The sequence below is a fragment of the Gymnoscopelus microlampas genome (genome assembly GCF_963454915.1).
Source record: "Gymnoscopelus microlampas genome assembly, chromosome: 20".
NCBI lineage: Eukaryota > Metazoa > Chordata > Actinopteri > Myctophiformes > Myctophidae > Gymnoscopelus > Gymnoscopelus microlampas.
This window is the reverse complement of record NC_139957.1, coordinates 2,160,216-2,232,304: the sequence shown is the minus strand read 5'-3', so window position 1 is coordinate 2,232,304 and position 72,089 is coordinate 2,160,216. Positions and strand designations below refer to the sequence as shown.

The 72,089-nt window shown below is 42.4% G+C and overlaps 2 protein-coding genes and 1 long non-coding RNA gene across 3 annotated transcripts; 2 read left to right on the top strand and 1 right to left on the bottom strand.

Moving 5' to 3' along the window:
- The first annotated feature begins 21,554 nt into the window (after positions 1-21,554).
- Positions 21,555-28,622, top strand: LOC311036511. Its single transcript, XR_014599857.1, has 3 exons — positions 21,555-22,128; positions 27,137-27,400; positions 28,511-28,622. It is a non-coding gene; the product is annotated as an uncharacterized lncRNA (long non-coding RNA).
- Positions 28,623-31,120: 2,498 nt separating this feature from the next.
- On the bottom strand, positions 31,121-71,390 carry LOC311036955 (uncharacterized protein; the record flags this gene model as incomplete). The annotated part of the gene is made up of 12 exons (XM_084045964.1): positions 31,121-32,727; positions 65,937-66,085; positions 66,195-66,256; positions 66,370-66,533; positions 68,194-68,224; positions 68,267-68,313; positions 68,423-68,580; positions 68,967-69,028; positions 69,245-69,357; positions 69,876-70,024; positions 70,121-70,182; positions 70,299-71,390. 12 exons carry the CDS (start codon positions 71,388-71,390, stop codon positions 32,567-32,569), a joined length of 2,250 nt encoding a protein of 749 aa, XP_083902090.1. The 3' UTR covers positions 31,121-32,566.
- LOC311036386 (uncharacterized protein) lies at positions 36,749-44,648 on the top strand (the record flags this gene model as incomplete). The annotated part of the gene is made up of 3 exons (XM_084045032.1): positions 36,749-37,611; positions 37,951-38,259; positions 44,482-44,648. The coding sequence occupies exons 1-3, from the start codon at positions 36,855-36,857 to the stop codon at positions 44,646-44,648; spliced, it is 1,233 nt and encodes a 410-aa protein (XP_083901158.1). The 5' UTR covers positions 36,749-36,854.
- Positions 71,391-72,089: the final 699 nt, after the last annotated feature.

Genomic DNA, 72,089 nt, shown 5'->3' with positions numbered 1-72,089 from the left:
GTATGTCGAAGTGTCCCTGAGTATGACACTTAACCCCTAACCTGGCTGGTCACTGCTCTTAGTAGTTAGGATGGGTAAAGGCAGAGGACAAATGTGCATTACAAAAACACACCATAGAGTGGGTACCAATGTATTATTATTTATTATTATGCACTATTTTCTGAAATGTAAAAAAAGAAGGAAAAAAATAGAATTAATAATAATAATAAAAATGTCAACATCCCTTTTCCCAGAATACAATAAACTACAGAATAGTTTCTGTTCACCATTCAATTAAATTTTCAATTCAATGGGCTTTATTGGCATGAGAAAACATACGTTTACATTGCCAAAGCAAAAAGCACAATATAACAATACAGCAATACAATCAGAACAAAAAATGACCATTCAAAGGGCAACACTCCCCCCTGCTGGTCAGATGACAGAAGCAACTCATAGAAAAAGCCTTCTGTTGTTCTAACCAATTTTCTTTAATGGAAACAGACTTTTATTGTCCCCGCCAGGCCGAAAGGCATGGCAAGAGAGTGGCCCTCATTTATCAACTCAGCGTATAAACCGGCGTATATTTTTCCATATATTCGGCAACGTCGAAGTCACATTTATCAACACATCCTACACAGCTGATCCGAGCGTACACTTGGTACCAGCGTTGATAAATGTCACGGCTGAAACGAGCGTCATTTAAATAACACGCCCTTAAAATATTCTCAAAACGCCCCGATTTTACGACATGAAGACGAACCAGAATACGACCAAAGACATGAAAAGCCAATAAGAAATAGTTTCGCCTCGCCACACACGCACACGCACACGCCCCCCTCTCTCTCTCTCTCTCTCACACACACACACACACACACACACACACACACACACACACACATGCGCCCGCCCAACTCCGTCTTTCCGTAGCGTAGCGGTACATGAGACTCGGGCGGAATGCAGTGATTCCGTGCCGCCACGTTAATATTGGAGCGTCGGGTTTATATCCTTAACCCAGCCAGGTTGTGTAGCCTACATAACTCTCTATGACATAACTCCATAACATAGGACAAGCTACTGTAAATTTGTAGACCTCACTGTCCATGAAAAGGTGCCGTCCCGACCGCGGGACTCCCGGCGCAAAAGCGCTCGTATATTTTTGGAAATAGCAGATCTACAAGCTCACAATGCTGCTTGTGAGCTTGTAGATCAGCTATTTTCAATACAGACAGACTACAATCTTATCTGAATGACTGTTAAAGCAGTTTGTTTAAATTACTTTATAAAATGATATATTTTCACAGCGATTATTTATTAGTGTAGATATTCACATTTAGGAGTGGATTATGTGTCTAGATGCCTGTCAGACAGTCAGACAATGGTGCTCCACAGGTCTAGAATGGAATAAACGGGTGCAGCCAACGTCAAGAACTGGTCTCGACCAGACGTGAGATCTCAGCGTACCGCAGGATAAAGCCGACGTCAGGATATATTGATAAATGCCGAAAAGTGCGGCGATTACGCTGTACGCTCATTATTCGGGCTGCACCGCGTTGATAAATGAGGGCCAGTATGTTTTGCCCCCTGTCCGTCCGCGCGCGCGTGCGTGCGTGCGTGCGTGTGTGTGTGTCATTCTGTCTGTGTACAGCTAATCTCCAGCACCGTTGGCTTGATCCTTGCAAAACTGTGCACACACACTCCCTGGATGCCACAGCAGAGCCTCTGCCCCAAATTGTTCATATTGGCCTTTTATAGCGCCACCTGGAGGCCACTTTGTGCAAAACACATTTTTTGACAGTACTCCTACAGATTTTGTCCAAAAATCCCGCAAATCGGTAGACAATATCTCTAGAGTCATTAAACAAAACGGGTCTTTCAGATTTTATATATTTCATCCTGATTGGCTAAAAATGGCTACCAACGTTTGCAGGAGTGCTCCGTTTTGAACAAGATGTCTCAAATCATGAACACAGCATGCAATTTTCCGTGCAGCATGCAATTTGCACACACATTCCCACTATGCCGAGGAAGAAATGCCACTTGATTTTTTTTTTCTAATCAGCCTCATGATGGCGCTATAACAGGCCGTTTAGTGTTTATACCTATAACTTTACATTACATTACATTACATTACATTACAGTCATTTAGCAGACACTTTTATACAAAGCGACTTACAATAAGTGCATTCAACATAGGTGGGGAACGAAACTACTAATCACCAGAAGCATTAAGTGCATTCTCTTCTAAAACAAGCAACAAAGAGTATACCTAGTGCTAAAGTAAAAGTGCAATATATCAGCTATCTACTTTCATAAACAGATGAGACAAAGTAGGACAATCAAATGATCAAGAGCTAAGACAAATAAGTGTAATGAATAAACAAGATCCAATAAAACAATAAAACAAGAGTTGTACAACTAGATAACAACAAGTAGGCAAGGTGAAGAGGAAGGGTAGTGTTCCCTGAAGAGGTGGGTTTTCAGCCTGCGGCGAAAGATGGGCAGTGACTCTGCTGTCCTGACATCAGTGGGGAGTTCATTCCACCACTGTGGGGCCAGAACCGAAAAAAGTTGTGACCGTCTATATAGACTATAGACGAATATAGATAATAAGTAGTGAAGATAACATTAGTGTGATCGCTTTAGCGATCCCACAAATAGTGAAGATAACATTAGTGTGATTGCCTTAGCGATCCCACAAATAGTGAAGATAACATTAGTGTGATTGCCTTAGCGATCCCACAAATAGTGAAGATAACTTTAGTGTGATCGTCTTAGGGCGGTTTCACACTATGGTCCCGGGTGCGCACCCTGGACCACTTGGCTGATGTTGTGGTAGTGTGAACGTTGCGTATCGTTCCCCGAAACGGATCACCGTTCCGTACCCGAAACCACCTCCCGAGGTAGTCTTGGTTCCGGATCATGGGTACGGAACGATGCAATGTGAATCCATCCGTACCAACAGGAGGAAGTGGACTTCTAATCATATATCATTTATATGTTTTTATAAAGACACATTATTTTAGCTGGGTTATACCTTCTCGTAGTTCTACTTGAATGTTGACAAGAAATAATAATCCCTCTAGTGTTTGAGTAGCGCGAGCCGTAATAAATAATAAACAAAAAACACATGTGTAGCGAACGCGTATATAAGGATAAATATACTAAGGATTAGTCTGTGACGTCACTGCTAAAATACCAAGGATGCGTCCGTGACGCCAATATCATATTAACAGAGACAACGTTATATTTCGAGGTTTCAAAGTCCAGTGCACACACTGCTTTGGTTGTGTATTGTTGATCTGTTGTTATTATAACTCAAGACAACGTCAGGAACACAGTCAAACTTTATTATTCACTCTAGAATGACTTTTCTTCTGTGAATGACATTCTCTCTCTAGTCCACAGCGCCCCCATGAGGCACCTATTTACCAATACTGTTAAATGAAATGGTCTCGAGTCTTGGCCAGTGTGAATGCTGGCCAACCAAGCGTGCTCGGGAACGCTTCGGGAACGCTTCGCTTCAAACGCACCCAGTGTGAAGCCGCTCTTAGCGATCCCACATTTAATTGTGCAGCCGATTCTGAACTCAACTCAACTTCACCTTGTTGTCACATCACAAGTTTACAGGTGTAAAGGAGTTAAGATATTTTGTTGTGCCAGCTACTCACAACTTGCAGTTACATTTATGTAAATATGTATAAAAAACCTATACGAATAAGAAAGCAAATAAAAAAAAAAAATCTCAAAACAAATATCAAGAAGTTTGCTATGCATGAGGCCATGCACTCGGATTGGATACCATTTATTATCTGTGATACCCCAGTGTACACTGTAATATCCTCAGTGATAATTCACTGTCTATTTGGAACCTCTGGAGGTCCCTGGACCTCACATTGATGCAGAAATGGATGCAGAAATGTGAGGTGTTGTGTGAAACACAGGGCCTAGTTCTCTTCATGAAGTTAAAATAGACTGTGCCTCTAATGCCCAATGCTGTACACCGACTGCCGTGTATCATATACTGTCTATGTGTTACTTTTCAGGATTCAAATTCAAAAACAGCAAAAGTAGCTGATCTACAAGCTCAAAGCGCTTGTGCCGTGTTTTGAGCTTGCGGATCTGCTACTTTTGATACTCTTGTGTGATGCTGTAGTAGCCTATGATCAAGTAGGGGACTGATTTACAAAAAAAAACACAAAAAGTTAATATGGCGATGAGAGGTTTCTGCCCGACAGCAACGATATATCAAATATACAAACATTACCCTTTCCTCTCTCTTAACCCAAGGAAATGACGCAGCTTGGTGATTCCAAGCTAGTGTTTGACGTGAAGATGGAGTGGACAACGGCACAAGGCAACTGCAAGTCGAGCAACAAGGCAACATCTGTTCCTATTGACACAGCTGTCCTCCCGGATAACTTCGTCTTTGGGGCCTATAGAGTAGCAACGAAATACCTGAAGATAATTTGAAAAAGATGATATCGATTGTATGAGCCAATAAATTGCTCCAGTTCCACTTGTATCTGCTCACTTCTTTCTGTCATCACTTCGATTTAACTTGTTTGTAATGCGTTTGTATCACGTGATGTGGTTGATCTCAAGTTGACTTCCAGATTAACTGAAGGTTAAATCAAACTCAGACTAGACTGAGAGAACGAGAGCAATCCATGGTCTCGAAGGGCGGATCCAAACCCAGGCGCCCGGAGCAGGCGCGTCCTCCGATTGCTTCACCAATCTATGTCCCCCCCCCCCCCGGTCTGAGCACGGAGCAGGCTGACGTCACCAAATTTAGAGCGACGCCCCTCTGCACTCTGGTTGGTTAGGAGTTAACAAGGTCCTAAGACCATCGTTCCTGCACCATACGCCCAGACGTTTTTCTTTTGAAACAAAAAAAAAGGCTGGGTTTCTGAGGCTAAACTCAGACTGACCTAAACCAGTTTCTGGTGGGTGTCCTCTGTGTACTTCTGTATTGCACTGCTTTAAGTGTTGACATCACACAAGTTGTGTCCTCTAACTGGACTTCTGTTAGAGGGCATGTCATCACCAAGCACAGTCAGTGGTAACAGAATAGTGGTGGGAAAAGCACTCAAATGTTTTACTTAAGTAAAAGTATCAATACTGCAATGTAGAAGTACTTTGTTACAAGTAAAAGTTTGGAATTCAAAATTTACTTGAGTAAAAGTACAAAAGTATTGGTATCAAAATGTACTTAAATTTGTAAAAGTAAAAGTACTAAAATGTTTGAAAATAGTAAATCTACAAGCTGTTATTTTGACTCTAATATCAGATCATTGAGAATACAGCTGGATATAAAGTAACAAAGTACTTTGTTTAATTATGTGACATGGTCTTGGACAGAAATTAATTTCAATTTTATTTTAAAATAAATCAAATATACTATGTCAGTAATGTATCAAGTGTTTCACACAATTTACCCTGATTCATTGTTGGGTGATTATTACTTTTTCATTGATTGGTCTATAGCTTTACCATTCAAATGCAATTCAGTCAGCAAAGTAGTACATGATGATGACTCATTGTCATTAAAGAAACAGTGCTAAATGCCTAAACTGTAAACTGTAGTAGTGTGTAATGATGATGGCTCATTGGTTATTGCTTGGTCTGTATGTTTAAACAGATAATGCACCTACATCCAAGTGGACGGGTACTGGATACAAACAAATCAATCAGGTAAGTAAGTACAGTACATCCACTGAAGTGCAGTACTTAAGTAACATTTTGAAGTGGTATTTACTTTACCTGAGCATTTCCAATTTTCAATACTTTTACTTCTACTCCATTACACCTCAGAGGCAAATACTGTATTTTATACTCCACCAAAAATATTTGAAGACATTAGTAACTAGTTACTTTGCATATTAAACTGACCATATTCCAAAACATACATTAACCACTATAGTATACATAGTACATGACTATTCTCATGCCAGACCCCTGAACAGTGTTTGTGTCAAGATTGATGCGGATTCGAGCATTAATTGGACACACATGGCCCCTGCTGTGACTATTCTCATTGCATACCCCTGAACAGTGCCAAGTTTTGGAGCAACAGTATACCTGTGGCCCCCGGGGCCTCTGACAGCCAGGGGCCGTGAGGGCCACATGTGGCTATTCTTATGATAGTCCCCTGAACAGTGTAGCCAGCCAGTAGTGAGTCCATCCTTTCCTTAAAATGCAGTTGTATACAACGCAAGTTCAGGAGTGGAGACCTCCCTCTGCTTAACAAGGCAACTCCCCGCTCGCCATCACCTTATCACCTACACCTGCCTTCCATTATCAGCCAGCCAATCTCACGTCACAATCACCTCAGTAGACGAGCTTAAATGCAGCTGCGAGCCTTTGCTCCATGTTCCTACAACGCCAAACGTCCGTGCAAAGTCTTATTAAAAACTTGTTGCACTAGTACCTGTTGTACTCTATTTCGAAGCTTTTTCATTCACGCTTAATCAGCCCGCCATCGCAATCGCACTGTAAAGTGTTTACTTACCATTCTTCATCCACAGTCACAGCCAGACGGTAAGAACAAAAAAAACAAAAAAAACGACAACAACTCGCTGTCCGCTGCGCTCTCCAGCCTTCTCTCCACCGGCACTCCACAGCCATGGAACAGCAGGAGCTAGTCCTCCACGCCTCGGACGAGGACCTGTTCTCCTCTCCGGGCAGCCAGGGCATCGTCCCCGACACCGACCCGTCCGCCTCGGACTCCGGGAGCCGCCGAAGTTTGCGGCTAGTTCCACCAGCCCAGCCAAGGCAGGGCCGGCCTCCGCCGCCTCCTCCCGCTCGGTACAGCAACTCCGAGCGCTCGTCTCGCTCCACCGCCTCTCGCCGCTACGCACCCGACGCCGGCGGGCCAGAGCCCGCGTTGCCTCAGCTCGCTTACTCTGACATCACGGTCCCCGGCTTGCACCGGGTGCTAGCGGCGGGCGGCATTCCTTTCCAGCGAACGGACCGCAAGGCCGCGCCGTTTCGTCTGTATCTCGCGCACCGCCGTGCTGCAGGTCCAGAGACGTCACGAGCGGCCCCGCCCACCCGGGCCTCTCGCTCAGAGGCCGCCGCCCAGCGGGCGTCCTCGACGACAACAACACCTCTCCAGCAAACACGTGCACGGTCTACTTCCATTCCCCCCGCCCCCCACTTGCACGTGGACCGGCGCGCGCATCGCCTGCCTCCAACCCCCCCCTTCCTCCCTCACGAGCACGTGGGCGGGTGCCTAGTGCCCCAACCACCCCCAAATCCCCCCCCCCCCCCCTCCTCCCCCTCGTGGGCGGGTGCCTAGTGCCCCAAAACGACCTCATCACTCCCCGTTGCACCAAACGCCAGCTCCTCACCCTCCTCGGCCACATTAATTTCGCCCTGCGTATCATCCCCCAAGGCCGCCCCTTCATTTTCCACCTCCTCACCACCGCCCACACCGCCCACTCCCTGCACGAGCACGTCCTCATCGACGACTCGTGCCGCACCGACCTCCCCCTCTGGCTCCATCTTCTGTCCAACTGGAACGGCATCACATTCTTTTACGACTCCCTCATCACCCACCCCGACGACCTCCAGCTGTTCACGGACGCCGCCATCGGCTATGGCGGGTACTATCAGGGCCGCTGGTTTGCCTCCGCCTGGCCCCCCGAGTTCGCCACCCTCACCCACTCAGCCACCCACCCTTCCTCCGCCCTCCACGAGCTATACCCGGTCGTCATCCAGCTCCAGCACCTCCTCATCCAAGCCCGTCACCACATCCTCAACGGATACTCACCCGGAACCCTCACCAGCTACCTCACCGCCTGGAACGCCTTCAAAAGGTTCCACGCCTCCGCAGGCGTCCCCTTCCCCTCCACTCACGTCTCGATCATTGCCGCATTCGTCACTCACGCTCACTCCCGTCTCCAACTCCGCACCTCCACCTTGCACGTTTACCTGAGCGGCATCAATTTCTTCCTCAAACTAATACACGGTTCCCCCTGCCCTGCCATCAAGCACTCCATGCTGCTCCGAGGCCTCGCTCGCAGCGAGACCCCGGTTCCTTCCCGACGTCACCCACTCACCTCCGACTTGCTCCTCAGCTGCCTGGTCACCCTCCGTTCCGGCTACCACTCCCCCCTGATCGACCTCACCCTCGAGTGCATGCTCCTGCTCGCTTTCTTCGGGTTCCTGCGCTGCTCCGAGTTTACGTCCTCCTCCTCCCATTACAACCCCTCACATCACCCTAGCCTCTCCGACCTCGCTCTCCATTCCACCGATTCCCTCACCTTCACTCTCAGGCGTAGCAAAACCAACCAACTAGGGCGCATCTCAGCCCTTCACATTTTCAAAACCGGTACTCCACTCAGTCCCTACGAACCCCTTTCACGCTACGTCGCCCTGAGACTCTCTCTCGACGCCTCACCACTGGACCCCCTGTTCACCACTGAGACCGGTACCATAGCCACTCGCTTCTGGTTCCACCGCCACTTCCGCCAAATCCTAACCCTATCCGGCCTTCCTTCCCAGCTCTACTCGGGCCACTCCCTCCGCATCGGTGCCGCTTCCACCGCCTCCAGACAGGGTCTCTCGGACCACCTGATCCGCATCCTCGGCCGCTGGTCCTCCCAGGCCTACCACACCTACATCAGGAGTAACATCCAGGATGTTCGGAATGCCCATCTCCACCTGGGTCGAACGTAACCTGTCGCTCCGTTTCCCCCCGATGGGGGTCCCCACACTCGCTCCCCTCCGTCCCTAGACGATCCGCTCATCTCCTTGCTCTTTGGGGGCAGTATCCCGAGCGAAGGCAATGCCACCCGATTCGAGCCCCGGTGGCCGTCCGCTCCCGAGACATACTCCCCCCACCCTGAGTCTCGCCCTACCCGGGTTCCACATCCACACACATCCACCCATTTTCGTTCAATAAAATCCGTTAACTTGAGCAGAAGGTGTGGTCTCTTACTAGTGAAATGCAGTTGTATACAACGCAAGTTCAGGAGTGGAGACCTCCCTCTGCTTAACACGGCAACTCCCCGCTCGCCATCACCTTATCACCTACACCTGCCTTCCATTATCAGCCAGCCAATCTCACGTCACAATCACCTCAGTAGACGAGCTTAAATGCAGCTGCGAGCCTTTGCTCCATGTTCCTACAGTACTACTTACGTGGTCTCGAACGCTCCCCCCGTCCACCCCAACTACCTCCGCCGCCTCAATACTAACCTTGCTTCCTTCTTCTCTTCCAGGAACCCGGGGGGGGGGGGGCAGTATCCCGAGCGAAGGCAACGCCACCCGATTCGAGCCCCGGTGGCCGTCCGCTCCCGAGACATACTCCCCCCACCCTGAGTCTCGCCCTACCCGGGTTCCACATCCACACACATCCACCCATTTTCGTTCAATAAAATCCGTTAACTTGAGCAGAAGGTGTGGTCTCTTACTAGTGAACAGACCATTAGCATGTCAAAGCACACAAGCCCAGTACAGGCAGGCAGACATAAACCACCGGATTTCAAATGTAGTCAGACAGATTTCTCTCTGTAGCTGCATGTGGACAATGCTGTCTGTCTTACCCATAGAGGTATAATATAACTAGAGGGCGGATTGCCCCGCCCCCAGCTATCATTTCAATGAATGTGCTCAGTGGCGTTTTGAAGCACCCGGAAGTACGAATAGGAACCAATATGAACCAATGGAATCGCTCCATGCGTCGTGATGCGTCGTGAGCATGCGAACTCTACCGTAGTTCTGGGGGCTTGGTCTTACCGTATCTCAATCCTGTTCATTATGATTGCCGTAACTCCTTCACTATGCATGCACATTACTAATACCACATGTGACAACTATGATAGATGTATTGTAGACTAACCTATACACAGTCTCTATATATATATACATGCACGCGCGCACACGCACGCACGCACGCACACACACAGACACACGTTATGTTTTAGTCCAGGTGATAACCCAAACCTAAAGCATGAAATTCCTTTTCTAACAAAGTTATTGCATACCGTTTTCTGATTTTACCTCTGAAAACCGTGATAGGTCAAATCCAACATGGCCACCTGTGCAATAGGCTCAAGTAGTAATTGGGCAGTGACCAATCCCCATGAGTCACCCACCAACGAGCACCTGGTGGTTGGTCACTGATAAAGAGTGTTTGATTGATGGATGTCAGCACAGGTGTTGTCTAATTAGTTTTTGAGTTCAGTTCATGTTTGGTTTCCAGATAGTGTGCCTCTGTGACCACAAGTGAGTAAATATTTATGTTTTATGATGTTTATTTAAGTTTGGTTGAATTATATTACATTACAATTGACCTATGTTGCATTTGAATGGCCAATGTATAAATGGATAAAGCGGTTAAAATTATTGTGATGCTGTATAGAAATAAATTGCAGAGGACCCCATGGAACCCCCCCCCCCCCCCCAAAGGACCCAGATACCCCAGTTTGAGAACCACTGTACTAATTAGCTGAGCCACAACGTACCCCCACATTTTATATAGATATTTGTATAATGCTGTAGTATGATCAAGTAGGCGACTAATTTACAAAAAAAACACAAAAAGTTAATATGGAGATGAGAGGTTTCTGCCCGACAGCAACAATATATCAAATATACTAACGTTACACTTTCCTCTCTTAACCCAAGGAAATGACGCAGCTTGGTGATTCCAAGCTAGAGTTTGACGTGAAGATGGAGCGGACAACGGCACAAGGCAACTGCAAGTCGAGCAACAAGGCAAAATCTGTTCCTATTGACACAGCTGTCCTCCCGGATAACTTAAGTCTTTGGGGCCTATAGAGTAGCAACGAAATGCCTGAAGATAATTTGAAAAAGATTATATCGATTGTATGAGCCAATAAATTCCCAGTTTGAGAACCACTGCACTAATTAGCTGAGCCACAACGTACCCCCACATTTTATATAGATAGTTGTATAATGTTATCATCTTTATAATCATCCAGGTTCTCAAAGTCCTTTGTTCCTGCATTTTATTTTTTATAAGACGAGAGCAGCAAAATCGTACCAATGAGAAAAAAGGTCTATGCAGTATAAGAGGCTGAGCCACAAGGTGCACCAAATTATGCACATTTTTACTAATATTTATTTTGCCTTTGTATTGTAGGTATGGCCCACACACTGGAAGTAATGAGAAGGCATCTCAGTCTGATCCGAGAAGGTCAGGTATGCTACAAGTTATTTTCAGTTTCTCCCTAGTGCACTAGATCACAGTGTGTCAATATTAAGGATCATCCTGGAATTCATCATCATATCAGCAGTGGATTAGCTACATCTGCTTGTTTTCTTTTTTTTTTACAAAGAGAAGTAGACAAAGAGGAAAAGAAGGATGGAATACGAAGGGTCTGAGGTGATGGAGAGAGAGAAGAATAAAGAGTTCCCTAAATTGAAGCAGCTTACGGGAGGGTGGATGTTCACCAAAAAAAGGTGAGAAATAATTGCTGGACCAAAACAATGTATGAGGGTCATGGTCGGAATGTGTGTCATGGTCGGGTGCTGTTATTTTGAATTTCTTTCAAAAACTTCAAGTTGAAAAAAGAGGAGAGGTTGGGAGGCCTTGATGTTCGGTTGCTGTGCGGTACAGGTTTTAGAGAAGTGACTCTATGCATGTATGACCCACATGTGAAACTAGAAGACATTGTGAAGTTTCTGCAGAGTTTTGGGCTTGTGTATAGGGAGAGTGCAAAGAAGATGATGGACGGAACGGGGTTCTGGACGGGGAAGAGGCTAACTCCCATGGTTTAAAAGAAAGATCCGACAGAACATGATGGACTAACCCATCCCCCTGCCTTCTTTGCAATAGGGGCGGATAGAGCCTATCTGCACTACTATCGGCAGCCTCTATTTTGCAAGAAGTGCAGGGGGAATGGGCACACGAAAGAGACATGTGATTATGGGACAAGATGCAGATTCCCTGTCTGCTAGACATCCACAACACTGACTCTTCGCCCCACCCCCGTCTGACCCGGCTGACCACACCCCCGGTTTGACCACTTTGGTCACTATCAACCAAGCGCCCACATCTGCATGTGCTTTTCCGATTTTTGGAGTGGAAAGCTGAACCTGACCCACAAGCAGCCTGTCAGATATACTACACATATTAGATATTAGACCTACTAATCAGAAACAAAATTGCACCGACCCTGCATGACCCTGCACATTGATGTGAGGGAGCACCCGGATGAGTAAGAGAGTGCAATGATTCACTTCTACAAGCGGGAGTGCAGTGGGCTGCTCTAGTGAAGTTCAGGCTTCTAGGTGCTTTATTATTTTGTGTATTTGATCATTCAAATGCAAAATATCAAGAAAGACTGCTGGTAGGCTGCTTCTTATATGGTTTGTGGGAAAAGGTGTGACCAGATATACGTATCTTCTCACTGATGATTAAGAAACTGAAAAACTGGATTCCAGCTGAGCCAAGGTTAGTAATAAATTGAGGATCTGGACAGTTTTTCAGTCAACAGTAAAGTTTTGACACATTTACTTAATATTTTACATATTGACACATTACGACCCCCCCCCCCCCCCCCCCCCATTTCTTTCTTTCCCTTCTCAACTTTTTTTCCAAGGACATACACCCTTGACCAGGCTCTTTGGCGGTGATCCTGATCACCTTGTCCTTCCTCTGCAATGCTTGTAAACGCTGAGCTTTTGACCATGGCGGGACGAATGATCGGCCATTCCTTCCTGCATGGAGGGCCTACTCTTACGGGTCTTGGCCGAGCCTTTGTTCACTTCCTGACCGGTGGCACTGAGGAGTCAACGGCGGCAATGGTTGACCCTGCAGGACTGCCCCGATCTGGACCACCAGGAGACAATTCAGCTGCTGAGTTATATGACCATTTTGAACACAAACAAAGAGAAGTAAACAAAGAGGAAAAGAAGGATGGAATACGAAAAGGGTCTGAGGTGATGGAGAGAGAGAAGAAGAAGGAGTTCCCTAAATTGAAGCAGCTTACGGGAGGGTGGATGTTCACCAATAAAAGGTGAGAAATAATTGCTGGACCAAAACAGCAAAACACCAGATTCTGCCAGGCTAAAGACCATGTGGCGGACCATGTGACCATGTGGCAGTGACCTGTTCAAGGACTGCCCCGGGAGGGGTGGAGCAGGTGGTGGTGGGGCTGGGAGAGAAGGGAATGGAACAGAGACTGCTGGGCCTTCCACTCCGGCTGAGGGGGGAGGCCTGAAGGGCCCACAGAAATGTGGGGGGAAGGTGGCCTCACCAAAGGCCTCTGCAGATGCTGAACAAGGGAAGGAAGGAGCGAGGACGGGCTCTCAGGCCTTCAATGGGGCTGGGGGCTCGCCTCTCACTATTGGAAAGAAACAGAAGAAGGACGGAGAGCGAGTGGAGGAGATGGACTCTCAAGGGAGCGAAATGGAAATGACTGGTTAGGGGTGGATCGGACAGAGGGGGAGGCGGTGGCGACTTCCGGCTGAACTATTTGCAGTACTGGCTCCATTCTGCCTGTCACTCCGTCAACTTTCACTACATCCATAACTTTTTCTTATTCTGGCACCACCCCTCCCTTTTCATAGCTGACGGTCTGCACCCGAGTAAACTTGGGTGCAAAATGCTCATAAATAATCTCTGATGATTCCCCTCCCGTCGAAACAGTGGCCAGTATCACAGGATTTCTGAGGACCTTCATCAGGGTACTAAGTTTTAGTTACTTGGGTAAATATTTTGATGAGCTGTTAATTGTAATGGTCAGCAGTAGATGGAAGAAAGGTTTGCGATATGTCAGGGAAGACAGGATATAATAGACAGTCGTGTTCTTTCCACATATCGACAATAGGCTCTATGCACATTAGCCATATTATCACTTCCTTCACAGGTGTTACCAATGCGGCTCCCACCATCCCACTCAGACGACAGGATGTGATCAGCCATATAAATATCATGTTTTGTAACATAATTATCGGGGCAGTCCCAATGCATTATGTGAGCTGATTGGGAGGTCTAAGATTGTATCTGTTTATTCTTCATTAGGATCCCCATTAGCTACCACAAAGTGGTCGCTAGTCTTCCTGCGGTCCATACATTCTGTAGTTGGATAACATCACTACAGGATTGTGTGGCCAGATTACATTGCAGTTGTCAGGAGGAGTGTTTCCAACCCATAATCTCTCGTTTATCCTGTCGTGTGAGCCCACCTTTACTCTTGCACCTTCCCAGCCAATATTACCGCTTTGCAATGTCGCAAAAGGAAAAATATGAAAAGTATTTTAAACACTTAATATTTTGTCTTTTGATATTATCCAGCATCACCAGAAAAAAACATTATATTTTAGCTGTTATATTCTCTTGTGCTATCCAGCTTCTCCAGAAGACTTGAGAAGACTGGATTGGTTGGGAGGTGCCTTCCACTGTGCTGAAGGTCGAAGTTACCAGCTCTTCCAGCAGCATCCACATGTTTTGAGAAACTGCGGCTTCCGAGGCACTACACAAACTTTGAGAGATTCAAGGAAGACCTGATGATGTGCCTTAAATCAGTGGACAGTGGATTTGGTCTCGTTTAAAGCTGCAATCATTCTTTAAAAGGTGACGTGATCTCACATTGTCTCTGTTCATAAAAATAGTACCAGGTTTTCAGAACCTTTCCCTGTTCCAGTTTATTTCCCATAACTTTGTTTGATTGGCCAGCAGCAGGTTTGAATTGTAAACACTTGACAATGTCATGTGTTTCTGGTGCAAACCTACTGCTGAGCCAATCAAACAAAGCAATGGTAAATTAACTGGAACAGTTCTCATGTTTAAGATGCCTTAAACAATACATTGTTTCACTTTGTTTTAAGATGAGACCTTGAAGTATGAAGCAGCTCTTGTTTGATAACATCACTCTGCTTTGGAATTGGGATGGAATTCCAGCTTTTGAGAGCAACTAATTCCAAATATGGCCCATTCAGTGTCAGCTAATTGAGCTAAATCCCAGAGAGCGGCAAAGAAAAATATGTGTCCCATGCCTGCGGTTTGGCAATACTAAGCCCAACATGCTTTAATTTTTGACTGCCTTTGTGGATGAACTCAAAACGCTGGAAGAGAAAGGCATAACATGGAGAGATGGTAATCATGTCGAGCATAAAGTACAAGCAATAGCATGCTCATCTGACTCTGTTGCACGCCCCATGCTCAGGAACACCAAACAGTTCAATGGAACCTATGGATGTGACTTCTGTTTCCATGTTGGTGGTGCCAATTATTCATGCACCACAGCTCAGGACGGAGGCAGAACACTTCAAGCATGCTATGGCTGGAACAGCAACGGAACCTGTAATGGGCGTCTAAGACCCCTCTCCACACATGACACTACAGAATTTCAAAAAGATCAATGGTTTTTGTGCAGGACTACCAGCATAGTGTTTGCCTTGGAACCACCTGCCAGCTAGTCAAGCTGTGGTTCGAGTCCATCCAAAAGGCAAGCGAGTGTCCGGAGCTGGGGGCCTTGGTGGGCAACATGCTCCAGTCCATAAAAGCCAGGATACACTGGTTGTTTGTGCCTTTGTGCCCTGGTTGCCTCACTTGGTCCCTGGTGTGGCTATTCTGATGGCAGACCCCTGACCAGAGTTGGTGCCAAGTTTGGTGCGGATCGGAGCAACGGTGCGCCTCGCAGGTCCGCATGTTACGTTTGTGACGTCCACCGTCTGCCTGCCTGCCGTAGGTCGGTTGACCATTGAGGCAATTTTAACATAGGATAATGTTGGTAATATATTGTTTTCTAATTTCCCTAACCATTACACCTCAAATGTTTTTTACAAAGTGTTGACATGGTGACCTTTTTAATACAACTTTATGTCTCGTAGACACTGTGGGTGATTTAGAGGGGTCCTTGGTTCTTTAGCTTTAGAATGTATTGGTAGAATGATGCACAACTAAACCTTGAAGTAGGTTATATCAGAAAGGGTTTATTACAGCAAGTCAGCCAGCATAAGCATTACAGCAAACAATGTCGACGCGATAATTCTCTGAAGTCTTCTCTCTCCCCTAACCATATATATCTTTCGTGGTCGCCCCCTCCTCCTTAGTTATTTCCCCTTATCTCATCGCTTACGTGTGTGTTTCTGATTTCTCACGTATGTGTTTGTGATTTCTCACGTATCTATTTATGATTCATTTGTTGTGGTCTCCTCTTGCCACAATGCTTCTGACGTCCCCAAGGACTCAGAGGAGACCACAAACTGTGTTCGCCTGCCAAACTCCTTTCCGTGGTCATGTCGAGGTGACTCTTACCTCTCCTTATTGTTACGTCAATACTCTTATCTCTGTACAACAGTCTCCTCACTGGTTCTCTATGACAGGGGTTACTAGGCCATGGTGCTCTTTGGCTGCCCCTACCGGGCTTGGTTCTGACCATCATTATGTTTCCTCCATTGTTTCTAACTCTGGCCTACGCTATCATGGAATGTTTTGGTCATTGGAACACCTGGTGTTCCAATCACTCAGTTTCAAGCTCCCCTTTTCTTTGCTACTATCTGTGTACTTTTATAGGGCCCGGGCAATTATGCTCGTGTTTGCCCCTACAACACCAATATGGATGTCACAGCATCTCTTCCACCCCCGCAAGATGACTATGCAGAGTCTAGTACCCAATGTCAGTTCCCAGAAAGATGTAAGATGGGTCATTTTCCAATCACCCTTTTGATGTACATTATATAAATACCTAAAGAACAATCTGCTCAAACATATGACCTTAGAAACTAAAAGAAAACTACACAAAAACATTGGTTAATGTTGATTGAAAAAATAAAAATCAATCGCCTCCAAAAAAATCACCCCCCCCAAAAAAACACGCAACCACAATTGTAACCGTCACGCAGAACACATATACCCCCCCTAACGCCATAAGAGGAGTTATTCGATTATTGTGCGCATGCTACGCCGAACTACGAATTGAAAATAAATTCTATAACATGGAGGACCAAGTTGAGGAAGAGGCCAGCGTGGCCACTGGCAGTGACGGCTCGAGGTACGGCAAAAAAAAGAAACTACTCTGAGGTGGAGATTGATGTACTAACTACTGAGGTTGAGAAGAACCAATAACCGAAAATGTCAACAGCGTGGCATTGGACCACGCTGTTGACATTTGACACCAGCAGAGCTTTGATATTCTATTTCAATATAGATGTTAACATTAAATAAATAAATACATGCCATGCCATATCCTATAGCCTACAATATTTATATAATAATCCAAAATAATAATATAAAAGCGCTAATTTGGTCTATACCGTTCAGGTAAAGAAGAAATGGAGCGATTTAAAAATGAATACAAAAAAGCAGGTGGCAGCGCTAAGGAAGAGTCAGCTGCTAACCGGTGGTGGTCAAGTAAGTTGATATGACATTGTTTACTTGAGACTAAGCAACAGGTTGATTAAACGCTATTCTTATTTTTCTTAAATTATTTGTAACTGTAATTGTATTCTTGCTCTGTAAAGCACGTTGAGCTGCATGTCATGAAAGCTGCTATACAAATAAAGTGTATTATTATTATTATTATTATTATTATTATTATTATAGCCTATATATATATAGATCGGGAGCTTATTTCTATTCTGATCCTCTGACCAGACTGATCCGGAGTTAAAACTGGAGGAGAGGATCGCCTCCCTCATGGGACCTGAGACGACGGAGGGCCTGGACGTGCCAGGGGGTGACACTGCCGACGGTGGTAGCCTATGATGATACCAGTATAGCTCATCATTGGACCATATATATATATATAAATGAGTACACCGTTCACACATTTACATTTGTTGTTTTTAGCGGTGCCAACCGCTCTATACGTGGCTTTGACTCGGTGTCTGTGTGTCTGTGTGTCCGTCCGTCTGTGTGTCCGTCCGTCTGTGTGTCCGTCTGTGTGTCCGTATGAGCCCGGGATGAGCACGGCAAAGAAGCAACACATACAAACACACGCACACACACACACACACACGGACTTGGAGATTGCCTATGCCATCTCTCCTCTCATTTGCCACACGTGCCACCGGTTATCAAAGAGGGGTCCAGGGACCCCCAGGGACGTCCGCCCGTATGAGCATGGGATGAGCACGGGATTTTAAACAGCTATAACTCCAGTTTGCAGCATGCCACCAAGTCCAAATTTGGTATGTGGACTTAGACCACCAATACGGGACCAGCATGCGTTGCTCAAGCCCCGCCCCCTCTGTCTTCCCATTGGCTGGCCTTTAAACAGCCATAACTCAACTTCGCAGCATGCTACGGAGTACAAATTTTGTACATGGACTAAAACCACCAATAGGGACGAACTGTAATTACTTAAGCCCCGCCCCCTCTGTCTGCCCATTGGCTGGCCTTTAAACAGCCATCATTCCAGTTTGCAGCATGCTACCAAGTACAAATTTGGTACGTGGACTCAGACCACCAATAGGGACGAACTGAAAGGCACCGCTTCCTTCACACAGGGTGTGATTTTTTTATTCATTGTAGAATAATTTGATGATGATGATAATAATGATGACGACAACGACCAGCGCCTTAGGGCTGATTGGGTCTTTAAAGACAGAAATTACCTCTTGGCAGAGGATGACGCATGGCTGATGAGTCGGTTCCGTCTACCAAGGCATGTTTTAATCAAACTCTTATAGATCCTCTGCTAAGGAGGGATAAACAATTTGTGATTTCAGAGCCTGCATGTTCCAGCAGCGGCACCCAAACTCGCCAAAGCCGTGGTGGCGCAACGGGGGGCAGCCGTTGTGGTGGAGGAGGAACCAGCTGGCAGCAGTGGAACGGGAGGGGGTGCACGCGGTGGGAGAGCGCCCGCGTCCTCCCTCCCCACTGCTGCAGTGGCACCAGCCAGCAGTGGAGGGGGGGCACGCGGTGAGAGTGGGCCCGTCCTCCACTGCACCAGCAGCAGCAGTAGTGGAACCGGTCAGCAGTGGAGAGGGAGGACGGGCGCGCGGTGAGAGAGCGTGCCCGTCTTCCCTCCCCACTGCTGCTGCAGCAGCAGCGGCGGCACCAGCCAGCAGTGGAAGGGGGGCACGCGGTGAGAGAGCGGGACCGTCCTCTGTCCCTGCTGCCGAACGGGCCCAGGTCGTGACAGCTGCGGTCCTGGAACGACAGGACGGCATCATACAAGCATTAAGGGACATCAACCAATCCATCAAAAATCTGCAGGAGAGTGTAGATCGAGTCTGCAGCGTGCTGCAGACTCGATCTACACAGCCTGATGAATCCCAGCGGTGAATAAAAACACAATTGTGAGTGAAACTTGTGCAAAGCGTCTTAATTATTCTTCAGCTGTTTTTTCTGTCTGCCTTGATTTTACCTAGTTTTTACATTGAACATAGCCTATAGGGTCGGTCCCATGTAGCCTAGTTGTTTCGTTGCCTTTGCTGTTTTATGTGGAAAACGTTTTATAACTGAAATAAATACAAACTATAATAATTGCAAAAAAATATGAAACAGTGAATTAATTTATCTGTAACTGAATATATGTTTTAAATGCTATCTTTTCTTGGGTTTTTCTTAAACAATAATTACTCAATCCTGCACCTGACTTATTTGTTTATTTTGTGCAAATAAATAAACAAATAAGTCAGGTCAGGTGTACGCCCATTATTAGCATTATAACTAATACAACTCTGCTATAGAAGCTAATTAAACCAAACTGAATTAGAGCGAAAAAATGCAGAACGAACTAAAACTAAAATGAATAATAATAATAATTATAAACGAAAATGTTTTTGTTTAAATTTGATTATTTATTCAGTTGCTAGCTATATATTTTTGAGTGAACACATATGTTGAGATGCCTGTCAGACGGTGAGACAATGCTGCTCCATGGAAAAACGGGCGCAGCCAACGTCAACAACTGGTCTCGACCAGACGTGAGATTTCAGCGTACCGTAGGATAAAGCCCACGTCAGGATATATTGATAAATGCCGAAAGGTGCGGTGATCTCGCTGTACGCCCATTATTTGGGCTGCACCGCGTTGATAAATGAGGGCCATTGTCTTTTAAAAAAACATAATAAATGTGAAAATTATGTTTTGTATAATTTGGCAAAAAGTCGGACGTCACTTTGTGCGCAGATAAGATGTGGCATTCTGCCATCACATATTGAAACAGGAAGATACAGAGGCATAGCTGAGGAGGATAGAAAAAGGTCCACACCCCTGATCTAAACCTGATAGAGTATGAGAATGGTGCTTTAATTGAATTTCTTTTTCTTCATATTTTTGCATTTTAAGAATATCATTATAAAGCGTGGGATAGAAGGAGAAGGGTGACTTATAATAGATGAATGTCTTTATAAATGTGTACGTATTCTATGTGCAGGTATATATAAATGTATGTACTGTACGTGGTTTGTTTCAAATCAGGCTGTACTATGAGTTGCTGGTTGGGTGTACACTGGAATGTTTGTAACTTTGTTTTTGTTTTAAAATTGATGTGTCTGATAATCCCATGTGGGATGGGTCAAGAAATTGTCCGGACACGGAAATAAAACATTAATTCATTATCCTTTGGCTCTGTACTTGGGCTGCTCTTTTCCCCCATACAACCAAATCTTATCACCGAAAATAACCGATCTAAAAGTTCCCAATGAGTCACAGAGTGACACGTTGTGAGATTGTAGATCGGCTATTTCCGGCGAATAATGGTTTAGTGGTTAATGTCATTAAAAAAAAAAAAAAAAAAAAAACTTTCAACAAAAGGATCTGTAGTAACTTTGAGGAGTCCCCCTTAGGAGTCACAGACCCCATGTTGAAGACTGCTCTAGAACAACACAGCTCACACTGAACATGACCTATAAAGAACCTGACACGGAAATTCCAGGAGCAACAATGGCTCACACACAAACTGAAGGAGTACTTATAGTCTTTCAGAGCTCGTTAACCCAACCAGGCTCAGGTGTTGCTCGCAGGTGACTACACTCCAGGTAATTATGGCTTCAGTGGTGGAAGAACTTCTTTTTACTTAAAGGGATATTTCACTTTCAAAAAAACTTTGGGTCATTTTATTGTCTACCCAGGCTTTAGTGAGCCCCCCAGACCGTTTTTAAGTTGCTTGATTCATTATTTAGATATGTAATATTCATTTTATCAGACACGTCCCCTTCCTATACAAACCCATTATAACTTCAAACTCCATTTTTAACATGTTAGATTCATCAAAAACAACCGTCCTTGGTTCTGGTGACTCACCCTGCCCTCCTAATACGCTAGGGGCCGTGTTTTTTTGATAACTTTTTTCTTTTTTTTTATCGTATTTGATTTTTTTAATTTTCAAAAACACACACACACACACACACACACACACACACACACACACACACACACACACACACACTGTCAGGTGTCTGCACCATGGGTGCCTTTTCTGGCCAAATGGAGCAATTCCAAAGAAAAAAGAAAAATAGCTATTTTTGTATCAGCTACAGACTGTACACAAATGCAGAGCTTCTCGTCCGAGCTGATGGTCTCGCTATGTCCCACTAGCGGCCACTGATGCACCCACATACCGGACCACCAGCGCCCTCCTAATCTATTGCCAAACAAAACAGTATATTAACCCATTCAGACCGGAGGATGATTCTACAAATGTGTTTTGTTTGCCACAGACATACAAAATAAGTGATACATTTGACCAGAAATACACAATGAACTCCTAATGTGCCATAGTGTCTATGCCAATGTGCTACACATTTTACAATTATAGTATTTCTGCATTAACCACTGAGCCACAAAGAAATACATCGTTATTTTTAAAATGCCAATCTACAAGCTCACAACACATTACACCATGACATGTTGAGAGCTTGTAGATCTGGTATTTTCAAAACATTTAGACACATGCCCAACATCGGGATGCCAGGTGTTAAAGAGGTTACCTATGCTGAAGAAAACCTTAAGACTGCCAGGTGGCTAACGCAGGCATTAAATGTGGCACGGTGAAATTCCGTATGCAAGATTTCAACAATTGGGTCATATCAGTAAAGTTAGTGCTTCCATCGCACTTTACATGAGCAAAGGGCCATGCAGAGGTGAGTGGGTGCGTGTCACATGGCTAGTATAGAGATTGCTGGCTTTTCAGAGGACAGTGTTACTTGAGGTCAGGAGGAGATCAAGTTCTACCAGTTCTACCATAAGGAGCTTCGATAGTTTTGGTTTCCATTACGGTGACATCTTGACAGGGGCGCCGTTTTTTTGTGCGTGACCACGGGGGCTGAACTTGACCACCACTCGCAAAATAATTGTAGTGGAGTAGAAGTAAAAGTATTGGAAATTGGAAATACTCCATGACGATGGAACAATAGAGAAAGATTAGAGTCATGTACGTATGACTCTAATCTTTCTCTATTGTTCCATCGTCATGCCTTACATCATAACTATGCAAGGCCTAAAACTTTCTCATCATGATAGAAGATGTCTCATCAAGATGCATAGTCAAGGGTTTCCACAGATTATGATTGTGGAGTGTGATTATAGTTATATATTGTCATTTTTGGACACTTGGAAACACTTGCTGAAAACCTTTTTCAAGAAGCTTTACTTGTTGAAAACGTGTCTGCCCTCCTTTGCTTCTGTAGCAAATAGATCCGTCTGAACCAGGGGTTAATGAAAATGTCCATCACAAGCTGCCATGGTGATCCATGGCAGCTTGTGTGACATTTTCATTAATATTTCATTTTTGCCACGGACATGCAAAATATTTTTTTTCGTCCTCGTCCTCCCTTTGATGTTATGCAGATCTGGGTGCGACTCCGTCTTCATGATTGGTTGGGAGCTCTTCACTTCAAGCTCAGCACTCCGCACCCCTCCAATCACCGTTCTGTCTGTCCCTTTAAAGACGACCTGGATTCTTCATTCATTCACGGCCGCTGTTAGTTGTGATATGATTCTAGAGTAGGCTAGTGGCAGCGCACCCACCGGAGCAGAGAGTTACCAAATGTGCCCCATCATTCCATTCTCTTTGTACAGGTTGCTACTTAACGTGCTAACTGTGTTATCCAGGGCAAGTATTGTAGCTACTATCATATGTCTTCTTTAATGTGTTAACACCTCAGAGGGCAGGTTCCAATACTTTGTATTTTTGTGTTTGCCCAGTTCAGACTAGAGTAGTCAGGTAGGGTAAGTTCTTTATTGCTTTCTCTGGAGTGTATTATTCAGATAGCCAGCGTTAGGGGTTCCCTAGTGGTTTAGGAAGTATTGTTTGTTTTATTTAGTTCTTTGATTTGGTTCCTGTCCAGCCCTATTCATATTACGCACAAGTAGCACCTCACTGTATATATTTGCACTGATTGTATGCCACAATTTAATATGTCTGAAAATAGAAGCTTAAGTTTGGCTTGAACCATCTTGCCTTGTTGCATTCCTACTCCCCTAGACCCGGTGGCTCGTAACAGCTGCACATTTTAAAACAATAGTATGTCTGCATTAACTACTGAGCCACTTGACCACCAAAAAGTACAGTGTCTGTACTGTACTACTTCCATTGCAAAATGACCACTTAGATGCAAAGGTGAGTGGGTGCGTATTATACATCATATGGCCATTATAGAGATTGCTGGCTTTTCCAAAGGACAGTGTTACTTGAGTACAGAAGGAGATCAAATCAAGTTCTACCAGCTAAACCATTGGTTCGGTCTGGCAAGGTACGGTAGCTAGTTGTGGATTCCATTAAGGTGTGCTGTATATTTCTTAACTTAAGATACACATTTAAGTTATATGTTAGAATTATTACTTAACTTTACAAGTCACTTTGGCCAGTACAGACAGAGGAGTGTATTACCATTTGTTAGCCTGGTTGGGTGTGGGGTACACTTAGCATGGAGACAGTGCGTCTAGGCATTTGTCATCAAGGCTGACACCTCTCCCTTTCCTGGCTCTTTACAGTTGCAAATGTGGAAGAGCCAGGGGAGGTGGGGGTTCACCATACAGGGCTGACACACCCAACACGTACCTACTCTTAGATCTCAAAGGTGACCACTACTATAAAAGATGGACTGAAATGTAACTAACTTAGTGTGTCTCAGGCCGGAGGGCCGCCTGTGTGGACCTCAGGGTCTCCATAGAAAACTGCTTGTACTCCGTTTGTTCCATGAAATAAATCTGAAGCAACGAACCTCACTACGGAGTGATGTCTCATCCATTCTTCACCATTCATTCACATCTCTGGAACATCAAACTATCTTTACAATATGGCGTTGTTGGCAATTAGTATAGTGCATTAAACCTGTAAGTCAGTGGCTTTAAATATACCACATATGGCGTTTCAGTCGGCAGTCGCGGTGGTTTGGTGATTTGGGGAGCGGGACGCCAATCTCCAGAAATGCTGAGCCAGGCGTCGAAAGGACATGCGCGGTGGGGGAACTTTTGGCCTTGCGGTGGATGGATGGATCAAGCTATCTTCCTGCGACGTGGGGGGACCACTGCAAGGACATCGGCACGACATGACGACAACTTTTCGAGGATCTACGGGGAGAGGCCCTCATCATGACCAGATCTAGGACGGCTGTAACGACTCATCTGGCTGCACAACTTATCCTCTGCGATCGCTAAAGGAGCGCGCTGCGGTGCTAACGGCAGAGCGGGGAACCTGTGGATCGACGGGGTTCTCTCGTGGCGGGTAATGTTGTGAGGATGGACGGGAGACAGCGGGTGCCAGCAGAACGTAGAACCGGCGACGCTTATTTGTCTTGATTTTCTCGAAGTATTCAGTACAATTGCAAGCCAGTTAATAGTGAATATATTCTCATATATTTGCAAGATATTAAGTACAAGAAATTGACTGAGTATTTACAGAGAAGAAGATAATTAGCCTGGAGATGAGGGGTTCTTCAAAGGGAATGTGTTTACATTTTCTGCGGTCGCAGGAGAGAGCGTGCTGTTGTAAAAATTGCAGCTATCTGTTGGACAATCTGGAGAGACTGCACTGGGAAAGCGGCTGGGGCGAGAAAATGACATTGAGGGAGACTACAGAGAAACATTATCGAGCGGGACACTGAACATACGGGACCTGGGGTTATATTTTTGTGATGATGGGGGTTTAAACTGTGGGGCGAGGGCTGCCACAGTGCGAGCGTTTGTGAGGATATTTTTTTACTTTCTGGTCTCTGGTATTTAATGTGAGCTTACTTTGTGTTTTGTTATTTCATTGGGGGTACACTGCCTTGTCTTTTCACTGTGGGCGCTTCCGTTCGTAGCTGTCATTTGTCCTTGAAGGTACAGTGTAAGCTTAGGGATAAGTATTAGGCTATCTTTGAGTATTATTTGGTGGCTCGGCGGGGGGGACATTGACCTGGAGGGTGGTGCTATCGGTTGGTGAGTGAGGATTCAACTGTATGCTGTCAGCTTCCATTGTGCTTGTTAGCTGTGTAATGTTTTATCCTGGAGTTTAAAGGACTAACAGAGGGATCCTGCACGCTAATTGGAATCAGGGAATGAGTTTTCTGTCTATTTGTAGATCACCTTGTCACTGTACTATGTAATTTTGGTTCTTGTATGTGCATTGTTCTGTATTGGATGTTGTTTGCTATTTAGTATTCCTGAATGGTTTATTTTTGTCCTGGTTGTGTTCCAGGCGGTTGTCATGGGGGGCGGTTCTTTGTGTTTCTTTGGAAATATACGTTTTTGCGGGAGACGTTTTAGTGTCTCCCGTGGGGGGTATGCTGTATATTTCTTAACTTAAGATACACATTTAAGTTATATGTTAGAATTATTACTTAACTTTACAAGTCACTTTGGCCAGTACAGACAGAGGAGTGTATTACCATTTGTTAGCCTGGTTGGGTGTGGGGTACACTTAGCATGGAGACAGTGCGTCTAGGCATTTGTCATCAAGGCTGACACCTCTCCCTTTCCTGGCTCTTTACAGTTGCAAATGTGGAAGAGCCAGGGGAGGTGGGGGTTCACCATACAGGGCTGACACACCCAACACGTACCTACTCTTAGATCTCAAAGGTGACCACTACTATAAAAGATGGACTGAAATGTAACTAACTTAGTGTGTCTCAGGCCGGAGGGCCGCCTGTGTGGACCTCAGGGTCTCCATAGAAAACTGCTTGTACTCCATTTGTTCCATGAAATAAATCTGAAGCAACGAACCTCACTACGGAGTGATGTCTCATCCATTCTTCACCATTCATTCACATCTCTGGAACATCAAACTATCTTTACAATATGGCGTTGTTGGCAATTAGTATAGTGCATTAAACCTGTAAGTCAGTGGCTTTAAATATACCACAGGTGATCAGGTATTCTGCTGTTGATGGGAAAGTCCAAGGCATGCAAATGTAACAAAAAAAAAAAAGACACACACAACAAGCTAATTGATTTGATTTATTAGACGTAATAATTCATGTCAAGGATAAAATGCCATGGAACACTGGAACAAAGAAACTTGAGAAATAAAAAAGGTATGTAGGCAAACATGAGTGATTAATGAAGGGCATGCCATTTAATTGAATGCAGTCGTAATAGTTTAGTACGAAGGCACCTAACTGTCATGATTTATGACCTTTATCTGCATGACTCAGTACACATACTGTACATGTGGTGAATCACTCATCTAAGTAAGCATAACATAAATCAATCTGCGTAGACAACCTTTACTGACAAAATACGTCCAGTTCTGCCCTCCTTTGCCTTGGTAGCAAATAGCTCCTTCTGAACAGATGAAATGCCTTCTGTTTTTGTCTTCTCCTTTTTTCACTGTGGTCCCTCGCATGCCGTTAACATTAATTATGTCATTGTCTGACTACACCAAAATGTCTGACCTGTACACAATGCAATTGTGTGCAGGTACCATGTGCAATACAAATCTCCTGCACATATTAATGAGCATGTTACTTTACGAGTCACCAAAGTTATTCAAACACAGTTTTTTATATGTTTTTACATTATAATGAAGAAAATGTATAGGCTATATTTTGATGCCAGGTGTTAAAGAGGTTACCTATTCTGAAGAAAACCTTAAGACTGCTAAGGCAGGCATTAAATGTGGCACAGTGAAATTCTGTATGCAAGATTTCAACAATTGGGTCATATCAGTACAGTTAGTGCTTCCATCGCACTTTACATGAGCAAAGGGACATTTAGGTGCAGAGGTGAGTGGGTGCGTGTCACATGGCTATTATAGAGATTGCTGGCTTTTCAGACCAGTTCTGCCATAAGGAGCTTCGATAGTTTTGGTTTCCATTACGGTGACATCTTGATGAGACATCTTCAATCATGATGAGAAAGTTTTAGACCTTGCATAGTTGTGATGTAAGGCATGACGACGGAACAATAGAGAAAGATTAGAGTCAAAACCATCATACTGTACGTACATGATGAGTGATTATTATGGATAAAGGCCATGACAGGATTTAAAGGAATGCAGTGTCACAACTCCTGTACTTTCATGGAAGGGCTCCTAACTTTGATCAGAGGTGAGCATATAAGCTGGAGGTCTGATGGGGATTGTGGACCCCAGGCTGTGGATCAAGGGTTTCCACAGATTATGATTGTGTAGTGTGATTATAGTTATATATTGTTATTTTTGGAGAATTGGAAACACTTTTTATATGGACCCATGGTGTCTGAAATAAAGTTTATAATTGCTGAAAACCTTTTTCAACAAGCTTTACTTGTTGAAAAAGTTTCTGCCCTCCTTTTCTTGTGTAGCAAATAGATCTGTCTGAACTGATACGTTTTTACATTACATTTTATGTATTACGTTTTTTATCAAAGGCAAAAGAATTAAAGAGCTTATAAGTATTGTATGTTTAATTATAGTCTACAACTGTAATCAGAGATTGGTAAAGTTGTAGACTTTTTATTCATTTAACAGAATTATCCATCCTCATTGATACATTTTTAAAACATCCTAAGAGTTCTTCCAAAGCTCTCTAAAATATGAGAGCGTTACATCCATGATCTCCAATGAAATTAAAGTGCCTTCTCATACCATGGATGGTGACCATTGTCCTTGAACATGTCGGGTGCACTCAAGCAGTGACACTATAGCTGCCAGGCCGTGCCAAGCCATGCCAACACCACCAGAGACAATGAGGTGAAGATGCTCATCGTACTATGGACTGCTAAGACTGCTAAGGCAGGCATTAAATGTGGCACAGTGAAATTCTGTATGCAAGATTTCAACAATTGGGTCATATCAGTACAGTTAGTGCTTCCATCGCACTTTACATGAGCAAAGGGCCATTTAGGTGCAGAGGTGAGTGGGTGCGTGTCACATGGCTATTATAGAGATTGCTGGCTTTTCAGACCAGTTCTGCCATAAGGAGCTTCGATAGTTTTGGTTTCCATTACGGTGACATCTTGATGAGACATCTTCTATCATGATGAGAACGTTTTAGACCTTGCATAGTTGTGATGTAAGGCATGACGACGGAACAATAGAGAAAGATTAGAGTCAAAACCATCATACTGTACGTACATGATGAGTGATTAGATATGGATAAAGGCCATGACAGGATTTAAAGGAATGCAGTGTCACAACTCCTGTACTTTCATGGAAGGGCTCCTAACTTTGATCAGAGGTGAGCAACTAAGCTGGAGGTCTGATGGGGATTGTGGACCCCAGGCTGTGGATCAAGGGTTTCCACAGATTATGATTGTGTAGTGTGATTATAGTTATATATTGTTATTTTTGGAGACTTGGAAACACTTTTTATATGGACCCATGGTGTCTGAAATAAAGTTTATAATTGCTGAAAACCTTTTTCAACAAGCTTTACTTGTTGAAAAAGTTTCTGCCCTCCTTTTCTTGTGTAGCAAATAGATCTGTCTGAACTGATACGTTTTTACATTACATTTTATGTATTACGTTTTTTATCAAAGGCAAAAGAATTAAAGAGCTTATAAGTATTGTATGTTTAATTATAGTCTACAACTGTAATCAGAGATTGGTAAAGTTGTAGACTTTTTATTCATTTAACAGAATTATCCATCCTCATTGATACATTTTTAAAACATCCTAAGAGTTCTTCCAAAGCTCTCTAAAATATGAGAGCGTTACATCCATGATCTCCAATGAAATTAAAGTGCCTTCTCATACCATGGATGGTGACCATTGTCCTTGAACATGTCGGGTGCACTCAAGCAGTGACACTATAGCTGCCAGGCCGTGCCAAGCCATTCCAACACCACCAGAGACAATGAGGTGAAGATGCTCATCGTACTATGGACTGCTAAGACTGCTAAGGCAGGCATTAAATGTGGCACAGTGAAATTCTGTATGCAAGATTTCAACAATTGGGTCATATCAGTACAGTTAGTGCTTCCATCGCACTTTACATGAGCAAAGGGACATTTAGGTGCAGAGGTGAGTGGGTGCGTGTCACATGGCTATTATAGAGATTGCTGGCTTTTCAGACCAGTTCTGCCATAAGGAGCTTCGATAGTTTTGGTTTCCATTACGGTGACATCTTGATGAGACATCTTCTATCATGATGAGAAAGTTTTAGACCTTGCATAGTTGTGATGTAAGGCATGACGACGGAACAATAGAGAAAGATTTGAGTCAAAACCATCATACTGTACGTACATGATGAGTGATTAGATATGGATAAAGGCCATGACAGGATTTAAAGGAATGCAGTGTCACAACTCCTGTACTTTCATGGAAGGGCTCCAAACTTTGATCAGAGGTGAGCAACTAAGCTGGAGGTCTGATGGGGATTGTGGACCCCAGGCTGTGGATCAAGGGTTTCCACAGATTATGATAGTGTAGTGTGATTATAGTTATATATTGTTATTTTTGGAGACTTGGAAACACTTTTTATATGGACCCATGGTGTCTGAAATAAAGTTTATAATTGCTGAAAACCTTTTTCAACAAGCTTTACTTGTTGAAAAAGTTTCTGCCCTCCTTTTCTTGTGTAGCAAATAGATCTGTCTGAACTGATACGTTTTTACATTACATTTTATGTATTACGTTTTTTATCAAAGGCAAAAGAATTAAAGAGCTTATAAGTATTGTATGTTTAATTATAGTCTACAACTGTAATCAGAGATTGGTAAAGTTGTAGACTTTTTATTCATTTAACAGAATTATCCATCCTCATTGATACATTTTTAAAACATCCTAAGAGTTCTTCCAAAGCTCTCTAAAATATGAGAGCGTTACATCCATGATCTCCAATGAAATTAAAGTGCCTTCTCATACCATGGATGGTGACCATTGTCCTTGAACATGTCGGGTGCACTCAAGCAGTGACACTATAGCTGCCAGGCCGTGCCAAGCCATGCCAACACCACCAGAGACAATGAGGTGAAGATGCTCATCGTACTATGGACTGCTAAGACTGCTAAGGCAGGCATTAAATGTGGCACAGTGAAATTCTGTATGCAAGATTTCAACAATTGGGTCATATCAGTACAGTTAGTGCTTCCATCGCACTTTACATGAGCAAAGGGCCATTTAGGTGCAGAGGTGAGTGGGTGCGTGTCACATGGCTATTATAGAGATTGCTGGCTTTTCAGACCAGTTCTGCCATAAGGAGCTTCGATAGTTTTGGTTTCCATTACGGTGACATCTTGATGAGACATCTTCTATCATGATGAGAAAGTTTTAGACCTTGCATAGTTGTGATGTAAGGCATGACGACGGAACAATAGAGAAAGATTAGAGTCAAAACCATCATACTGTACGTACATGATGAGTGATTAGATATGGATAAAGGCCATGACAGGATTTAAAGGAATGCAGTGTCACAACTCCTGTACTTTCATGGAAGGGCTCCTAACTTTGATCAGAGGTGAGCAACTAAGCTGGAGGTCTGATGGGGATTGTGGACCCCAGGCTGTGGATCAAGGGTTTCCACAGATTATGATTGTGTAGTGTGATTATAGTTATATATTGTTATTTTTGGAGACTTGGAAACACTTTTTATATGGACCCATGGTGTCTGAAATAAAGTTTATAATTGCTGAAAACCTTTTTCAACAAGCTTTACTTGTTGAAAAAGTTTCTGCCCTCCTTTTCTTGTGTAGCAAATAGATCTGTCTGAACTGATCTGTTTTTGATCTGTTCCTGCAAAAAATACAAATGGGCCACGGACACATTTGTCCATGTACAGACATGTTGATGACCCCTGCCCCAGATATAACAATACATGCTCAGATAAACTGTACACAACTACAATTACTGTCACAGAATACACTCAATAAGGATAAATATGAATGCAATTTTATTAAATGATCAATATGTATTGATTGAATTGATTGATTGAAAAGTGTATTTCGAATATGGCAATTTAAAAACAAAAACAATATAACAAATGAAAGCAATTAATTCTGTTTAACAGATTAACAGAAAATGCATATTCGAAAAGGAGTGAGAAGAAGCATAGCCTAACTTATAGCTCCAACCCCTTCATCCATACATACATCCATCCTTACATCCATACATCCATACCTACATACCTACATCCATACATCCATACATACATCCATACATAACTACATACATAAATACATACATACATACATACAACCAATACATACATGTACGTACCTACATACATACATACCTCCATCCATGCACACGCACACAATACATACATTTACACCAATACAAGTATATACAAAACATCTATACTTGCAATACAATTTCTATAATAAACTAAAGAAAGAAAAGAAAATAGCCTAGAAAAAAAAAAAAAAAACAGTACCTAGTGATATCCAGCACCTTCTTCATCCCTATACCTCATGAGTATCATGTCTTTATGTTTTTTTTTAAACTGTTTCATGTTTGCACATCTCTTTAGATCCACCGTAAAATTATTCCATAAACTCACCCCCACATTGGAAATACAAAAACTTTTCCCAGTCGTGCGCCTATAGTGAACTTTAAGATTACATTTAAATTTTCCCCTTAAATTATAATCCCCCTCCAGTTCTCCAAACAATTTCTGTATGTTACTTGGTAGTGACTTATAATAAGCTTTGAACATAATCTGTGCTGTTTGGCAATCAACAATGTCAGCGAATTTCATCAATTTTGACTGTAGAAATAATGAGTTTGTATGCTCCTGATAACCCACATTATTAATTATACGTATTGCTCTTTTTTGTAGGGTTGTTATTGTACTTAATGATGTTTTGTAATTATTCCCCCAAATCTCTACACAATACTGCAAATAGGGCAGGACTAAGGAACAGTACAACGTATGAAGTGATTTCTGTTCCAATACCTTCTTGGCTTTATTTATAACTGCATGTAAAGTATTAAAAGAAAAAAGTAAACATTGCTTTGCTGTAATATAGGCCTATTCCATGGCCTGCATGCAACGTTGCATACGTTTTTACATTACATTTTATGTATTACGTTTTTTATCAAAGGCAAAAGAATTAAAGAGCTTATAAGTATTGTATGTTTAATTATAGTCTACAACTGTAATCAGAGATTGGTAAAGTTGTAGACTTTTTATTCATTTAACAGAATTATCCATCCTCATTGATATATTTTTAAAACATCCTAAGAGTTCTTCCAAAGCTCTCTAAAATATGAGAGCGTTACATCCATGATCTCCAATGAAATTAAAGTGCCTTCTCATACCATGGATGGTGACCATTGTCCTTGAACATGTCGGGTGCACTCAAGCAGTGACACTATAGCTGCCAGGCCGTGCCAAGCCATGCCAACACCACCAGAGACAATGAGGTGAAGATGCTCATCGTACTATGGCTCAATCCACTCGCGGCTGCAGTGGTGGCCGCAGCAGCGGTGGCAGCAACTGCAGTGGTGGCAACAACTGCAGTGGTGGCAACCTCTGTAAAACAAGAAGAAAAACAAAGCATTCTATATCAAAACACAAATTGTTATACTGCACTGGTTCTCAATTTGGGGTCTGTAGACCCCCAGGGGTCCTTGAGGGGGTTCCAGGGGGCCCCCAGCTAAATGATTGATATTTAGGAATCAAATGGACACTTAGGCACCGGTAACTCTGACAGTGTACACAAAATGGAACCAAATGCACCCTATGGCTCCATTCGGTGACATTTTACAGTGGCCTTATTTTGCAACTTTCCACATATTTTGCAACTTCACGCAATTTCACCGCTAAAATCACATGAAAAACCTGCATATTTCATTGCATAATCAAGGATTTTTGCCCTCGTTTTTCTGGAGGGTCTACCTAATACCTAATTGTTTCTCACAGTGAATGTGGCACCCTATGGTGCGGTGATGCAAGTCCAAGGGTGCCACAGAATGCTTTTATAATATTTGGAATTTATTAATATCACTTCAGTGTAAACACTTAGAGTCTAAGTGTTTACACTGAAGTGATATTAATGTGGGTATTACCCACATTAATATCACTAAAATTTAGTGATATTAGGGATGTCAAACTCATTTTGGTGTCCGGGCAAGATTGGTCAAATGGTGACTTGAGGTGGGCAGGAACCAGTTGCGGACGCACATGCGCGCTCACACGCATTCAGTTATACAGCATTGTTTTTCAATCTGTTGTCTTGTCTCAGAAAACAAACAATAATAATAATAAGGGTAATAATAATAATAATTATTATTACCCTTATTGTCTCCGCCAGGCCGAAAGGCATGGCGAGAGAGTATGTTTTACCCCCTGTCCGTCCGTCCGTGTGTGTGTGTGTGTGTGTGTGTGTGTGTGTGTGTGTGTGTGTGTGTGTGTGTGTGTGTGTGTGTGTGTGTGTGTGTGTGTGTCATTCTGTCTTGTCTGTGTACAGCTAATCTCTGGCACCGTTGGCTTGATCGCAGCGAAACTGTGCACACACAGTCCCTGGATGCCAAAGCCGAACCTCTGCTCCAAATTTTTCACATGGGCCTTTTATGGCGCCACCAGGAGGCCGATTTGTGCAAAACAAATTTTTGAACAGTACTCCTACACATTTTGGCCAAAAATCCCCCAAATCGGTACACAGTATCTCTATAGTCATTAAAAGAAACGTCTCATTTCATATTTTTCATATTCCATCCTGATTGGCAAAAATTGTCTTTCAAAGTTTGCAGGAGTACTCTATTTCGAACAAAATGCCTCAATTCATGAACACAGCATGCAATTTCCGTGAAATTTTGCACACACATTCCCATTAGGCCGAGGAAGAAATGCCATTTGAAAATGTTCAAATCAGCCTCATGGTGGCGCTGTAACAGGCCGATTCGTGTTTTTACCTATAACTGCACCGATCAGTGTAAAACTTTGTATGCACACTCTCGAAAGGCCAAGGACAAACCTTTGCCCTGCATTTTTCACATTTGCCTTTTATAGCGCCACCAGGAGGCAGACTTATGTAAAACACATTTTTTGATATTAAGCCTTCATATTTGATCCAAATTTCACGCAAATCGGTACACATGATCTCTATAGTCATGTGATAAAGACGGATCTGTTTGATTTTTCATATGCCATCCTGATTGGCTAACATTGACATGTAATGTTTGCAGGAGTGGCCCGTTTTGAACAAAATGCCGCAAATCATGAATGCAGCGCCCGATTACGGTGAAACTTTGAACGCACACTCACACTATGTTGAGGAACAAATGCCACCCTTTTAACATTGGCCTGTTATAGCGTCACCAGCAGGTCAAATTTAGCAAAACACATTTTTAGAACAAAATGCCTCAAATCATGCATGCAGTGTCCGATTGCCGTGCAAGGCCTAGGAATAAATGGCATCCTTTTCACATTGGCCTATCATAGCGCCACCAGGAGGCCATAATAACCTACCTGACCTGGCGGAGACTTGTGCTCCGAGGAGCACTTTTTCTAGTTGTTATTATTATTATTATTATTATTATTATTATTATTATAAACCATTTTAAGTAGAATAATTCAATTTGAAGTTAAACAATACCTGGTAATGTGTGTGGGTGGTTAAATAATTACATTTACTCAAGTACTGTACCTAAGTAAAGATTTGATGTAGTTTTACTTTACTAGAGTATTTCCAATTTCCAGAACTTTCTACTCCACTACATCTCAGTAACTGCTATCTACAGTATATCACTTTAAAAAATGTTTTATGAAGATCAGCTACTTTAATTATTTACATTTACAAAAATAGCAGATCTACAAGCTCATAGTGAGCTTGTATATCTGCTATTTTTGAATAGCCAAATAAATCTTAAAATGACACAGATGCTTTCCCAGATTGAATGTTAAATACGCTCTGAGTTCAATTAATACTGAGGATTTCACTGGGCAAGCTCCTGAGAAATAAAAGAAGCAGCTTTGATACATTTAAACTACCCATTATCATTATTATATTTTCAAAAATATCAAATTTACATGGTTTAGCCAGCATGAAAATTCTTCAAAATCACTTGCTGCTCCCAGACACCTGACATCTCTTTTCTTGAACCAACTCAGTTTTCATAACACGTTTGTGTGTGTGTGTGAGAGAGAGAGAGAGAGAGAGAGAGAGAGAGAGAGAGAGAGAGAGAGAGAGAGAGAGAGAGAGAGAGAGAGAGAGAGAGAGAGAGAGAGAGAGAGAGAGAGAGAGAGAGAGAGAGAGAGAGAGAGAGAGAGAGAGAGAGAGAGAGAGAGAGAGAGAGAGAGAGAGAGAGAGAGAGAGAGAGAGAGAGAGAGAGAGTGTGAGTTCGTTCATGTCTGTGCTGGGCTGACTCCTGTGTGAGGATCAAAGAGTATAGCCATTACTACACGACTAGTAGTTGATTAGACTCTTAACGAGCCAATCAGCCACAACATTCCACAGCTGGGGAGACAATGCGGGCCATCAGAGGTACTCAGCCAAGTAGCAGCGAGTGGGGGAGGGGGGAGAGCTGCTTGGCCGCACAGCAAGTCAATGCAAACTGCGACTCTGTCTGTTAGATGTAGTATCAATTTACTACTTTTAAAAGTATTTCGCGGTCCGCCATGGACCTTTCCGCGGGCCGCAAAACGCCCGCGGGCCGCCAGTTTGACAAGTCTAGAGGGTCTAAGTCTTAGACCCTCTAGACTTAGCAACATGGACCTGAGTTGAACCGTACTTGGTGCATTCTTTTCTCGATCTACACCAAATCCCTTTGCCGAAAATAGCCGATCTGCAAGCTCAGCTTGTAAATCTGCAATTTTTGGCGAATGTTACCCCAGAATAGGATGTAGTTCAAGTGGTTAAACAAGTATATCAAGTTTTTAACAATCTGCCGTGGATGAAAACGGTTATTTATAGGGGTGCCCTGAGCTAAAAATGCTGTGCATGTCAAACTGGAGGTCCTTACTGTGGGTTGATAAGCACTGTTCTATAGCCTGTTTAGCCAATTTAGACCAGAGGCCGATTCTAAAAAACGCCTTCTGAAAAAAACATTTTGCTATATATACATATAGAAACATCTAAAATGATACAGCTGCTGTCCCGGGTTAGATCAGTTATTTGCTTACGTATTCCATTGACAGTGATAGAGGCGGTTTCGATGTTGAAGGCTGTGATGTTTGCTGCGGTCATAACAGCTACAATCTGAGTATCAGCAGGGACAGACGAGGAACCGAATGATATGTTCAGATCATTGTTGATTGATCCATCGCTGCAAACAAACAAAAATATTTTTAAATACAAATATATTTTCGTTTTTAAAAAAAAAATAATCATGATCTGCTGGCCATAATTGAACAGCAAGTAAAGTATTGGCTTATTACCTGAATGCTATCACTATCAAGGATTTGAACGTGTTGAATTCTGCTCTGTAGTAAGGCTCAAGCTGTAGAAATCAAAATGAAGACATTTTCAGTAAATCACTTTTTTACATTCTAAATATTAAGAAGACATTTTTTTAAACATGTAACGTTATGTTCACTACCATGTGTTACTTACCTGCTCCTTTATCAAATTGCTTCGAGCCTTAAAAGCAGAAGATGATGTGTTCAAGAGGTCAACTGTGAAAGTTTCTCCTACAGATCTGAACGTCAGCCTCTTAACAATGACTGCTTCGGTGGTGGTGCAGCCACCGCAGCTGCAAACACTGCAACTGCAAACACCGCAGCTGCCGCCACCACTGCAGCTGCCGCCACCACTGCAGGCGCTGCCACCACCACCGCAAATGATGCCACCACCGCAGCTGCAACCACCGCAGCTGCAGCCACCACCAGCTGCAGTTGTTGTTGCTGGAGGTGTTGAAATTACAGTTGTTGCTGGAGGTGTTGAAACTACAGTTGTTGCTGGATGTGTTGAAACTACAGTTGTTGCTGGATGTGTTGAAACTACAGTTGTTGCTGGAGGTGTTGAAACTACAGTTGTTGCTGGAGGTGTTGAAACTACAGTTGTTGCTGGAGGTGTTGACACTACAGTTGTTGCTGGACGTGTTGAAACTACAGTTGTTGCTGGAGGTGTTGAAACTACAGTTGTTGCCGGAGGTGTTGAAATTACAGTTGTTGCCGGAGGTGTTGAAACTACAGTTGTTGCCGGATGTGTTGAAACTACAGTTGTTGCTGGAGGTGTTGAAACTACAGTTGTTGCCGGATGTGTTGAAACTACAGTTGTTGCTGGATGTGTTGAAACTACAGTTGTTGCTGGAGGTGTTGAAACTACAGTTGTTGCTGGAGGTGTTGAAACTACAGTTGTTGCTGGAGGTGTTGAAACTACAGTTGTTGCTGGAGGTGTTGAAACTACAGTTGTTGCTGGAGGTGTTGAAACTACAGTTGTTGCTGGAGGTGTTGAAACTACAGTTGTTGCTGGAGGTGTTGACACTACAGTTGTTGCTGGAGGTGTTGAAACTACAGTTGTTGCTGGAGGTGTTGAAACTACAGTTGTTGCTGGATGTGTTGAAACTACAGTTGTTGCTGGGTGTGTTGAAACTACAGTTGTTGCTGGATGTGTTGAAACTACAGTTGTTGCTGGAGGTGTTGAAACTACAGTTGTTGCTGGATGTGTTGAAACTACAGTTGTTGCTGGATGTGTTGAAACTACAGTTGTTGCTGGAGGTGTTGAAACTACAGTTGTTGCTGGATGTGTTGAAACTACAGTTGTTGCTGGAGGTGTTGAAACTACAGTTGGTGTAGTAGTAGTTGGTGGTATAGTAGTAGTTGGTGGTGTAGTAGTAGTAGTTGATTGTGTAGTAGTAGTAGTTGGTGGTAGAGTAGTAGTAGTAGTTGTCGGTAGAGTAGTAGTAGTTGGTGGTAGAGTAGTTGGTACTCCAGGAGTTGAACAACAACAACAACAACAACAGCAACAACAACTACAACACAATGCTTCTGCAGTTGTTGCATTGGTTGACGCTCCAGGTGTTAATGCTGCAATTGTTGTTGCTTCATGTGTTGATGCTCCAGTTGTGGATGCAGCAGTTGTTGTTGCTCCATCATTGCTCACCACTTTGAATGGAGTAGAGAGTAAGATACATTTTAAATTAGAAAATGTGTTAATAGGAGGAATGATAATGTCATTAAAAAAAACAACACTTACCCATAAGAATGAACAGAGTTGTTAGTCTTGGTCCGAATCCCATCCTCTCTCCTTTGGAATCTACAAGAAATAACAGGAATGTCATAAAACATTTAACCAACACTAATTGCCTTCTTGATGTAGCAGTACTGAAACTCTAATATCTCCCCCGAGGTATAGGGAGTTCCCCTTGACTTAGTGCTTAAGATGTTGGCTTTCCGCACGGGAGACTCGGGTTCGAATCCCGGGCCACTGGTGCCGTGACCTATATCGGGTTTCCCAGTGGGAGGAGGTGAAAAGGGGGCTAAGTGTAGCAGAGTGGCTCTCAATCTCAGCCTGATGCCCTGAAACTCTAATAGCTCCCCGGAGGCATAGGGAGTTCCCTTCATCTTAGTGGATAAGATGTTGGCTTATATTATGATATATGGAGAGAAGAAAAAACTGGACAATTTCTGGACAAAGTTTGGATTTATTGTCTCCGCCAGGCCGAAAGGCATGGCGAGAGAGTATGTTTTACCCTCCGTCCGTCCTTCCGTCCGTCCGTGTGTGTGTCCGTGTGTCCAGCTACCAGCTAATCTCCGGCACCGTTGGCCCGGTCGCTGCGAAACTGTGCACACACACTCCCTGGATGCCAATTCAGAACCTCTGCCCCACATTTTTCACATGAGCCTGTTATAGCGCCACCAGGAGGCTGATTTGTGCAAAACCCATTTTTTCCCATTACACCTACAGCTTTTAACCAAAAGTCATGCAAATCGGTACACAGTATCTCTATAGTCATGTGATCAACTCGGATCTGTCCGATTTCCCATAATGCATCCTCATTGGCTAAGGTTGGCTTCCAAAGTTTGCAGGATTGGTCCGTTTTGAACAAACTGCCTCCAATCATGAACGCAGCTTGCCATTTCCATAAAATTGCACACGCACATTCCCACTAGGCCGAGGAAGAAATGCCACTTGAACATTTTCAAATCAGCCTCATGGTGGCGCTATAACTGGCCGATTTGCATTTTTAACTATAACTGCACCGATCTGCATGAAACTTTGCACGCACACTCCCTAGAGGCCAAGGAAAAACATTGGACTGCATTTTTCACATCTGCTTTTTACAGCGCCACCAGGAGGCCGACTTATGTAAAATACATTTTTGGAGATTATTCCTTCAGATTCTGTCCAAAAAACACGCAAATTGGTACACTGCATCTCCATAGTCATGTGATTCTGATGGATCTGTCCGATATTACATATTCCATCCTATTTGGCTTACAGTGGCTTCCAAAGTTTGCAGGATTGGTCAGTTTTAAACAAAATGCCTCAAAACATGAATGCAGTGTGCAATTTCCGTGAAAGTTTGCATGCAAATTCCCACTAGGCCGAGGAAGAAATGCCCCCCTTTTCACATTCACATTGGCCTTTATAGCGCCACCAGCAGGTCTAATTTAGCAAAACACATTTTTGGAACAAAATGCCTCAAATCATGAATGCAGTGTCCCATTGAAAGGCCTAAGAAGAAATGCCACCCTTTTCACATTGGCCTATTATAGCGCCACCAGGAGGCCACAATAACCTACCTGACCTGGCGGAGACCTGTGCTCCGAGGAGCACTTTTTCTAGTTTTCAGTTGTACTCATTTCTATGTAAGAACTACTGTATGTTCCATTCTGATTACCATGAATGAAACTAGTAATCTTTTGTACCATATTATGTAATTAAAGGCTTTAGTCACTTGTCACTGTGTACTCTGCAGTTAATCCTCTTAAACCTGAAATAAACATATACACCTGTAGTGTCAACAATACGTAAGAAATACGCCAGCACAGACACAGACACATGTCTTTAAGCAGGTAGTAAAAATTCCAATGTAATATAAATGCAATATATTTTATTGTACAGTCTTTTGGCCTGTCTCCTCTGTCAGCTTGCTGTAAAATGATAAGCTGTGATAGGTTTGTAATGCTTAGCAGACAAAAATAATTGGTAAGTTATATTGCTCCACATTGGATGGGCATTATATATAGCTACATCATCCATACATGTATGAAAAGTATCACTTTTGTGTCACCGAAAGAATGGACATTTCATTATACTTCATGTTTTAGACATCAGCCAAGTGTCGAAAGACAAAGTGCAAGCAGGGTAAATAAAATAATTGATTTTCTTTCACCCAATTTAGTCGTTATGCCAATTGTTTCCTCCCCACACATTTCTCTGTGTTGTCAGTCACTGCTGTTGTATCCTACTGAGTCACCTGCCAGTAAGGAGCCCCCACCTGCTCCTCCCACCCAACGCTCCCTGGTACTATTTTAGGTACTATTTTCACAAGCCTTGGTGGTACTGTGGGCTTGAGTGTCTAGACTTTATTTATTTTCATTCCATGATCATGTGTTGTTTTTGGTCCGTTGGTCAAATGGATATAAATGTCAAATACAGTATACTGTTTTGAACAATATTAATAGGCTTTTTGAAATGTCATTTTGTTATAGCCTAAATTCTTTTCCCAAGTTTCCAAGTTCTTCAGTTCCCAAATTCTGTCAGAAACCATGTGTTGCTGCTGAGGGCCTTTTTTTTTGACCCAGGTTTTGTTTGACAACCAGATTTATAATGATGCACTAAATATCCATACAGCCATACAGAATGTTTTAGCCTATAATATATAAGTTAACACATTATTTTTGTTAAACTCATTGCTGTCACTCAGGTTAATATTGTAGGGCTATTTGTGATATTGTGACTGATTGTGACAAACTTATTATGCTAATGTTACTGGATTTCCTGGATTGCTTGGATTGGATTACTTTGTTTGGAACTTAACTGCTTTAATAAACAACAGAATATAACTTCCCAGTCTCCAGGTTTTCGAAAGTATAGCTAACCACTTTAACCCTGACATCCCGATTTTTGGCATGTCATTATAGGCTAAAAAGAAAAGAAAACTACTGATCTACAAGGTTACAACCATGGGGCCAGCTTGAGATTTTTTACATTGACTCCAATACGGAAGAGACAGTTCATATGAATGGCCTGTAGTTTCACTGTTTTACCCCTGCAGGTGTCAGAAAGAATTAATTTTAACGCAAGCGGATGGGTTTTTCACAAACTTTAGACTAGATTTTCTTACCTTAATAAAAATTGTCATAAATTCTATAATGCTTCCAGTCGCTAGTTTAAAGTCTCCTTTCAATCATCATGATATGCGTTTTGTTAAATTATGGTCCCATTTATTCTAAAATTGACGATAAAGTAGGCTATTCTCTAAGAGGGACGGGATGATTTGATTGACAAGCTATCCAACCAATAGCATTCTTTGGGGATGTTTTCCGGTTCCTGTTCCAGACGTGCTTTTGGGCTTATATTAGAGATGGCGGATTTCAAATTCCTGAACAATCGGCTTCATTTTCGGACTGTAGAAACCAGCGGTCTGACTTTGTCCATCTCTTTTATACAGTCTATGCTTACAACATGCTGTGATGTGTTGTGAGCTTGTAGATCGGCTTAACCCCCCCAAATAATATTTTATTTATTTATTTGATAAGTGGCTTGTTTTAAAATGTCTAGCGCTGTGGAATAGAGTAGCATGAGAACGAGTTCATTCCCTTTGTTGAGCCAAATCTGGGTTGAACATGATTCGTGGAGATGCCTCTGTCTGGTGTTATGATCGTGGACTTCATAAACGTTTTGGAAGTATTTTGACAAATACAGGGGGATACCTGTGGCGCCCATGTGCACACACACACACACACACACACACACACACACACACACACACACACACACACACACCAAATAATTTCGCCGTCTTATTTCCTTTACTAACCTAACACATTACTTCAACCTTTGGCGCCTGTGTGTGTGTGTGTGTGTGTGTGTGTGTGTGTGTGTGTGTGTGTGTGTGTCATTTTATCCCAAGGGAGCCTCAGTGAACAGGGTCTGTTCTACTGTCCACAGGACCTGTCTGTCAACCAGTGCTGTCAGATTTGCCCCAGCTGTCACTCAGCCTGCACCTAATTTTAAAGCTACTACTGTCCACAATGGAGAGTTCAAGGAGATGACCCTGGATGACTTTAAGGGCAAATACCTGGCACGCGTGTTATTGTGTTTGCCAGAGGTGTCATATTTTGGTTTGTCTGACAATTGATATACTAGCTATTTATCATACGACAATCGTCTGTCACGACCGTCATGGATGAACTTCAACCTGGTGTTTGCACTTTCTCCATGTACGGCCCTACATCTACATCAATGTTCAGATTTCAAATATAAAGTGCTTCATGGCCACAGACGTTATAATTATGTACGGTTGGTCAACAGTATCCGTTGATTCCGTGTTGTTCAAGAAACATAATTTTAATCTGATCAACGGCCATTTCCTCATAGAGTTACAATGTATCAGACTGCAATATACCTCCCAACCGCTAGGGTCGCTTAGTTGAAAGGATGGGAAAAAATCGGAGAAAGAGGCCACTGATCGGATTAAAATGCTTTTCATTAAACAATACGGAAGACACGGGTACTTCTGACGGCCCGCATATACAGTAATTGAAACATCCGTGGCCATGGGGTAAGCACTTTATATTTGAAACCTGAATGTTTATGTATATGTACGGGTTGTAATGGAGAAAGTGCAAAAAACAGGTTGAAGTTCAGCCTAGTTGACGGACGATGCGATCGTTTTTCAACAGTATGTGATGTGTTGCTCACAGATCTTGTAGATCTGCTATTTTCAAAATATGTCATACATTTGACAACTTGTGAAATGGGACTTTCTGCATAATGAGTACTAATGGGTACTTTAAGTACATTTACATACCAATATTTTTGTACTTTTACTCAAGTACATTTCTAATTCCGGACTTTTACTTGTAACAGAATATTTCTAGATTTTCTACATTGCAGTATTGATGCTTTTACTAAAGTAAAAAATGTGAATGCTTTTTCCACTGACTGTATGTCCAACCACGAGGTTAGTGCCAGGGACCACCATATAACATTTGTGCTCTAAAAATGTTTGCAAAAACATTCCACGTTTTTCACATTAGGCAATGTTGTTCACTCCACGAGTCTGTCCAACCCTCTTAAGCATCTCCACTTTAGATGGCACCCCAATTGAGTGGGTTGATCGCTATAAATACCTTGGGTTCTGGTTGGACAAACATCTAAATTTTAAATTCCATATTGATGCCTTGAGTAAGAAGCTCGTGCTTGCCTGCACCGCTCGTAAAAAATTGGTCACTGGTCTGTTTTTGTCCCAGCTGGATTATGGTGACAATATTTACAGGTTTGCTTGTGCCTCCACACTGGCCAAGCTGGATCCCCTGTACCATGCTGCACTGAGATTCATAACGAATTCTCCTTTTAGAACTCACCATTGCACGCTGTATGCTGCAGTTGATTGGTCCTCTTTGACTATGCGCAGGCTGCAACATTGGTATAATTTCATTTATAAAGCTATTCTTGGTGAGCTCCCCTACTACACTACCTCCAAATTCAATATGGTTAGAAATGGCTTAAACCTCAGATCAAATGCTTGGTTACGCTGTGAAGTACCCTCATTTTCATCTGAGGGGGGTAAAAAATGTCTTTCTTTCTTTGGCCCTTGGTTGTGGAATGATCTCCAGACTAAACTCAAATTGGCTGCTCTAATTCCCTTGAGATGCTTCAAAAGAATCACCTTATAGTTTTATTCACAAACAACTGCACCTGTCCGGAGGTTTACTAGCCTAGCGGTAGGTTCTTGGTTATTTGTATTGGTTGTACACTGTGTGTATTACTATTTCTTGTTTGACTATTGGCTTTTTTCTATTGTGAAAAGTGTAACATTAGGAGTTATTTTATGTATTTGTGATGTATCTTGGATGACTATTTTGTTGTTTGTTTTTGTATTCGTATGTTAAGCTTAGACTGTGTAAATTTAACGCTGCATCTTGGCCAGTTCCCACTTGAAAAAGAGACTGTGTCTCAATGTGTTTTTACTGGTTAAATAAAGGTTAAATAAAAAATAAAAATAAAATAAAAAGGTTTTTGAAAATAGCAGATCTACAAGCCCACAACGTGTCACAAACTCTCACCCAATGAATTCTTGTTTTTTAAGCCAATCGATTAATGGAGTGTATGAGGTGTGTCAGACAATGAAACAATTAAACGATGAGTGACCACAGTGAAAAATGGTGCAGGAAAAGAGCAAAAACAGAAGGTATCTCACCTGTTGAGAAGGAACACCAAGGCAAAGGAGGGCAGAACTACACAAGTGGTCCGGGTAGCTCAGTCGGTAGAGCTCTCGCCTTTAGATCATAAGGTCATGAGTTTGATCCTGGGCACTGTCAACTCAGCATATGAGTAGCACGGCTTGGGTGCGGTAAGTCGTGCGGTAAGTACAGGGAGCTGATGATAGGTGTGGCGCTACCGCGAGTTATTAGACCTCCGCGTGTTATCGGCTGATACCGACAATAAGCCACTCCCGACTGCCTTATTGAAGCAGATTTTCGTCAATTAAGAGAAAGTCTTTCAACAATAACAACTTTAATAACAATCCGCAATCATAATCCATGGAAACCCTTGATCCACAGCCTCACGATCAGACCTTCTCCTCATCTCTGATCAAAATGAGGCAGTGTGACAGTGCTTTCCTTTAAATCCTGTCATGCCCTTAATCACTCATCATGTACATAAGTATCTGTTTTGACACTCAAGTATCTTTTTCCATTGTTGGCATACCTTAGACTTTCTCATCAACTAGACTACATACCTGTTCACCTTTGGTGGAAACCACCCCTATCGAAGCTAGCCACCTTGACAAACAAAAAACTAGTTTAGCTGGTAGAACTTCCTGTCTCCTCGTGTCCTCTAATAACACTGTCCTCTGAAAAAACACCTGTTTATATAATAATAACCATATCAAGTATAATACTCACCCACTCACCTTTGCAGCTAAGAGGCCATTTTGCTCCTGCAATGTAAGATGGAAGCACTGTCTGTACTGATTATTGAAATCCAAAACGGGGAATATACTTGGAGATTGCCACGTTTAATGCCTGTCTCAGGACTCCCCCCTATAGCTGCCAGTATACAGAGGACGACTTCGCAGTCTCCAGGTTTTCTAAAGTATAGCTAACCACTTTAACCCTATCATTTTAGCCATTATAGGCTAAAAAGAAAATAAATAGCTGATCTACAAGCTCACAACATGCCGTAATGGGTTGTGAGCTTGTAGATCGGCTATTCCCCCCCCAAAATGTATTTTATTTTATTTGTATTCATATTTTTTTGATAAGTGCCTCGTTTTAAAATATGTAGTGCAGTGTAATAAAGTAGAAACTATGGCACATCAGGAGTACATTAGTAGCCTACTGTATATATTATTATTATTATATATATATTATTGTGTGAACAGTCTTGTTGTGCAAAGTGTCAGGTGTGTGTGTGTGTGTGTGTGTGTGTGTGAGTGTGTGTGTGTGTGTGTGTGTGTGTGTGTGTGTGTGTGTGTGTGTGTGTGTGTGTGTGTGTGTGTGTGTGTGTGTGTGTGTGTGTGTGTGTGTGTGTGTGTGTGTGTGTGTGTGTGTGTTCAAATATACATTTATTCCTTTTATGTCATTTGAAAAGACATTTGCATTTCTACAATGGGAATGACAGAATGCACCTGAATATCGTCTCTGTCCGGTGGAAACCTCATACATGTATGTTCAAAACTGTGACTTTTCAAGATTCAAATACAAAAGTATCTAGCAGATCTACAAGCTCAAAATAGGTCATTTCGCACCACGTTTCGAGCTTGCAGATCTGCTATTGTTGATCATTAAAGGGAAGTTCACCCCAAAAAATACCTTTTTTCTATCAATTAGTCACTCCATGGAGACTTGAATCATTGATATTATTCTTTTTTTGTAGCATTCCTAAGCCAATAAACCAGCGGACCGGTAGCCAGCGGTTCCGGTAGGAGACACAAAGGAGACTCTTTGTGTCTCCTACCGCTGCCGGTCATCAAATAATTGGCTTAGGAATGTATTATGTGACTAAGATAAATGATATAAAGCATGATGGAAAAAAGCTCTGGGGTACCCTGTGATAACATCATGGGTAGGAAAAACAACTCAACACCATCCTTTATAGAATCAGAAGGAGCATATATCACTAAACCAATAGATATTGCCAAATATTTTAATAACTATTTCATTGATAAGGTGGAGAAGCTAAGGCAGGGTATGCCAAAATCTAGTTGCGAGTTGTCCAATGTAAATATTAGAGAAAGTATTATGAAAAATAGAATTTGAATATTTGAGTTGGGTAAAGTTAGGACAGAAGAGGTGGAAAAGTTATTGCTGGCAATCAATAATGATAAACCACCATGGTATTGATAACCTAGACGAATAGACAAAGCTATTCAAGAATGTAGCCAAGTTCATTGCTGCACCCATCTGTCATATTTTTCATGAGTCTGGGAGGTGATATATGCCCGCAAATCTGGAAAGTGGCAAAGTTATTCCACTCCCTAAAAATGCAAAGAATGCTTTCACTGGCTCTAACAGCAGACCAATAAACTTGTCACCTGTTACAAACTACAAGAAAAAATTGTATTCAACCAAATACATTGCTATTTCTCTGTTAACAATCTGATAAGTGAGTATCAACATGCGTACAGAGAGGATCACTCAACATTCACAGCACTTACTCAAATGACAGGTCAATGGATGAAACAGTTTGACGCGAAGAAAATGGTGGGAGCAGTACTATTAGATTATAGCGCTGCCTTTGATGTGATAGATCATAGAATTTTACTTGACAATGACAAATTGGAGTGTTATGGTTTTGCCCCAAAGGCGATATCATGGCTAGAAAGCTATCTATATAATAGAACTCAAAGTGTATATTTTAATGGCAGTATCTCTAAAGCTAGATTTGTTGCGAGTGGATTTCCTCAAGGAAGTTCTCTAGGTCCTTTACTCTTCTAAATTTTTACAAATCATTTTCCATTGGCTCTTGAAAAAGCACAAGTCTCTATGTACTCGGATGACACGACAATATATACACAGGCTACCACAATCGGTGAGATTTTGAACAAAGAACTGAAAACGGTAATGGAATGGGTGACCAGCAACAAATTAGTGCTCAACATTCAAAAACAAAAAGCCTTGTATTTGGCACGAATCATGTACTAATATCTAAACCGTAGTTGAGTCATTCCACGAATTCGGTACACTTTGCACTTTTTTTTTTGGAAAAATCGATGGAAACAAATTACTTTTTTGAATAGCCCACACCATTAAGGACATATTTAACATGCAGAAAAACATATTTTCCCATCTCAGGCATTAAATTCATATTTTTATATGGAATAATATATGTAACAGGGTTGAAATTCATAACGGGGTTGAGTGGAACGGGGTTGAGATTTTTTTACTCAATATGGCCATAACTCTTCCTGTGATGATTAAGAGGAGACCACATGGCATGCATGACATTAGTCAATCACATATATTGCTGAAATGACAAAGACAATTTAAAATAATAATAGTTTTCTATCTTTATTTCATGTAACAGGGTTGAGTTGTTATGCTTTACGACCACGCTTTGAAAGTATAAATGACCCTAAATAGCTGTATAAGAAGTTCGAAATGTTCCTCTTTCTGCAGCATCTTGCTCAGAAGACTTGTAGAATGCCATCACATGTTGTTGATGCCACCTAAAGGGTCAGTTTATACTTTTTACAGAGAGGAGAATGACTTGTGTAACGGGGTTGAGTGTGACTGTGGGACAGAGCTATATAACGTGATTTTAATGATAAATCAACTATTTATTAAAAAACGAAACATGACTAGCAATAGAGTACATTGCTGGTTTTATGTGAATAATATAAGTTATGGATTATTCTACACTTTTAGTAGTCATATCTGAAGGCCAATCTCTCTATCGGCCATTGGGGACATGAAAAATGGGCAAATTTAGGCGGTGTCTACTGTAGAAAAGGCAGATAATTTCAGATATAAAGATAAAATATATAATATTTTTACACAATAGTAAAGGGAACATGTCAATTGATTCTAAAAAGCTTTTAAAATTTGATTTTGGTGACCCGATGGATACAATACACTTAAAAAGGTCAGAGGGGACTGCAAAGTGTACCGAATTCGTGGAATGACTCAGAATCTGATGTGGAATAATGTAGAGGTTGAGCAGGTGGAGGGAACAAAGTTCTTGGGAGACATCCTAGTGAACAATCTATCATGGACGAGACACATAGATTCAGTGGTGGCAAAGATGGGGAGGAATATTATCTGTTATGAAGAGGTGTTCAGTGTTTTACCACCGCAACTGACAAAACAAGTCATTGAGACTCTAGTCCACACATAGGCAACATACGGCCCGCGGGCCGGATCCGGCCTGGGGACCGTCTCAATACGTTCCGCGACGTCTTCATAGGAAAAACAAAAACGAAGCAAAAATCTATAACAGGCAGCATTATATCTCTGGCTTTCAATGCAATTAATTTAACTAAATTCCAACAGAGGGCGCTGACGTGCGTTTTTTTGCAACTATGTTCCAGCAGTGGTCACGTGCTCATTCTGCAGCCAGGTGGCCCTATCAGAGAGATGCCGGTAGCGTGCCGCAAACAGTCAATCTGTAAGCTCACAACATGGCACAGCCACAAGGAGTTGTGAGCTTGTAGATCAGCTATTTTCAGTCCACAGCACAACGGACACAACAGGTTGTGTTGCAGTGATGAAAGAAACAGCGAGATGAATGCAAAAAAGCGAAAAGTTGACTCGGAATGTCGTGTTTTTAACAAAGAGTGGACATCTAATTTTTTTGTCACGTGTGTAGGCAAAAAGGTAATATGTTTGATATGCAACGAGAGTGTTTCTGTGTTCAAAGAATACAACATCAAGAGACATTATACGACCAGACCAGTGGCGTAACGGAGGGGTAGCAAGGGATGCGGTGCGGGGGGGGGGGGGGGGGGGACCAGCAGGGGGGGCACCAGCAGGGGGGGCACCAGCAGGGGGGGCCCCGCCTGCGCTGATACAAATATTTTATTTTACAGCAAAAAAATAAAAAATAAAAAATCTTTAGAAAAATTTTAAGAAAAAAAATATATAGCCTACCTTGAAATGTGATTAAAAACTAAATTAAATGTTATTGAAAAGATGGTTGGCCAAAATCACGAATCTTCCAAAACAAACGCCAGGCTGTATGTCACCTGACTAAGCTAGAAGCAGTAACGTCATGACGTTGCACGCAGCAGCGGATCATTCAAAACAATGAGTCAACGTAAATATTCCAGCGGTGCCCAAAAGCGGCTAAAAACAAAATATAGCAAAACTACCGAAAATGTCATCAATATTTAAACCAACACAAACAAATGCTACTTCAAGTACCCTCGGGGGGCCTCCGAGGGATGCATTTAACACGGAAACGAACGCTGGGCAGGTGGAGGTGGACTGTGACGGGCATGAAGAAGACCCAGACGCACCGGCTGTCAGCTCTCCCACTCCCAGTCCCACTCCCAGTGCTTCTGCAGGGGCAAACACTGAGGCTACTAGGCCTACTGAAATCACAGAGGAGTCAGACCCACCCGGACAATCTACAAGTTGCAGCAGCCCACCTGATCAACAACAGGTAGATAAAGAAAAAGAATCGGAAACTGAGCCTGAATCTGATAATGACGTAAATCAAGAAGCAACCACAGCACACACAGATGTAAAATATCCATCAGACAGAGCGAATTTCCCTGTTGATTTAACCGATGCAGATGTGAAGAGGACCATACTTTCCATGGGTTCATGTAAACCAGCGGGACCCTTTCCTAGAGATGAAAACGCAGAAGTTTCTCAGAAGAATATTATTTCAAAAAATCTAAACTGGGTTGTAAAGTCCCTCGTAAATGGCTATGTTATTCTCCAAAGATGGACCGTGCATATTGCGAGCCCTGCTGCTGGCTTTTCGCCGATAGGAGATGCCCATCCCACCAGCTCTCCTGGACTGTAGGGATTAAAGACTGGCAAGGACTGTCTAGAAAAATAAAGAAACACGAATCATCAAATGCTCTTGACACCTGGAAAAACGACCGTACAGTGGATGTACAAGTTGACCACCAGTACAAGCATCAGGTACATTTTTGGACCCAAGTGTTAAAAAGAATCACAGATGTCACTCTGACATTAGCTTCTTGCAATCTTGCTTTTAGAGGGCACCGTGAGAAAGTGGGTGAGCTCAATAGTGGAAATCTTTTGTCAGTAATAGAGTTGTTGGCTCAATATGATCCCATATTGCAAGAGTTGCTTAATACATTTTTTTTTAATTATTTAAGCCCGCTCATTCAAAACGAATTAATTGCATTATTGTCAAAGAAAGTACACAAGCAGATTGTTTGTGAAATAAAGGAGGCCGGGTTTTTTTCAGTCATAATGGACACTACTCAGGATATAACTAAAGTCGATCAACTCAGTCAAGTTTTCAGATACATCACAGTTCGCAAAGATGAAAATGATAATGCCATCGGGGTTGACCTCAATGAGAGTTTTCTGGGATTTGAGAATATCTCAGATCAATCTGCAGAAGGACTGGAAGGAAAAATACTTGAACTGATAGAGACTATAGGACTGTCACTTCAAATGTGCAGAGGCCAAGGATATGATGGAGCCAGCGTTATGAGTGGCATTTATTCAGGTGTGCAGAAGCGCATAATTGATAAAGAGCCGAATGCTTTATATGTCCATTGCGCAGCACATAATTTGAATTTGGTGTTAAATGACGCTTGTCAGCCGATTTCCGAGTACTATGACATTATATAGAAACTTTATGTTTTTTTTAGCCAGAGCATCAAAAGATGGGAACTGTTGGAAAACCACCTCAAATCTAAATCTAGACCCACGCTGAAAAGACTTTGTCCAACGCGATGGGCATCCAGGCACGATGCTATTCATGCACTTAGATTTCGTTATGCTGATGTATTACAAGCACTGACCAAAATCAGTCTTCAATCCAAAAAAAAAGAAGAACGTGTAGAGGCCACTGGACTTATTAAGTGTATTGAAACATTCAAATTTGCAGTGATTACTGTGATGCAGGAAAAGATATTGGAGTCGGTCAATATAGTTTCCAAATTATTACAGAAGATGGATATGGACCTTTTCCAAGCGGCAGGCTTACTGGGCAATGCATGCAGAACCTTATCAAAACTAAGAGACGAGTTTGAACAGGTCAAAAGCACAGCACAGGATCTTGCAGCTTCATGGGGCACTAGCTGTCATTTCACTCAGAAACGCACAAGACGCACAAAGCGACACTTTGATGAGCTCTGTGAAGATCATCGCCTCACATGTCCAGAGGAGAGTTTCAAAGTAGGTGTCTTTTATGCGAGTGTGGATATCATCGTTTCACAGCTCAAAAATAGATTCAAAGGAATGGATGCTATTGCGACGCGATTCCGTTGCTTATGTCCAAGAGAACTCATACAGGCCAATGATGATGAGTTGAATACATCCGCAGCGACACTAGCCTTAATCTACAAGAACGACCTTTCATCGGAATTCCCATCACAGCTGCTCTCCTTTAGAAACGCTCTGAGGTCAGAAATAAAAAAGATTGAAAAGGGCTCAATTAAAGATCTGACCAAGCTCCTGTTCCTGAGATATGGTTCCATTCTGCCCAGTGTCACAGACGTGGCTACTGCTCTCAAGCTGTTTTTAACCATACCTGTCACCGTGGCAAGTGCCGAGAGATCTTTTTCAAAACTGAAAATCATCAAAACTTATCTGAGAAGCACCATGTCCCAAGAAAGATTGTCTGGATTGGCAGTTCTCAGCATTGAAAACCAGCGTGCTCGCCAGATAGTCGGAGAAAAGGTCTGTCGGATTAACGCATGCCTCCCGGATTTAACAGATGTTGTAAAGGAATTCGCACAGAAGAATACAAGGCGGGAGCAACGCTTTGGATATTAAAGGTAAGAATATATTTTGGCTATATTAGGGATATTAATCATTATCAAATAAAAAAAAAGGCCTAGCATTGGGCATTTGTACTCTGTTTTGTGCTTGCGTACTATGGATGTGTAGGACACACACACACACACACACACACACACACACACACACACACACACACACACGTAAATCACGTATGTGTCTGCAGTGATAGGCTGTATGTATGATTTGATGCTCTATTTTGGCTGCCTCAGGAGTCAGAATAATAATAGACAGCCTTTCTTTTCTTTTTCTCTCTCTTCCTTCTCTCTCACCTCAGGACTTCCTTTCGCTGTCCATGGTGCTGATTTGTGAAGAGGGCGGCGCGGACGCGGCGGGTTGTGTTGCAATGGACATTTGTGTGTTAAATGGCTGCAAGTTTCAACGTCCTGGACTGTCGGACAATATGTTATTGGCTGCAGTGCCATTTGCAAATTGGTATAGGCAATTGTGTTATTTGGCTGCATGTAGCATATTTGTATTTTGGACCATTAAAAGTATTTGATTGTATCCGATTCCGTGTGCACACTCTTATTGAAGCACTCTTATTAACGTGATTTTGTAGGCTACTGTGAGTGAGCTTGCCTTGTAGATCTACTCATGGCTTTAATAGCTACACGAATGATGCCCAAATAACTACTCCAGGCTGAAAGAGTTTAAAGTGTTTAGATAAAGATCTGTTTAAGTGCTTGTAGATTTGCTAGTTTTTAAGATAACTGATTCAGTGTATATTCTACTTGGGAGAGATATGAAGATCTATTTATGTGCTTTTACTGTAGATTTAAATTGGTCAAAAATCGAATTAAAACCGGAAAAAATGTTGATTTATATTGGTCAAATAGAACCGAATTAGACCCGAAAAATTTCGCGCGCGTGCACGAAGCGCACGCTCGCATGTTGTGCGGGGCCTCCCAGCAGAACTCGCGGGGAGGCCGCGCGATTCTGCGTTACGCCACTGGACCAGACATGCCAAATATGGCGCAAACATGTCATCGCAGGAAAGACAAAAAGAAGTCCTGAAACTGGCTTCCAGGTTAACTACCCAGCAGAATACTGACTGTAAGAATAAGACTGTATGTTGGTGGCAGCTAGCATGGTTTGCCCTGAAAAGAAAACCCAGTTCGAAAATATCAGTCTCTCTCGTCGCACAGTCACACGGCGTGTGGAATTAATTGATGAAGACTTGTCTGCTGAATTGTCAAAAAACGCAGATGACTTCACATTATTTTTCCATCGCAATGGATGAGAGCACAGACACTGCCCAGCTACTTATTTTTATTCGAGGGATCAATGGCAAGTTTGAAATAGTGGAGGAAATTCTTGCCATGGAGTCAATGAAGGGGACAACAAGAGGCTCAGATCTCTACGACCGGGTGTTAAGGCTGTTTGGAGAGGCTGAACCTGCCATGGAATAAATTGCTGAATGTGACAACGGTTGCCTACACTGCATAATTCACCAGGAATCCCTGTGTAAATCTGTTTTGCAACCGTAGCATGTCAGTAAAACTGGTGAAAATCGTCAACTTTATTCGTGCCCGAGGGCTTAACCATCGTCATTTCATCCAGCTGCTGGAGGAAAGGCTCCAAACGCCATGAAAAACACTTTTATCATTACAGACTTTCCATACTGTAGGAAACCTGATTTTACATGACAAGATAGTCTACAGTACAAAATATTTTCAAATGGGGTCTGCAGCCTAACGTGTCATTGACATTACAATGAGAGCCACTGACTTAGGAAACAGCTTGCATTAGACAATGATATTCTTGTACCTCAAGCTTTTGCATGTGGATAACAATTTGTAGCATTTTAATTTGCACATGAGCCTGCAAATAGATCACATACTACACATGATACTAAATGTACATAGGATATCAGACATTGAATAGCAGTGGTGTAAAGTAACTCAGTACATTTACTCAAGTACTGTACAAATTTTGAGGTATTTTTACTTTACTGGAGTATTTCCAATTTTCAGTCCTTTTACTTCTACTCCACTACATCTCAGAGGCAAATATTGTACTTTTACTCAACTACAATTATTTGAAAACTTTAGTTAGTTACTTTGCAGATTTTGCAGAAAACATACAGTAACCACTTCAGCCCTATGTACATTTCAGCCATTTGAAAATAGCAGATCTACAAGCTCACAACTTGTGACCTTGTTTTGAACTGTACTTCCCTGTGCTCGTCTGTTCAGGGAAATGCTGGTGGCTTCTATCCTCCCCCCTCCCCTTCTGTTTTCGCATCGCTACAGACTGCTTACCAGTGGTGTAAAGTAACTAAGTACATTTACTCAAGTACTGTACAATAACTGTATAATTTTTAAGTACTTTGGTTTGATTGGTGAAGCAATAGGAAGCAGCGTTGGAATCCAGCGCCTGGGTTTGGATCCGCCCTTCAAGACCATCGATCGGGCTCGTTCTCTCAGTCTATCATTACGCTAACACACGCACGCTATGAAACATGGACTACAATATGCGTGATGGTGGTGGTTGGGCGGACAAAATGTTCGATAAAACGCTAAAACTGGGTCAATTTCGCTATTTTTTTTTCCTCTTCATGAAAGTCACCTTTGTCCTAGTCCACATTGTTTATTGTGGTGCTCATTTTATTTTTATTGAACAAAAATACAACCTGCAAGTGGGCCTTTAAGTGTTGCATGTGTTGTACTTTGTCCTGTTTGTGTTGAAACGGGTTGCATCTTTGTGTTGCAATCAGCTGCAGCTGTTGAGGCTGTGCTCGGACGGACGGACGGATGGAGGGAGGGAGGGACAAACACACACGGTCAAATGTAGAGCGGCTGGCACCGCTAAAACATAAGATAAGACACCCACAGGTAAGACACCCACTCTACCCTTTAGAGTAATGTTAATTAATGCCTGTGCAATAAGATTCAACTTGGATATATATCAAGTCAGGTTTTATAGTCGCAAAATGCAAACTGTAGCTGCCTTCAGGAATTACCATTAGCCTTAGCTAGCCAGTTAGCATTTTGTTTAAAAGACATCTGTGAAAAAGGTTTATTAAGTCACCATTATGCTGCTGTTAGCCTACATGTATTTACAAGCTGATTTGGACAGACATGTATTTCCTCCTCTCTCCACCAGAGGGCGACAATTACTTGGGCTTCAATTCTGAAAACACAAGTGAGCATTTTAATGTGCAGATTGATGTGATCTACTGAAAGTAATCCCTGCTTTATCTATTGATTCAAATGTTGATGTCTTCTTAATGGCTCAGTAATATTTGTCCAATATTGACTCAATCATTATTCATTAAGCTATGTACAGTAACAGATTTGAGAAAATGTAAACAAACATGGAATCTAAAAATGTATTAGTGCGAACATGTTCTGTTTATGTGCGACATGGCCAAAGCTGTGATTAGACAAATACTTATATTGGCGGTGGTAGGGTCCTTTAACGTGGTTTAAACCAGCCTAAACCAGTTAACTATGTTCTTTTTTTCTTTTTTTTTAAGAGAGTGATGTGGCAGGCACTAGGACCACGCGGGACCTGAAACTCTGCAGCCCAGCAGAACAGTAGAGCGGCCCCTTCCCCCTCCCCTGCGTGTGTGGGGGGTGTGTGGGTCGGTGCGTGCGTACGCTCGCTGCTACACTGCCTCGCTGACTCGTTCGCTCCCGTTTCAGTCAAACGGTCACACCGCAGAGACGGAGAGATAAAAGCTGCTTCTGTAACTTGGCCCATGTCATTACTGCCATTACCCTCTCCTCTGCCTCCTGCATTGGATACAGGATAGGTGTAGCCTGATTATGCTTCAGTCTGAAATAGGCTCTATGCACAGCAGCCATATTGGAAATAAATTGGGCTTCTTCTTACTTCCTTCACAGGTGTTACCAATCATACTAATGAAGGCTCTGTTCCATTCTGGTCAGGGTGCTGATATTGTGCATGTTGGCTCACTAGAAACACTCCATTTTTGTTCCCAAATGGCCCCTTAGAAATTCCCTAAACCAATCCTAAGGGATCCCCACGCCCACCTCCGCCTCTCATTGGACAACGCATTTTGTACCGGAGAAGTCCTAGGTTCACATTTACAACTCCAGACCAAGAGGCAGTCCACTCAGAGAGTGGGCGGGGTCTATGGTATGGAACCAGGCTAGGATACGTGGGCAATAGGGACAACAGGGCACCTCGAAGTAAAATTTGCTATTTTGTATAAAATTATAATCATCTTACCAAAAACACAGTGGCCTAGCCCTAAATGTATACTAATGGACTCCTAGTGTGTCTATAGGGTCTATTCCAATGTGCTGCTCATTTTAAAACAATAGTATGTCTGCATTAACTACTGAGCCACTTAACCACCAACAAATTAAATCCTAATTATTTTGGATAATACTAATTGAGATCAAGTTCTACCAGCAAAACCATTTGTTTGGTTTGGCAAGGTACGGTAGCTAGTTGTGGTTTCCATTAAGGTGATCAGGTATTCTCTGTTGATGAGAAATTTCAAGGCATGCCAATGAAAAAGACACACCCTACAAGCTACACTTGATGTGATTTGATTTATTAGACGTAATAATTACATGATTAATGCTTCTCACGGAAACGTCAAGGATAAAATGCCAATGGAACACTGGAACAAAGAAACTTGAGAGACAAAAAATATATGTACATGATGAGTGATTAATTAATTGAATGCAGTGTCACAATATTGTAATGCGAAGGCACCTAACTTTGATCAGAGGTGAGATAACCTTTAGGTTGGAGGAGGTCCTAGGCTGTGGATGGAGGGTTTCTATGGATTATGATTGTGGAGTGTTGTTATTATTGTTGTTGTTATTTGTCATTATTGGACACTTTGAAACACTGTCTCTCAACTAACGACAACCAGCTTTACTTGTCCAGTTCTGTCCTCCTTTGCCTTGTGAGCAAATAGCTCCTTCTGAACCAGGGGTCAGCAACATGTCCGTGCATGGACAAACATGTCCGTGGTTAGACTTGTCTATGTCCGTGGCACTCTTTTTTTCCCTTAAAGACGGGGTGCCGTGATTTTCAGTGATCCCCCCCCCCCCCCAAAACATAATCATCAGGTATTATGGTTATACTTTAAAAAAAAAAAATGTTATACTATACTTTTTCAAAAAAGTGTACAGAAAGTGTTAAAATTATGTTTTTATGTGGACACGCCTCCAGTTCATTAAGTATACCTGGTTTTCACCTTAGCACCTCCTCCACCACCTTAGCACCACCCACCTGTCCTAGTCCCTCCTCCTCCTCATGCCCACACCTGCTGTGTTATGATAATGAGGGGGAGGGCATGTTTTTACTATGTCACTAAAGCGCTGTTTTTCTATTGGCACGTTTGACCCTCAAGGTTTCAGCCTCCAGGTAGAAACTCAAAGTAGTCAAAGAAGACATAAAACACCATAAAAACACCACCAGGGGGCTTAATAAAGTTCTATCAACTTCATAGACACATGAAAAACAGAGTGCAAAACCATGGCACCACCTATAAAAAAAAAAATATATATATATATATATATATGCATATTTTTCATTATAATGTATGGACACAATTGAATCTTAAAACATCTGTTTGAATGCATTTTCGCTCTCTTGATATTAATGGAGAGTATGAGGTGTGTCAGACAATGAAACAATTAAAGTCAAAGGTATGTGAGCAGTGTTGGAAAGTAACAAAAGTAACTTAACGAAAATAGTATTATTACCTTTCTCCAGTAACTAGCAATATAACTAATCAGAGGTCATCACCATGCCAGCTTGTGATGGACATTTCCATCAATATTTTATATTGCCACGGACATGCAAGACAAGTGATCAATAATATTACCAGAAACACATACGCCCTAAATGTACAGTATGTACTCCTGATGTGCCATAGTTTCGACTCTATTCCACTGCACTACACATTTTAAAACGTGCCACTTATCAAAAAAAATATTAAAACAAATAAAATCTAAATTATTTTGGGGGGAAACGATCTACAAGCTCACAACCCATCACGGCATGTTGTGAGCTTGTAGATCAGCTATTTTCTTGTCTTTTTAGCCTATAATGACAAAAGTGGCAGGGTTAAAGTGGTTAGCTATACTTAAAGAAACCTGGAGACTTTGAAGTCGTCCTCTGTATACTGGCATCTATAGGGGGGAGTCCTGAGACAGCCATTAAATGTGGCATGGTCCACCGTCCAAGTATATTCCATGTTTGGGATTTCAATAATTGGGTCTTATCAGTTCAGACAGTGCTTCCATCTTACATTGCAGGAGCAAAATGGCCACTTATAGCTGCAAAGGTGAGTGGGTGCGTATTAGATATGGTTATTATTATATAGACAGATGGCTTTTCAGAGGACAGTGTTACTTGGGGACATGAGGAAACAGGACGCTACCAGCTAAACAAGTTTTTTCTTTGTCACGGTAGCTCCATTAGTTGTGGTTTCCATGAAGGTGAACAGGTATGTAGTCTAGTTGATGAGAAAGTCTAAGGTATGCGCCAACAAAGGAAAAACATTGAGTGTCAAAGCAGATAATTATGTACATGATGAGTGATTAATGAAGGGCATGACAGGATTAAAAGGAATGCAGTGTCACAATAGTTTGACCCAAAGGTGCCTAATTTTGATCCGGGGTGAGGAGGAGGTCTGATGGTGAAGCTGTGGATTATGATTGTGGAGTGTTATTATAGTTATTGTTATAATTGAAAATCATCTTTATAATCCAAAATCCAAAAAGTAAAAAATCTGGAAACGCGCGTGCGGGCACAGGCTAGCCCGCACAGGCACGCATACAGCACCCGTAACACACAACGTCTTCCCACGGCCCTGCTAATACCTGTTCACCTTAAAGGAAACCACATCTATTAAAGTTGACACACAAAAAACTAGTTTAGCTGGTAGAACTTAATCTCTTCAAGTATGGCTCTTTTGCTCCTGCAATGTAAGATGGTAGCACTGTCTGTACTGATAAGACCAGTGTTGCCAATGCTGAATTGGAATGTGGTTGCACTCTATTTTAATGACGTGACGCGCACGTCGCTTAACACCTACACTACAGGTCACACAATGGACAATTGATATGCATCTAAGCTCATTCCTATGTTAATCCACCTGGTGTGAGTCGGGAGCCTTTGTAAACTTTGTTGAGGTGTGATTTTTTTTTTCAAATAAATAGGTTCCTGCACGGTGTGCAAGGCCATCCCATGAGCAATGCAACCCTGGATAAGACCCAATTATTGAAATCCCAAACATGGAATATACATGGACCAGGACTGCCAGCTCCCTGTATACAGTGGATAACTTCCCAGTCTCCAGGTTTTCAAAAGAATAGCTAGCCACTTTAACCCTGACATCACACATTTGGGCAAGTCATTATAGGCAAAAAAAATAAGAAAACTCAAAAAAGTGCTCCTTGGAGCACAGGTCTCCGCCAGGTCAGGTAGGTTATTGTGGGCCAGCAATGTTCGGAATTCGCCAATCAGGATGGAATATGAAAAATCTAACTGATCCGTCTTGATCACATAGATCATGTGTACCAATTTGCGTGAAAATTTGATAACATCTGAAGGCATAATATTAAAATAATGTTTTACATAAGTCGGCCTCCTGGTGGCGCTCTAAAAGGCAGATGTGAAAAATCCAGGGCAAAGGTTTTTCCTTGTCCTCTAGGTAGTGCGCATACAAAGTTTTACACAGATCGGTGCAGTTTTCGGTAAAAACACGAATCGGATGGTTTTAGCACCACCATGAGGCTGATTAGAACATTTTCAAGTGGCATTTCTTCCTCGGCCTAGTGGGAATGTGCGTGCAAAATTTTACGGAAATTGCACGCCGTGTTCATGATTTGAGGCATTTTGTTCAGAACGGGGCACTCCTGCAAATTTTGGAAGCCAATTTTAGCCAATCAGAATGGAATATGAAAAATCTGAAAGACCCGTTTCATTTAATGACTATGTGTTTTGACTATGTGAAATGTGTTTTGCACAAATCGGCCTCCTGGTGGCGCTATAAAAGGCCCATGTGAAAAATGTGGGGCAGAGGATCTGAATTGAAACTGTGTGTGTGCACAGTTTCGCTGACATCAATCCACCGGTGCCAGAGATTAGCTGTACACAGACAGAATGACACACACACACAGGCGCGCGGGAAGTACTTAATAGCCAGGGGGGCTGAGCGTCGGGTGAATCCGCTTGACGCATGCAAGTGTGTTCACGCGCGATTTTTTTGCGGTTTCGGGTCGAAAAATGTGCGGTTTGGGTGGGTTTTGGCACTTTTTTTCCTTTACTTTATTTCGGTTTTAGGGTTAGGGTTAGGGTTAGGTTAGGGCTAAGTTATTTAATTCTCGTTCTCATAAATAAAAATAAATAAAAAAAATAAATAAACAAAAATAAAATTAAAATAAATCCCTTCCCATCACCAGGGGGGCTGCAGCCCCCGTAGCCCCCCCCTTCCGCCAATGCACACACACAGACGGGCGGTCACACGGACGGACAGGTTTCAAAACATATTCTCTCGCCATGCCTTTCGCTCTGGTGGAGACAATTACTGATCTACAAGCTCACAACATGCTGTGAGCTTGTTGATCGGTTTTCACCCCCAAATAATATATATATTTTTTTATTTGATAAGTGGCTTGTTTTAAAATGTGTAGCGCTGTGGAATAGAGTAGACAATATCAGGAGTCCATCATTATATCTCTGCTGTCAGTCCGGCAGAAACCAGCTAACTCCAAAATGTTCATTTTTCAGGAAATGAAAAAAAAGTGGCGTTTGGAGGTTTTGTTCATCATTGATAAGAACAGCTGAATGGACCGCCAAGCTCACAATGAGGTTGGAGGTCAAAAGGGGGTGGAGCCTGGAGTCAGCAAAACCAGCTAACTCCGGTGGAGTTTGCTGGTTTAGCAGAAAGTTTGAGGATCCAATGGAGTTAGCTGGTTTTATTGTCAGAAGCACTTTTGAATGCTTTTCATTGGCTCAATATTCTTTTTAACAACACACAGACGTAAAGGGTGTTCAATGGCCCTGATTTATGAAAAAAAAATGCAAAAGCGTCAAAATGGAGTTAGCTGGTTTCTGCCAGACAGCAACGAGACTAGGCGTGTGATTCTGTTAATGTTATTTATAAGCACATATTTTTTGTTAACACATTTTGTTATTTTGACAGAATTGAGGCAGCTATTAGCAATCATTTATTTTAGCTGTCTTGTTGTCGACTGTGTAGAGGTACCATGTGTAATAGGCCTACAAAAAGATCTCCTGCAACTCATGTAATGAGCATGTTACTTTACGATAAAAAAATAGCAATTATCTTTTGGGAAAAGGGCAATTTGAGGCAAAAGGGCAGGTGCTCAAGCACCAAAAGCCCCCCCCCCCCTGCACATGCCTGATCATTACTATCATTATATTATTGTTGTTGATGTTGAGGTCAAGTATTAGGCTACAATATTTAAGTCACTGGTGTTCTGATCAAATTGATGCATTTTATTGACTACTGACAATTAAATACAATACAATTTACTATTTCAGTGGTTCTCAAAGTGGGGTCCTGGGAACCCCAGTGATCCATTTTTTTGGTAAATTAACGCCCTACTTGATCATAGTACAGTGTCACACAAAAGCATCAAAAGTAGCAGATCCGCAAGCTTGAAACGCGGTCCGAAGCGACGCGTTTTGAGCTTGTAGATCTGCTACTTTGGAATAGGCTCTATTCACAGCAGCCATATTATGAAGACATTCACAGGTGTTACCAATGATACTAATGAAAGCTCTGTTCCATAGTGTAGCACAGTGGTTTCCACGACCCCCATAACTCTGGGACTCTCAGAGTTACACACCTGTAAGGGGCCATTTGGAAGCCCATGAGGGTCCCTGGACCCCAACTGTAGACCCACTGGTGTAACAGAGTGTTTCCAGTGAGCCAACATGCACAACATCAGCACCCTGACTCTGTTTGACCAGAATGGAACAGAGCCTTCATTAGTATCATTGGTAACACCTGTGAATGTCTTCATAATATGGCTGCTGTGAATAGAGCCTATTCTTGAATGTCAATCCTGAAAAGTAACAGTTTTGGACATAATGAGGTTTGCACCCGACAGAGACGATATGCAACCATGAAATAAAGACACATCACTTTGTCTTATTTCTACATGTCAATAACTTCAAATCAATCAATTCTTATCAATCAAATTTTCACCACAGACGTATTTATTTGTTCATTTGGGGGCGGGTCAGTACATTCATGAACACAGCATCAAAAAGAGTAGAGAGTGGCAATACAGTGTAAATACATCAGAGTTAGCAAGGATGCTAACTTTCTTCCATAGACCCCACATTTAACAATAAAGCGAGACATTGTGCAAATGTATTCCGACCATTATGAAGATGAATCGTTGCTCAGATAAACTACACAATTACAATTAATGTCACAAAATACACTCAATAATGATAAATATGAATGCAATTTTATAGCATTATCAATATGTAAACTATTAAAAGAAATAAGTAAACATTGCTTTGCTGTAATGTATTCCATGGCCTGCATGCAACGTTGGATACTTTTTTTTACATTTTATTACATTTTATGTATTACATTTTTATCTAAGGCAAAATAATTATTGCTTAGAAGCTTAGAAGTATTGTATGTTTAATATAGTCTACAACTGTAATCAGAGATTGGTAAAGTCAGGGATGTGGATTCATTTAACAGAATAATCCATCCTCATTGATTTAAAAAAAATCCTAAGAGTGCTTTCAAAGCTCTCTAAAATAAGAGAGCGTAACATCCATGATCTCCAATGAAATTAAAGTGCCTTCTCATAGACCAATTATTTGTTTACTAACATTGAGACTGGACGCACAGGTGATTGTTTCACGCAATCAATTCCCAACCTGTTATTTCGGGCTGCGCTGGTTTCAGCGCACCCCAACCCCCTCTTGTGTGTTGGCTAGTGAGGCGCGTCCTAGCGAGACCTGATAGAATGGGTTTCATTGCACGCATACAGGTTGCACGCATACTGGTTCTTATCAGTGTGACGTCGTCTGTTAAGGGGTCTTTACCATGGATGGTGACCATTGTCCTTGAACATGTCGGGTGCACTCGAGCAGTGACACTATGGCTGCCAGGCCGTGCCAAGCCATGCCAACGCCACCAGAGACAATGCGGTGAAGATGCTCATCGTATTATGGCTCACTCCACTCGTGGCTGCAGTGGTGGCCGCAGCAGCGGTGGCAGCAACTGTAGTGGTGGCAACCTCTGTAAAACAAGAAGAAAAACAAAGCATTCTATATCAAAACAAAAATTGTTATACCGCACTGGTCCTTGAGGGGGTTCCAGGGGGCCCCCAGCTAAATGATTGATATTTAGGAACCAAATGGACACTTAAGGCGGCTTCACACTAGGGTCCGATTGAACCGAAGCGTTCCCGAGTGCGGATCGCCTCTCCTGCAGGCCTGCATTCACATTGGCCAAGATCTTTGCGCACCAGAGAACACTTGCATATATACCCCCGATCCTATAGGTGGCGGCATGCACATAGTGGTTCGCCTGTGGACACAGACGTCATCAACTATGCGACAATGTTTGTGCTGGTCGCGCATAAATAAAGGGTTGGGGAGAGAGTCAACGCACTGAGCGCACAGCGCAGTGGGTGCATCCACACATCTCCGTCAAGTTGCTGTACGGACGCCGGAGGTCCCATCCAATCCCATGTTAAGTTTAAAACCGGAAGTACCGTTCCGTTTTTTTTTAACATGGGAGTGGACGGGGCTACCGTCACGTAGCGTACCGTTGCACGCTAGCGTACGGGCATGTGTGGATGTACCCAGTGAGCGCACAGAAGTCAAGGCACAGACTGCTGTGTTGTTGACAGACGCACGCTTATGAGAAACAACACAAATAAAACCTGGTGAAACACTTGTGTGCATTAGCGCAAGATGAGGATACAGGAAACATTCAGTCTAAATGTCCAGTTTGCTAACAACTACTACTACTTTTGTATTTGAAACTTTAAATTTCTCTAAATATTATAAACTTTCACGACAGCTTAAGTACGAAAATATATAATTTATGAAAAGGCAACTATAGTAGTGAAGTCGGACTGAATGACTGAAACCTTGTATTGTGAATTGTACTCCCATGTTTCTCATGTATGTCTCATGTCTAAATAAAGTACATCAATCCAACGTCTTTTCTTTTTTTACTCTCTTGGTGTGGGGATTATCTGGCACATGTATGTATCTGTTATGAAAGAGAAATTGCATCATGAGTGAAACGGCTATAGTCCTTGGGAAACCATAAACCTACGTAGGCCTACATCTAAATGAGTTACCATATTTACTTACAAATTTCAAATTACAAAGCCTTATAAGCTATATATTTCTGGGATGCATAGTAGCTGAAACTCCACAAGATATACTATATATATATATATATATATATATATATATATATATATATATATATATATATATATATATATATTGTTGCTGTCCTTATATGGCCGTGACACGGCCTCTCTTTCTATCTCTCGCGCTCTCATTCTATTTCTGTATGTAATGTTTTATATAATTAAAAAAAAGTTTTATATATAGATATTGCAGGTTTTAGCGCATCATCCCGCGGGTTCATTTGGTCATTTAATGATAAAATTAACCCGCGGGATGATGCGGTACTAAATCTTTCATCATCCCGTGGGTTCATTTTATAATTTAATGATGAAATGAACCCGCGGGATCCGTTTCGGGGAACGATGCGCAACATTCACACTAGCGCGACACCTGCCAAGCGTTCCGGGGTGTGCACCCAGGACCATAGTGTGAAACCGCCCTTAGGCACCGGTAACTCTGTACACAAAATGGAACCAAATGCACCCTATGACTCCATTCGGTGACATTTTACAGTGTAGGGCGTCTCAGAGATAAAAAATAAAATAGAAAAAACATGTCAAATGGGTTTGAGTGGCCTAATGCAGCGTTTCTCACAGAATACTTTGATAATATTTGGAATTTATTAATATCACTTCAGTTTAAAAACTTAGACCCCAGTAACATGGACCTGAGTTGAACCGTACTTGATGCATTCTTTTCTCGATCTAGCCTACACCAAATCTCTGTGCCAAAAATTGCCGATCTACAAGGTTAGCTTGTAAAACTGCAAATGTTGGCAAATGTTCCCCCAGAATAGGGATGCTGTTCAAGTGGTTAAACAAGTATATCAAGAACCACTGGCCTAATGCTGTGCATGTCAAACTGGAGGTCCGTACTGTAGGTTGAGACTGTTCTATAGCCTGTTTAGCCCATTTAGACCAGAGGCCGATTCTAAAAACGCCTTCTGCTATATATGCTATATGCTATATATACCTATAGAAACATCTAAAACTAGAAAATGTGCTCCTCGGAACACAGGTCTCCGCCAGTACGGTTCCTGATTAATCCTGTCTTACCTCACTTCAAAAGATATAAATGATCTTTTGAAGTACACACCTATTTATAGGTCTCTATTTCATCATGCGTCTCGCTAGCCAATCAAAGCACACCCTTTCAACATATTGTCATGTGTCACGTGAAGCTTGACCAATGTTAGCTTGGTGGACACACGGAAGGACGAGAACGAAAACATAGTCTCCTGGCGGAGACAATGATACAGATGCTGTCCCGGGTTGATGGGGTTAGATCAGGTATTTGCTTACGTATTCCATTGACAGTGATGGAGGCGATTTCGATGTTGAAGACTTCGATGTTATTTTTTGCTGTGGTCATAACAGCTACAATCTGAGTATCAGCAGGGACAGACGAGGAACTGAATGATAAGGTCAGATCATTGTTGATTGATCCATCGCTGCAAACAAACAAAGATATTTTAAAATACAAAGATATTCGTTTTTTTTTTTGAATAATCATGATCTGCTGGCCATAATTTAAAAGCAAGTAAAGTATTGGAATATTACCTGAATGCTGTCACTGTCAAGGATTTGAATGTGTTGAATTCTGCACTGTAGTAAGGCTCAAGCTGTAGAAATCAAAATGAAGACATTTTCACTAAATCACTTTTTTACATTCTTAATATTAAGATTTAAAAAAAAAAAACATTTAACTTTATTTTCACTACCATGTGTTACTTACACCCTCCTTTATCAAATTGCTTCGAGCCTTAAAAGCAGAAGATGATGTGTTCAAGAGGTCAACTGTGAATGTTTCTCCTACAGATCTGAACGTCAGCTTAACAGTGGCCGCAGCAGCGGTGGCAGCAACTGCAGTGGTGGCAGCAACTGCAGTGGTGGTAACCTCTGTAAAACAAGAAGAAAAACAAAGCATTCTATATCAAAACACAGTGGCTGTGGCACCCTATGGTGCGGTGATGCAAGTCCAAGGGTGCCACAGAATACTTTTATAATATTTGGAATTTTTTAATATCACTTCAGTTTAAAAACTTAGAGCCTAGTAACATAGACCTGAGTTGAACCGTACTTGGTGCATTCTTTTCTCGATCTACACCAAATCTCTCTTCCAAAAATTGCCGATCTAAAAGGTTAGCTCGTAAATCTGCATTTTTTGGCGAATGTTCCCCCAGAATAGGGATGCTTTAGTTGAAGTGGTAATATTAATAGAATTGATATTAATAGAATGTATTAATATCACTTCAGTTTAAAAATGTGGTGATTTTGTATTGACTGGTGTTGAAGTTGCATTGACTGGTGATGAAGTTATGTTCACTGGTGGTGAAGTTACAGTAACATAACATGTGGTGATATTGTATTGACTGGTGTTGAAGTTGCATTGACTGGTGGTGAAGTTATGTTCACTGGTGGTGAAGTTACACTAACATGTGGTGATGTTGTATTTGGTGTTGAAGTTGCATTGACTGGTGGTAAAGTTATGTTCACTGGTGATGAAGTTACAGTAACATGTGGTGATGTTGTATCTGGTGGTGAAGTTAAATGAAATGGTAGTGACGCAACAATAACTGGTGATAATGTATTACCTGGTGGAGAAGTTGTATTGACTGGTGGTGAAGTTTTATTAACATGTGGTGACCCGGTACATTAATGAAATGAAGTGCATGTGCGTGCGCGTCCATGCGCGTCCGTGTCCGTGTGAACTGAATCGAGTGAAACCGAATGGAACCGAGTGAAGCCGTCAAAAATGGAACGGGTGTCCAGCTTTTTGTTACAGTTTTAAAACTTTACACCGCTCTCAAACTTCTTTATTGAGGCACGGAATATACTTTTAAGATATCGTTTGGATAGAATTTAGTTGTTTAACTTTGGTCAATTAATCATGACAAAGCCTATTTTTATTATTTTTTTCAATCAGAGAACCAGCAGGGGCGGGCAGTGACACGTATGTATCCGAATAAAGCAACCTATTTTCGGCATAGCCCCTTCAAAAGTCCCCTTGCATCATATTGGCTGGTGCTAGGGAAAATGAGCTGCTGATTGGCTGAAGGGGAACGAGCTGCTGATTGGCTGAAGGGGTTGTCAGTCAACGGTACTAACTGTTTGACAACAGTTTTTTTCTTTTTTTGATCTCTGAAGTTGCCTAGAATCCCTTTGACAGATGGTGGAGTTAAACAGGGGCAGACTGGCCATTTGGCGTACCGGACAAATGCCCGGTGGCCCGCTGGGCCCCAAATACATATTTTCGGATACATATTTTCGCTTTCGTTTTAGGATTATTACGGTAATTTCCGGGTCGCGTGGCCCAATTATTAGTTACGTTAATGTTTGGACTGGGATGCTTTCCAGCAGGGGCCTCAGTGCGGCTGCAGAGTTCATGTGCAGGGCTGGGCTGAAACAGTGAAACGCTCCCCCTCCCCGTTGACAAAACGGCCCGGGGGGTGGTGGGCCGGTTCGGACCAAAATGCCAGGGCTGAATTTTGGTCCCAGTCCGGCCCTGCAGTTAAATTGAATGGTAGTGACGTTACATTAACTGGTGATGATGTATTACCTGGTGGTGAAGTTGTGTTAACTGGTGGTGAGGTTATGTTCACTGGTGTTGAAGTTGTGATGACTGGTGGTGAAGTAGCATTGGGAGCAGTCGTGGGAGCAACAATTGTAGAAGCTGTACCTTTAAAAAGAGTTTAAATTAATGGAAATGCTGGAGAAGCACGTAAAGCAGTATTGTAGCTTCCTGTATGTTATACATTTGAAAGAAAATACATTTAAAAAGCTCATACTTGTTGCAACAACTGATGATGCATTCACAGGAAGGGACAAGCCAGAACTGCTGTTTTTCGCAGCTTCCACTAAAGTGTTTCCCACAGCATCGCTTGTTGGAGGATTAGAGCTGGCCTCGAGAAATTGCAGGGTCGCATTTACCACAACTGAACCTTGGCTGTGACAAGATGATTATTGTTAGAATGTGTATTTTATGGATTTTGTCATGTACATTTCTATGGTCCCAGTTTTACGATTGTTACATATGTAATTAAGGTAGGCCACGAAGGTTACAGTAATACGCTTACTTCCCATACAAGGATCCTTTTTGAGTTTTCCATAGAGAAAAGATTCCACTCAAGCTATCATAACCTCTCCCCTTCCCCACTCAACTCCATTACACACATTAGACAAACAAAATATTAGCCGGGCGTATTTGCATAGATCTACTGCAGCTAATTCGTGAAATTACAAAATTGCATTTTCGAACAAGCATACTGTAAATAAAGAAAATCTATGAAAATGGAATTATTTTGTCCATCAGAAGTTATGTCAAGAGCATACCTGAAGCCGTTGATCACAGTTCGATAGAAGTTAGGATATTGTGGTCTATACAGATTGTCCAGCTGTGAAAAGAACACAGAAAACATAATGAGCACGCGCACACACACACACACACACACACACACACACACACACACACACACACACACACACACACACACACACACACAGTATTATTATAATGTATTATTCACTCAGAAAAAATAAAAATGATAGTAGAATTAATTCTCTGTTGAGTCCTGGAGTAATATTTGACAGGTCATACAGTGTGAACTTACCGCTGTGGCAACTTGGGTTGATAAGTTTTGGAATGCTGTTGAGTTTGGATTTGCAAGATCTGGTGTGAAGGTTATCTCGAGTTTGAATTCTAACGCGATCGTTGCCACTAATGCTGGAGCACAAAGGATAGGACAACATTATTTGCTGGAAGTTGATATTACTAATGACAAAGTCAGATTAATTTGCAATACAGATGTATTGACCCATGGTTAAATTGTTTCTCTTGATATTGTACATGTAGTAGAAATGACTGTAGGTGTAGTAACAGGTGTAATAGCTGGTGGTAAAATTAAATAGAATGGAGAGCTAGTGTTGTGATAGAGGTCAAATAGCATTGACTGATGGTCAGGTTGTGTCGAGTGTAGGGGGGTCCCCGGATATACTAATATCCAGATACTAGTTTGGCATATTGGTATTCAACATAATTTCAATATTTGTATGCTTACTGTAGGTTGAGAAGCATTGTTCTATAGCCTGTTTAGCCCATTTAGACCAGAGGCCAATTCTAAAAACTGAAAAACCTGAGTTTCCTGATTTTTTTTTGCTATTTGCTATATATACCAATAGGAACATCTAAAATGATACAGATGCTGTCCCGGGTTGAAGGGGTTAGATCAGTTATTTGCTTACGTATTCCATTGAGAGCGATGGAGGCGATTTCTATGTTGAAGACTGTGATGTTATTTTTTGCTGTGGTCATAACAGCTACAATCTGAGTATTAGCAGGGAAAGACGAGGAACTGAATGATATGTCCAGATGATTGTTGATTGATCCATCGCTGCAAAAAAACAAAATTATTTTTAAACACAAATATATTCTTTTTTTTTTAAATAATCATGATCTGCTGGCCATAATTGAAGTATTGGCATATTACCTGAAGGCTATCACTGTCAAGAATTTGAACGTGTTGAATTCTGCTCTGTAGTAAGGCTCAAGCTGTAGAAATCAAAATGAAGACATTTTCAGTAAATCACTTTTTCACATTCTTAATATTAAAAAAATACATTTAAAAAAAATATTTAATGTTATGTTCACAACCATGTGTTACTTACCTGCTCCTTTATCAAATTGCTTCGAGCCTTAAAAGCAGAAGATGATGGATCCAAGAGGTCAACTGTGAATGTTTCTCCTACAGATCTGAACGTCAGCCTCTTAACAGTGACTGCTGCAGTGGTATCTGCAGTTGCGGTGGTGGTGGCAGCAGCTGCACCTGTGGAGCAGCCACCGCAGCTGCAAACACCGCAGCTGCCGCCGCCACCACTGCAGCTGCCGCCACCACTACAGCTGCTGCCACCACTACCGCAGCTGCAGCCAACACCACCGCAGCTGCAGCTACCAGTGCAGCTGCTGCCACCACCACCGCAGCTGCCACCACCACCGCAGCTGCAGTTACCACCGCAGCTGCAGCCACCAGTGCAGCTGGTGCCACCACCACCACAGCTGCAGTTACCACCGCAGCTGTAGCCACCAATGCAGCTGCTGCCACCACAACCGTTGCTGCAGTTACCAGTGCAGCTGGTGCCACCACCACCACAGCTGCAGTTACCTCCGCAGCTGTAGCCGCCAATGCAGCTGCTGCCACCACAACCGTTGCTGCAGTTACCAGTGCAGCTGGTGCCACCACCACCACAGCTGCAGTTACCACCGCAGCTGCAGCCACTAGTGCAGCTGCTGCCAGCACCATCGCAGCTGCAGTTACCACCGCAGCTGCAGCCACCAACGCAGCTGCAGCAACCACCGCAGCTGCATCCGCAAACACAGCTGGTGATGCAGCTGCAGCCACCACCAGCTGCAGATGTTGCTGTTGCAGTAGTAGTTGGTGGTCGTAAAGTAGTAGTAGTTACTGATAGAGTAGTAGTAGTTGGTGGTAGAGTAGTAGTTGGTGGTAGAGTAGTAGTAGTTGGTGGTAGAGTAGTTGTTGGAGTAGTGGTTGTTTGAATAGTTGTGGTGGTTGGAGTTGTGGTTGTTTGAGTAGTTGTGGTGGTTGGAGTTGTGGTGGGAGTCGTTGTTTGAGTTGTTGTTGGATTTGTGGTCGTTTGAGTAGTTCCAGTGGTTGGAGTTGTGGTATTTTGAGTAGTTGTAGTGGTGGTTGGTGCCGTGGTTGTTTGAGTAGTTGTGGTGGTTGGAGTTGTGGTTAGACTCATCGTTGTTTCAGTAGTTGTTGGAGTTGTTTTTGTTTGATTAATTGTAGTGGTTAGTGTTGTGCTTGGAGTTGTGGTCGTTTGAGTAGTTGGAGTGGTTGGTGTCGTGGTTGTTTGTGTAGTTGTTGTGGTTGGAGTTATGGTTGTTTGAGTAGTTGTGGTAGTTGGAGTTGTGGTAGTTGTCGTTGTTTGAGTAGATGTAGTGGTTGGAGTTGTGGTCTTTTGAGTTGTTGTAGTCGTTGGAGTTGTGGTTGGTGTCATGGTTGTTTGAGTAGGTGTGGTTGGTGTCGTGTTTTTTTGAGTAGTTGTGTTAATCGGAGTTGTGGTTGGAGTTGTGGTTGTTTGAGTAGTTGTGGTGGTTGGAGTTGTGGTGGGAGTCGTCGTTGTTTGAGTAGTTGTTGGAGTTGTGGTCGTTTGAGTAGTTACAGTGCTTGGTGAGTTAGTTGGAGTTATGTCGGGAGTGGTCGTTATTTGAGTAGTTGTTGGAGTTGTGGTTGTTTGAATAGTTGTAGTGGTTGGAGTTGTGGTTGTTTGAGTAGTTGTGGTGGTTGGAGTTGTAGTGGGAGTCGTCGTTGTTTGAGTAGTTGTTGGAGTTGTGGTCGTTTGAGTAGTTGTAGTGGTTGGACTTGTGGTTGTTTGAGTAGTTATGGTGGTTGGAGTTGTGGTTGGTTGAGTAGTAGTGGTGGTTGGAGTTGTGGTGGG